Genomic DNA, 72,089 nt, shown 5'->3' on the forward strand with positions numbered 1-72,089 from the left:
TACCTCTCAAATATCAAGTTTTTTTATTAAAATATTATCCTTATCTATACTGATTATCCTTATAAGTACAAGAGCAGTTTTATAAAATTATTGCAATCTTGGTTCTTAATTACATAATATTGATCTCTATATATCAAATTTCTGGTTAATGACACGACCAATAAAATAATTATGTATATATGAATGAATAATTATTAAAATATGTCAAAAAAGGATGAAAGAATAATACAAAGTACATTTCATTTCAGAAAACATTTATTACAAATTACAACCAATCAACAAGAACAATTCCTTAAAGTTTAATATCACATTTTTGGTTCATTGGCATAATTAGGTATATTTAAATTACATTCATACAAATAAATAAATGAAACATTTCATAGAAATAACAAAATTATTAATAATTACAGCCTTGAAAACACTTCGTCCGTGACCTACAAGTCACCAAGGTACCAAGCTAACATCAACGAAGAGAGCTTCCATCGATATAAATCTACTATTATCGCAAATCTTTAATATATATAAATCTCGTGTCACAATGTTTGTCCTCAATGGACTCCTAAACCACTTAACCGATTATAATAAAATTCGCACACGATGTGCAGTTCGATCCAACTTGAGAGATAGGATAGTTTAAACATGTAGGTACCACGGGCGAAGCCGGGGCGAACCACTAGTATATTCATATATTTTCATGAACACGTATCTTCCATTACAATCTTCAGCAAGACGATGTCAATTCTTTTACCGTTCACTGTGTAAGCTTAAATGCAAGCAAAGCCCTTCCTCACTTTCCCCAAAGGACAGCCCGTTCCCGAAATAAACGATCTGTCATTTAAACTTGGTATCGATCTGAACGTCGATTTCACAAATTTATCAATCAAATCCATGGAAGCTTGAGGCTTTTCGATCAACTTGATCGAAGCCACGGGGTTTCCTTCGTTGTCTTTCTTAATAGAAATCTTCAACGTCATTTCTTCTTTAATTGGGATCTCTTCCAGTTTTATAACTCTGCACTGTACACCCAAAACAGCGAGGCATGTAACAAGGAAAAACACTTGGAATGCAAACATTTTGGTTGAATACGACACGACTGTTTCAGTTTGTGTTGTTGAATGATATGTTGTAAGGATGAACGAGTATTTATACATAAGAATGGCTTGATATTTTGTGCATCTTTTTCCCATTACGTAAACCTTGTGTCTTCGGGGATCTATGAATGGGATGATTCAAGTGATGACGTGGGATAAAGGCGAGGTGCTAATTTTAAAAATTGTATAGGTATCATTTTATAAGCTTTTCTCTCTATGAGCATTACAAATATTTAACTTTTATTTATTTATTTATTACACTTCATTGTACAAACATGAATGGACAAAGCAAAAAAAGAACAATATCACAAAAAGGCATCATTTGTATATAAGGCGGCCTTATTGCTGAACAGCAATCTCTACCAGGCATCCTGGTAGGAAAGGACTGCATGTATGAAGGTCGTGGGATAGCGCAAAATAAATGATTATAATTACAATTACTGTATCAATACATTGCAAATAATATAAATATAGACATATACACGCAACTTTTACTTTATATAGTGTCGATTTTCATTGTTCGGTTATTTGAGAGAGCAATAATTTCTTCAACATAGTTGTCAAAATTTAATTGATAGTTAACTTATCTACCACATTTCAAAGTGTCAAGATGCACATTAATATAGGATATCCAGTTCATATAGGGCTGTAAAATTATTATTTATAAATCAATAGATACATTTAATATTCAGGTATATTGGTTAATTGTAAATGCCTCATTATTTTTAGCTATTCTTTGTCTCTATTAATAAAAGACCACATAGGTTAGGATATGATTAAAGTTAGGAATTTAATGAAAATTATCCTCAAAATACTTTCCTTTATTCAATGTTAAAAAGCAATGGATAAACTTATACTTAGTTAACATAATTTAAGTTTATTAAGGCAGTTTCACAGCTCTTGGATATTTTCTGTTTAGCTTATTTGTCAGTTAAAATCACAGATAATGTTCGTCAAAAAATGAAAGTATGAAAAAAAAATTAACTTTAAGGTCTTTGTTCTAAATTAAAGCGAGTATACTAAGACTAAATTAGTAATTTTCAATTGTTGGATTTATCCCCGATTAGATAAGGTTAATAATAATTGCTAAAAATTTACAAAAAAGTCTACCCGGCAGGTTCACAACCGAGTTTAATAATTTCTCCTATTCCTTACAAAAACTGATAATTTGTCATCATAAAATGTTTAATCATATGCCCTTTCCCACATGCATGAATAAAGTTGGGGAATTACGTCGCGAAGAATTTCTATACGATATAATATAGAATGGTAAGCCCCGCGCGTGCCAAACAGGTACCTAATATAATTTGTAATATATTTATGGTAATAAAAACATAAACCGGTTGCAAATACGTATGGTAGTTTGCAGGTTTTTTAGATGTGGGCCAATCAAATACGTCACGGTTTTTGATATTAAAATAGATTGGGTTTTGATGTAGTTTTTATAATTTGAAATTATGACTGCGCTTGCGATTTATTTATGACCGCTTAGCTTAGCTTAGCTTACCGCCCGCGGCTACGCCCGCTTTTTCTAAAACCTAAAAAATGTATACTAAAACTCTCTCTCTTGAATCTTCTCTACTCTTGAATCACACTATCTATTAAAAAGAAATCCGTTGCGTCATTTAGCATACGAAGGGACAAGGACACAGAGAAAGTGACTTTGTTTTATACTATGCAGTGATATGACATAAAATCTGTTCGTTAATTTATTGTTGAATGTTATTCTTATTTACTTGTTTCTTTTTTAGTACCGACTTGTTTGTTGTTTAGTACAAAATTATTTAATTCATGAACACGAGCAACGAGCATTTTTATGAGATGTTTTTTAATTAATCATTTATTAAGGAAGCTAGAGAATGATAATTATAGGATATTTTTTACCGCGGTGAAACATGTTATTCCCATAGGATTTTTACTCAAACTCAAACTCAAACATTTATTTATTCCATTAGAATTCTTTTAGAAGCACTTTCGAATCGTCATTACATATTTTTAACATTTACCACCGATTCGGAAAGCAATATCTATGGAGAAGAACCGGCAAGAAACTCCATAGTTGCTCTTTTAAAATCATGTCAATAATTCAATATTACAATTTAATTTTACATAATATGTAACTTATATATAACTACATAATATACCCAAGAACTGTCCTGTGGTTCTTACGCGACAGTCCTCCATGGATTTTCATCTTCCATATACTATTTATTTTTACACTAGTGGTCCGCCCCGGCTTCGCCCGTGGTACATATTTCGCAATAAAAGGTAGCCTATGTCCTTTCTCGGGTATCAAAATATCTCCATACCAAATTTCATGCAAATTGGTTCAGTAGTTTAGGCGTGATTGAGTAACAGACAGACAGACAGACAGAGTTACTTTCGCATTTATAATATTAGTATGGATTATCTTCGGGCGTACGTATATAATTAATTTACTAGACTTTGCGTCTGAAATACTATTACGTAGAATGGTATACCATTATACATATAAAAACATATTAATTTCCTTAATAAATACGTAACTATTGTCATGACCGACGTAACACGATTACAGATATACAGCATGCTTCCTGGTTCCAAGAATTGAATATCAGGATAAATTCTAGCTGTTACAACTGCACAGGATAATTAGTTTATTGAAAAATAATCCTCATTTATAAATACATTCGGTTCAATTTTCAATTGCTTAACTTAAACTTTTAAGCTTTTAGTTCTTCTCTTTCCTAACAGAAATCGGGTATCCCAATTTTAAATATTAGTTATGAGTTTGATAATTAATCAGGTCTTGAAGTTTGATAATTATCAGACTGTGCCTGTGCATAAAACTATTTATCGCAGTGACCAATCCAATTCAGATTTTTTGTCTAAAGTTCTTTTTGTCAATACTAATTATAGGTATCAAAATACAGATTCCAACTCTATACTTATACAATTTTTCACGCTAGAAATATGCGCTAAGCGCTTATGTTTTATTTGTGTCCTCTATTCATAATAAGAAGAAAGATATGTTGAAATAAATTCAGTAGTGATTAAGATAATAATATTATGATTCATTTGTTTTACGAATACGTTTGAGGTTTGGTTAGTGTTCAATTGAATCATAAGTTCCTTATCATAGAAAGTACGGTTGAATGAACGATGTTTTTAGATTCTATTTTACAATATAGCCAATATTTTTGTATTTTGACAAACGATTGTCTACTGAGTAAAACCAAATACGTTTTACAATATTACAAACAGATTGTTTATAATAAATCTCAATCCAATTCATACAAAAACATTTATAAAACCGAAAACATAGACCAAATAAACAACAAGAAGTACCACCAATCAGTTTCATGATACAGTTATAATAATTTATAACTTAATGAGTTAAAGATAGTTTATCAGTTGACATTATCATGTGTAATACACTCGTTCTTATATAATTTAGTTGGCTTGTAAACGAGATTAAAATTGGAAGTAAATTCTGTTATTTAACGTGAGTAATTTAACTTAATATTAAGGAAACTAAATTTTGAGATAGTAACTGAGTTATAACATAAAATGTATTTAAATACAACAACATTACTTAAGTATAAAATAAAGTCACTTCCCGCTGTCTAAATCATGTAGACCTTATGTACGGGCTATGCTAAGATCTTTAAAACTGCGCAGCTGATTTTGATGTGTTTCTTTTACATAGTGTGTCAAAAGAAAGGTTTTCAGATATATAGCTGGTTAAGTTAAAGACATGCGGGTGAAGCCGCAGGTGGAAAACTAGTATATAATGGCAAAAATAAAAAATATAAAAACTTTACTTGTACAGTGCAAACTTTTATTAAAACGTATAGGATTAAAACTATTTTTATAGTTCCATAAATAAAGAACATACTAGGTACTTTAATATGGCAATTATGATAATTTAAGGTTTGCATTATTTGTCAACAGAATGACGACCTACTTTTCATATCCCTCTGAGGAGTTGCAAAAGGAGTTGAAGAGGACTGCGGAAGCCATTGTTGCTCCTGGAAAAGGAATTTTGGCTGTAGATGAAACCAATGGTAAATCAAATATTTCTATAACGATTACCTATGCAAATAATAATATATTTATATTATATTATCAGGTTGTTATTTGTCACATTGTTTCAAGTTTTAAAAATAAAAGGGATTACCTAATTTAGAATGATATTATGTAGGTACCTATGTAGATTAAGAATGAGCTATTTATAATAAAGAAAGAAGAAATTTTCATCAAATAAAATATCACTCAAAAATGGATCTAACTACGCTAAAAATATGGAAACAAATTAAATGATGATTATAGACAAATACATATTTTAACCGTTATATACTTATTTTATCATCTAAGACTAAAAATATAAACATAATGCCTTTGTATAAATTTTCTTTTTGTTTTAACCTTTATCTATTGTATATTTTAAAGGTGAAATAAAGATTTATTTTATTTTATTTATTATTTTTTATAATCATATTGTTTACGCGATTTTATTTCAGTAGAAGGGATCAATCTCATATTTACGTACGCAGGTTCCGAGAAACTACAGTCTTACATAACAAAGGGTTATATTATAGGTCATTTTATGAATGGATATAAAGGGAAATATTCTTAATTATCCTAGTGACGTCACAATATAACCGATGTGCGTAACAGCTAATAGAATTCCTTATTTAGTCACTTATTGTGAATGAAGTTGGATCCCTATTTAATCAGGAAACATATTACAATCTTTTCAATGAGAAAAACGTTTCAGTATGTCACATAGTATCGATACTTTTCTGAATAGAGTTAAGTAATTTACTAACTATAGTATCTAAGTATTAGCTTACTGATTGCTTGCAGTACTATATATTTCTAAACATTTAATAGATAGGGGCCTATTACGTTATATAAATTAATACCTGACTCTATCATTTATACTACACCCATATTATTTGTGTGATGGTACTCACAAAACTAACAAAAAGTTAATTACTCTTTTTTCAAAATTAATATATATATTTTACTCATATAATTTTGTAAATATGTTCCACAGCAGAACCCGTTAATTTCAACGTTAATGAGTCATGTAATTACAACACCTGACTGTTTACGATCTCTAGCTGAACGTAAATGCACTGTATATTAATTTATGGGCAGCTTTATGTATCCATTTACTTATTTACTTACTGTATTATCAGATGGATATTATTATAGAGGACTTTATGGTGTGTAAAGTGACTTGCCCCGGTAGGAATATTAAAAGGGAATACTAAATTTAACTAAACCAATGTATCTTAATATGTAACTTATGACTTATCAAGCTAGTTATGTTTGTTTAAATAATTTTAAAAATATCTTGAGAAGTCTTGGGTTACCGTTACAATTTATAACCAATTTATAAAACAAAGAAGCAGCAAAAATCATAAGTAATTTCGAAATTCTTTGATGTTTTTTTATTAATTTTAAATTGAACTTGAAGAAACAGAGCATAATATTCATAACTTCATTCAGAAAAGAAAAAACAACGTAATAAAAATTTAAGAATAGAAATCTACGAAAACACCAGTCATTCTTCAGAACTTGCAATCTTGCATAGACGCGAAGTTCTATTTTCGCTAACAAAAGCCTACGTAAATAAGATCTTTTATTTTCAGAGGGAATTGGCAAACTTTTTGCCGCAGTCGGTTTGGAGAACACCGAAAATAACAGAAGGAAGTACAGACAATTACTCTTCACTGCAGATGTAAGTAAATATTGTGTAATCCCCAGGAAAAACTAGCACACTTTTTATAATTTCAAATACCAAAATATAACATCATTCATTTGTCTCGGCTAGGTGATCGTCGAAGTATATATTTTTAATACACAACTGCATTTCATGTATTTCTGATAATGATACTATGTACTTAATTTTGTTTTTTCTGGTGAATAAATGATTATGATTGGTTGATTGATTGATTTGACACCTGAGACTTCTTTCAATCTAATCTGTAAAACCATAGGTACTTGTTCTTTAACGACCTGTGCGACGTGTACAAATGAACGGCCTGGCAAAATTTCATATCTTATTGCGTGAAAACTCAAAGTTATGATGGTAAAATATGTGATACCTAACGCGTTCACGAATCCCTCTGGGTGCCATTTCTTATTTGTCACATTTGTTTCAAGTAACACAATATGTTACCTTTATCTAGGCTGTAAATATAATCTTTTACCTATCTCGGTAAATCGTGTAAATCTCCCAAGATGTACGAATGGGCGTCGAGTGATTAAAGTTTTATCCCCACACTTTGGATGGGAGGTAATAGCTTTTTTATCACCTCTTAGGTGCAATTATTTATCAATCAGTACCTTGATATAGCACTCTGATGGATTTTTTATATAAATAATTAATATTACATATCTCTACTGTAATTATAAATTGTTACAATATAGACTCGACAGTTAGAATTGTTTGGCTTTAATAACCTTTTGAGTCCAATGGTTTAAAGAATTGGATAATATATAACTGTCTGTATTTTATTTGAAATCTGTATGTCTTAAACAACTCATTTAAACATAGTTCTGCTGCAATATTAAATAATAACAATTAAACTGGTCATTCCTCAATTATTCGTAAATTAATTACTTACGTATTGAGAATTACAAATACAGTAAAAGCTCCTTATTCGCGCTTCCTTCATTCGCGGTTTCACTATTCGCGGATGGAAAAAATGCGACCTAATTCCTATATTCACGGCATTAAATTCTTTATTCGCGGATCGAATCGCTGCATGGGTAGGTACATCTAATATATAAAAATCAATGCCACTTTTCGTTGTAATTCCATAACTCGAGAACGGCTGAACCGATTTCGATAATTCTTTTTTTATTATATTCCTTGAAGTACGAGGATGGTTCTTATGTAGAGAAAACGTAAATATGTACCACGGGCGAAGCCGGGGCGGACCGCTAGTTACTTATAAAATGTATTTACCTAAATAAAAATCATTCGTTATGCTTAGTAAACGTCTGAACTACAACTACGAATCTATAATGTCGACTAAAAAAAACAAGTAAAAAGTGCCAAGCTATTGTGTAATTAAATGGTAATTAATAAATATGTATAAAAAACTTCAATTAAACTGATTTCTTTATGTATTTGCTTATTTATTTCGTCGCCTAGGAACGTATCCCCTATAACCCCATACAAATTACCATTCCTTATTCACGGTTTCTCTATTCGCGGCATATTTACGGAACCTATTACCCGCGAATAAAGAACTTTTACTGTATATCAATCGACGTGTAACATTTGTTTACGGACAAAGGTACAAAATTTAATTGCTTTTGTGTTTGAAATGAAATAAATATCTCAATTATTTATTTCAGATTTTATCCGAGAACGTATCTGCAGTTATTCTTTTTGATGAAACTATATATCAAAAAGCAGATGATGGAAGCAGTTTCATTAGCATATTGCAAAAGAAAAATATTATACCAGGGATCAAGGTGGATAAGGATGTAGTACCTCTGCCTTATACTGAAGACGAAGTAACTACGCAAGGTAAATTTCCAAAACCACAAATAAAAACAACTACTACTAACTAGAAATAGAATATTCTACTCAATTAATTATTCTCCTATGTTTCTTTCTCTTGAAAATGTGTAAAGAGTGCGTCTCTGGAATAAAAGCAGGGTTAATTTATCCAATGTTATCTCATGTTGAATTATTTTAAAAACTGCTTTAAGTCGACACAATTAGATTTTTTATACGGGATACAATTTAAGTATAAGATGACAAACAAAAAAGTTCCTGAAAGGTACATGAGGTCTGAATATTTATTTCCATACGAAACACACTATTTAATAAATTTTCAAACTATATACACTTAAAGCGCAACTTTTTGAATAAGTTTCAGGTAATTTAACCTGAAACTTCTTTAGGCGCGTTGAGAGTAAAATTACAAGGTCGCATCATAGCAATACCGTCACGTCACGATTATGGTTCTTTCAATCTTGCCAAAGAAGTTTCACTTCTGACACGTGTGCTCGGCACACACGCTCTTTTTTTATCGATACCAGGGTAACATAAAATGCATAAAGCTTTACACCACATCAATGTTCCACAGGTCTCGACGACCTAGCAAAGCGGTGCGCCGAGTACAAAAAGCAAGGGTGCAGGTTTGCGAAATGGCGGTGTCCTCTACGCATTAGTGAGAGGACCCCATCGGTCCTTGCTATTGAAGATACAGCACGTGTGCTAGCTAGATATGCTTCGATATGTCAGAGTGAAGGGCTGGTGCCTATAGTTGAACCGGATGTACTGTTGGATGGTAAGTATAATTCCAGCATTGATAATATTTTACATTTACGTAAATAAAATGAAACATGATTGAGATTACGTAAATATGAAAAATACTATTTGGGGACAAGAAATTCTCAATGTAAATACCTACATACATTTTTGTGGGATATAACTGAAATTAAATTGCACCAATTTAATGGTGCTCTACCTATATGAAACAAGAAATGGCCAAATAAGTTTACCAAAGCGGTCGGATATTAAGTGGCCGCCTAGAACGGTAACTTGGAAAAAAACGAATAAAAGTGCATTTTATATATTTTTCTTTTGGAACGTAATTAAAAGAAAGCCCGCAAATTAATTTTCCTCGGGCTTTGTGTATTATTATTCGTTCTTTACGGAAAGTACTGCTATAGAATGCTACGCTGTTAACTTCCATTTAAAATAAAAAGTTTCATTTGCAATTAAAATAAATTGGTTTCTTATAAAATTTTAATAATACAATGAGAATTGAGAATCCAGACATAACTGACAGATAGGCTACCTAGAACATACACAGAAGTTGTGAAAACGATTGTAAAACGTTCCTAATATTACGTTATTTTATTACCAGGCGATCATGACATTGTAAGAGCCCAAAAAGTGACTGAAATTGTACTAGCAGCGGTATACAAAGCGCTAAGTGACCATCACGTTTTCCTCGAGGGATCGCTGCTGAAGCCCAATATGGTAAAAACATTTAACAAAAAACGAGACTTGAAAAAATCGGTACATATTTGTCATGTTTAGTTTTTCACCAATTGTGGTCTGAAAACGAAGGTAACACTATTAAGTCAGAAATGTAGACACGAGATGCATTCTTTTCAATATTTTGTTTACTAGTTTTATATATCTTTGATTAATCCACATGCGATTATGTTATGTGTAGGTAATTAATTATGTTTTAAGAATATGCACTTCTGGCAATATACTTTTTACCTATTTATTGTGCAAATCAAGTGAAGCCCACCCCGGCTCCTAGTTATACGCAGTTTACATAACTACAACCACGACTATTTAGCTATACGAAGGAATATTCGAGCAACACGTTCTCCATATTAATTAAAACTACATATTTGCATAATAAGAGTGGGATCTAATTAAGTTCCTCTCGTTCAGGCTCCGAGAACACGAAATTGCTCTTTTGTTAAAATCATTTTAAGCACAAGGCGCTGCTTGCTAATAAGCAATTATATTACCTATTCTTTATGACATAAAGTATAGGTAATCTATAATATAAAAATGAATCGCAAAATGTGTTGGTAAGCGCATAACTCGAGAACGGCTGAACCGATTTCGTTAATTTTTTTTTAATATTCCTTGAAGTATGAGGGTGGTTCTCATGGCGAGAAAACGTAAACATGTACCACGGGCGAAGCCGGGGCGGACCGCTAGTATAATTATAAAAAACTATACGATACATAATGTTTATGTATCGTATAGTTCTCATAGTTTAGAGTAAACTATTAATAAAGTTATGTATAGTCGGTCCTTTATGAATTCAGAACCCATTAGTTTCACAGATAATAACTATTTTGATATTGAAATTGATTTGATTCAATCACTAATAGATTTAGTTTTAATACAAAGTTAAATCTATTATCATAATTCAAAATATTTTCCATTAGCGGTCCACCCCGGCTTCGCCCGTGGTACATATTTCACAATAAAAAGTAGCCTATGTCCTTTCTCGGGTATCAAAATATCTCCATACCAAATTTCATGCAAATTGGTTCAGTAGTTTAGGCGTGATTGAGTAACAGACAGACAGACAGAGTTACTTTCGCATTTATAATCTTCTCTAATATATATAAATCTCGTGTCACAATGTTTGTCCTCAATGGACTCCTAAACCACTTAACCGATTATAATAAAATTCGCATACCATGTGCAGTTCGATCGAACTTGAGAGATAGGATAGGTTTTATCCCGGAAATCCCTCGGGAACGGAAACTATGCGGGTTTTCTGTGAAAACGCGAGCGAAGCCGCGGGCGGAAAGCTAGTATTAAAGTATGGATTAAGGACTGAACGGTTCTTTTATAACAACATCCTGACAACTAAAATTACTACTATAAAAATTGCTTAAGGTAACTCCAGGACAAAATTGCAAGATAAGGAGCAGCCCTCAGGAAATAGCGTTGGCAACCGTGACAGCCTTTTTGAGAACAATCCCTGCAGCTGTACCAGGTTTGTATATTTATAAAGAGCTTAGCAAATTGACGAATTAATTTCGATGCAAACTACATTCTTACTTTATTCTTAAGTATATTTCACATGACTCTACCTTTGAAAATAATGACGGGGAGAGCTATTGTATACCTATTTAAAATTTTACATAATTTTAGGCATAACCTTCCTATCTGGAGGTCAGTCTGAAGAAGAAGCAACCCTGAATTTAAATGCTATCAACCAGGTGCCTTTGAAGAAGCCCTGGGTACTAACTTTCAGCTATGGAAGAGCCCTACAGGCATCCGTGTGGAAGACTTGGGCTGGTAAAGATAGTAACGTTAAGAAAGCACAAGAAGAACTTATCAAGAGAACCAAGGTAAGTAATAACAACGGAAATAATCTAATAAGAAAATCTATTTGCAAGATTTCTGTTGCTAAGGGCAACGGAAAGGCGTTTAAACCATTCATTAAACGAGTATAGTTGATTATTTTTCATGCTATTTTTATTTTAAAAACAATAAAATGGAAATTCTGATCTTTATTAAATGGGCATAGAGATTCAATTTAAAGATATAAGTTTGATATACGTAATACCATGTACCTAATACCCTTAGATGACAAACAAACAAATAATTAATTTAATTTGTCGTCAAAAAGGACACTTCATTCATATTATGTCAATATTTATAGCGTATTAGTCATCTTGGATACATAGCATAGGGCTTATTTCTGACAACAACATCACAATATAATTATTAGTATTATAACAACTACTAACTGAACAAATAATATGATTGGTCGATGTCTCATCATGTAGGGGAATAACTTATATTTCTTTACTTACGAGAATATCGAAGAATTTCATCGTCTGTCATACAATTTCGGGAATAACCCTTTGTATAAAAATAATGAATCACACTAGTTCAAAAAGGGGCCAATTATTCATCAAAAAGTCTTCTATAATATTATAATATAAAGACTTTTGATGATTGTTATTTCGTATCAATTTTTAAAGAAATACACAACAAGGACGTATTTTTTTAAAATTTTACAACAGAACATTGCTAATTCAAATCGCAATAAAAATAGGATTTATCTACGGTATTTTCTTTATCGAAGAAACATATTTAAGATAATACGATGATATTATTTAACATTTATTTAAACTAAAAGTAGTTGTTAGTAAGAAACAGATCGCCGAAATAGGCACGGTATACTTTACAATATTATCTCTTCGGTCTATATAATATGTTATAATACAAAAAGTTATTTATCACTCATACATAGCAATATTAAACACACAAGAAATATATCCCACGGGACTTGACCCACTTAGGAAATTAGTTTCCATCAAACTTGCATAATAAGCTGAAGTCAATCAATACTATGTTATTACTGATTCTCGGAGTAGATTATTCAGATATCCATATTGCATAAGCTAGAACAATATTGAAGTCAATCTATAAGTAGATATTTCTAATTTCTATGTATTACATTGAACAAGATTATCAAGATTCTTTCTGTTGCCAATTCTGTGCCATGATGTAGCTTGTATTGTATGCTACATTGTATGCTTTTATTATTGAAATTGTATGTAGAAATCAAACCAAATGTTGATTATTTAATTTAAAATTTACTCTTTTTACAAGTCTAAATTGGGACAAAAATGCTCACAGTTTGGTTATACCAAACTACAAAAAGACTACATGTAAACAGTAAAACCATGCTATAATCTAACTCTGTTCTAAATTGCAGTTGTTTAAGATTATCAGACATCCATTCATCCACAGGAAAAGATAAAATAAATATAAGTACCTAGTTTTAATGTTTTTCTATTTATTTTGCAGGCAAACGGGTTGGCGTCAATGGGAAAATATGAATCGGGAGGAGTTCAAAGCGTAGCGGGAAATAAGAGTAACTTCAAGTCCAATTATAAATATTGAAATAAATAAATTTATTTAATTATTTTTCGACTTTTATTTTTATTACAATTTTTCGTTTTGAACTATCAATTCAGCCTCAATGAACATAATATACCTAAACTAGGAAGTATAACGAACTTTCCAATCAATGCAATAAATCTGTATAGGTAGTTTGTTTGTTTGTTTGACCGTGCTAATCTCAGGAACTATCAGCGCGTTTAAACAAACAAACTAGTGTAGATAAACTTGACCAAGGAATTAGATAATTAAAAATTACTTTGCCTCTTACACGGACATGCAAATTCATGAAAAATATTTTTGTGTTGGGTAGTCCGTTTATACAGGAAGGATATGTAGCATCAAACATTTATACATTTATTTTTTCATTTAATGCGGGGGAAAATGCAGGTCACAGCTTAAAATAATATAACGAAAACTTATATTTTTCATGATTTACAACCCATAGAACCATCCTGAAGAATAATTATTAAAAAATTTAATAGTTAACCAAAAGATTAAGTTAAATTATGTTTATAGATTTTCATTAAGTTAATTATGTCTGCTGGTAGCGAGTTGATCTTTTGACCCATAGATTAAATTTGGGTCTTTAGCCGATGAACATCACATGATCGGGAAACATGGCATTAAATTATAATCATGCGTATGTTTATCTGTCTGTCTGTTAAGTGTTACGATCATTAAATATCACTGATTTGAATGAAATTTCAAAGGAAAATCGTAATTAAAAACAACAAACATGCTATTATCAAAATTGAATCGTTGAAAATGTTTCCATGGATATAACCGCGGGAAATATAACTAGTACCTCTTATTAGTGTTTTGTTCTACAGGGTCAAATTAAGTTTACTTATTCCATTAATGAATAAATAATCTATTTTTGTATGCATTGGGAAAATCCCTGTTTACTAATTTATGCCTTTAGTCATACGCACGTGCTACCAGGAATACAGAACCGTGGACATGTCATTGACACTGGGTATGAAAAAAATTCCCGTACCTATTGTGCGTAGTAATAAAGTACAAAGTACACAATGTGGTTTAATTATGTTAATAAGGTGGGAATCGAAATCGCTTTATATGGATAGTTTAACATAGTTGAAATCAATTTTATGTAATGACTCGCTGTCCCGGCAAATATTGACTCATATCACTTAGGGGTATGAAAAATAGATGTTGGCCGTTTCCCAGAGCTACCCAATATGCACAGAAAATTTCGTTTTGGACGAGTACAGTAACTAACATTGTGACACGGGAATTTTATCCCTATTAATATTATAAATGCGAAAGTAACTCTGTCTGTCTGCCTGTTACGCTTTCCCGCTAAACCTCTCAACCGATTTTGATGAAATATGGTACAGACAATCTTTAGACCCTGAGAAAGAACATAGGCTACCTTTTATTGCGAAATATGTACCACGGGTGAAGCCGGGGCGGACCGGTAGTATATTATATTTTTAATAAATAGGACAAAAATACTTCGGTACTTAAAATTATCACTTTTTGCAGACAAAACATACAATATTAAATATCAATGCATTATGCATGCTGTGAGGTTGTTAGGTCATTCTTTATGTTTACTATTTTCAATCCAAATTACATCATAATCGGTGTAGTTTAGTCGTAAAAGCGTTTTTTTAAAACAAATACACATACAGACTTTTGCATTTTATAGTTGCATTGATATCTATCTGTGATATCTATAGTATTCTATACTAATATCATAAAGCTGAAGAGTTTGTTTGAACGCGCTAATCTCGGGAACTACTGGTCCGATTTGAAAAATTCTTTCGGTGTTAGATAGCTCATTTATCGAGGAAGGCTTATATATCATCACGCTATGACCAACAGGAAAGGAGCCACGGGGGTGAAACCGCGCGGAGCAGCTAGTATGTAATATAATATATTCGTTTAACAAAATTATAAGTAAAATGTTAAAAAAAAATCATGTTGAGCACATGATGAATACATTATGATGAAATATAATTTTATTTACTATACTTTTTTGCCACCCTCGTCAATAAATACGGTACAGATAAGATAAATATTTGTTTGTACGAAATGTAAGATAATGAACAATTTAAAAGTATAGTAGTAGATAATCACTCGACAAACAGACAACAAGTGACTTAGCCAGTAAGTAAGTAATTATTATTTTAATAAGATATGTTTCTAATTGAATGGATTTGCAAAAAAAAAAAGTATTGAATATCAAAAACAAATTTTAAAAAAATGTCTGAGCTCCTTGATTGTTGCATTAAAACTTCAATACCTTTATCCAAATATTTAAAGTAATATAATATCATGTGATTATTTAACCAAACCAAAAAAAAAATTATACCTAAATTGACCAATTTTACAAACATTTTTCAGTCAAAATGTCGACTTATTTCGATTATCCAGCCCCCGAAATCCAGGAGGAACTAAAAACCATCATCAAAGCTATAATCGCACCTGGCAAAGGAATTCTGGCTGCTGATGAATCTACAAGTAATTTTTTATTTATCCTACTCACAAATTACACTTTAATTGGAGTCTATAAAGTAGTAATTAATTATTTCAAACTCACTATTAGAAGCACTTTCAAATCGTCATTACATATTTTTAACAATTACCACCGACTCGGAAAGCAGTATCTTTGGAGAAGAACCGGCAAGAAACTCCATATTATATTACCAAAAAACAAAAAAAAAAAAACAATTTGAAGTAAAGAATCCGATTTGTAGTAACATTCGATATCCAATAAATTAATTCAACTGAAAGGATTACAATGATCACATATTTTATCTAGGGTCAACCCAGGCAAAGCCCGGTTGAGCAGTAGAATATACCTATCTAATACATATTATAAACTATTAATCTAGGAACATAAACGTATATATGAAGAAACGAAATTTGAAAATAATATATAAGTAAAGATATAAGTACATATTTAATGGAAAATACCTAATAAAAAAGCTAATTTCACCACAGAATATGAAAATGTGAAGAATATTTACAGAGAGATACACATAATATTATAATGTAGATATAATATTTATCATGTTGATTATTTATCTTCTGGTCATTGTCGCGTGACGTAAATCGTAATAGAGATACAAATTTATTAGATAATAGTCTTAGATTATTATATTGTATACTGTAGATATAGGATAGAAATTTTACAACATACGAGTCACAATAACATAAAAAACATTTCGTAAGACCCGTAAAAGCCTGGCTTTACAACCTGCCACTAGAGGTTTCCGGGTTTCAGAAAAGGTTAAATTTAATTCGTAATCATTTTCATCTTTGTCTTTATATCTTTATTTATCTTTCAGTAAGTACTTATCATAATACCTATTACCTGAACCTATTATAAAACAAGTCGAATTACGTTGCTATGAAATCTGTAAAATAAAATTAGGACTCTTGCTAGAGTAGTTTCTTTCTGGTTTAAATATTTAATCGTCAAATAAATATCGGGTGAAAATATACATTTGGTTATGACTAGTGACTAACGATAGATTTCTTATAATTAGGTATTGCCTTGATTAGGTAGTAGGAGAAGTAGGTGGTAAAAAATCAGGATTCGGTAAAGAATACATAAAAAAATAAAAAAATTTCTCATATAATATTGTTATTAAAGTCAGAATATCACAAGAATAAAATAATATACCTACATCGCATCGTTCTATCCATATACATAATAATTAATCCTGTGAATATTAATTTATTATATCATTTAACAATGCCGTATATTGATACATTTATGATTTTATGGTTAACTATAACAAATCATTATCAATAAATGACAAAAAACGATATTAAAGCCATGCCAAATTGCCTTACATAACGAATATATTCATTTAAGTTTCATAATTTAGGTATTTAATTTAAGCTTTATCCTTTGCCTATTTCATTATCATATTCTATCCAATAGCAAATAATATAACATAATATTTACAGAAACCGTGGGAACACGTCTCGCAACTGTAGGAATAGAAAACACAGAAGAAAACCGTAGAAAATGGCGCCAATTGCTCTTCACTGCTGACCCTGTAAGGATTTTTCGTATTGATTATGTAATATCTAACGTAAATCCATTTATTTTTGTACATGAAAGAAAGCATATAAAGCTAAGTAACTAAGTCGTGCTTCAGTAGTCAAAGTGTTAGAAATGTAAGTTAAATGATCAGTCTTATAGATTGTAGTTAAACAAAATAAAAACACTTATTAAAGCATGATTCATTTTATTAACATAGCAATATGTATAATATATATATAAATATAATACAAAAAATATAAGTTAATAAGCTTTCATTAAACTAAGTGACTTGACCGCTTCCAAGGTCGGTGAACTGCTCCCACAATTTTCCTTATTGCAACAGTTATCGTAACAATGCTGCTACTTCATGTTTATTTGAATTATTCCATACATATACAATAAATATAAATTGATCACCAATCTTACTTTTAGGAAATTAGGAATTTAGGAAAGGAGTTGAGGAAATATTACTATAGAAAAAATACACGAACACTAGAAAAATAGCAATAAATCAATGCTATGAATCTACATAATAATATTTTGTAAAAACACGTAAATATGAACACTTCTCCCGAGTTAGTGTTTCCCGAATATTTCAACATTATTTTGAAATACATAACATACTTAATAAAATGTTTTCAGGTGATTTCTGAAAACATTTCTGGCGCGATCCTATATCCAGAAACGTTATACCAGAAAGCAGATGATGGAACGCCTTTCGTGAAGCTTCTAGAAGACCGTGGTATTATCCCGGGAGTGAAGGTGGATACTGGTCTTGTACCTTTATTTGGGTCTGATGATGAACATACCGCACAAGGTAAGTCATTCTTTAGTAAATTATGAAAAACGAGTTGCATTAAATTATCTACCTTGAAATTTTTATCAGGTAAATTTCGGGTACAATCATTTTGATTTTGGACGGTTTAAATCAAGTTTTTGTATGGTGAAATTTAAGCAACTTCGTAGTAAATATGCTTTATTTGTGGATTAAATTACGCCTAGATATAAAATAAAAGATTTAAAAAATTAAAATAAAACATTATGTTTATATTAAACTCATTAATTTTTTATTAAACTCGTAAATATTTTTTTTTATTTTTTTCAGGTCTCGATGACTTATCAAAGCGTTGCGCGAAATACAAAAAAGATGGCTGCCATTTTGCAAAATGGCGGTGCGTATACAGAATCTCTGAAACGACTCCCTCCTACCAGGCAATCATGGAAAACGCGAATGTCCTCGCGCGTTTCGCTTCCATCTGCCAGGGCGAACGTATCGTACCATTTATAGAGCCTGAAGTTTTGACTGACGGTGAGTAGCAGGTTTAGATTACATGAATTGACAATTAATTGTCAATTTGAGGATTACTCATGTAACTTTCCGATGAGTGTGTAGGTACCTACTCGTGTGTAAGAAGCAAAGGACCTGTGCAAAGGACGAATGTTTATCGATAAAATTAACATAAGAATATTATTTTAGTGTTTATGGACCAATGTTACTTTTTCTGTGTTCTCTAACTTTGAACAAATTATGATTTGTACATATTTTAAACCCTAGCATGACTTACAAAACATAATTTAATCATGTTCTTACAAAGTTATAAATACAAAAAAATACTTTATACTGACTTCTATAATATTTTAAAATTTTGCTACCAGGGGAACATGACCTGGACCGAACGCAGAAGGTGACGGAACAAGTTCTGGCTCACTTGTACAAAGCTCTCAGCGACCACCACGTGTACCTCGAAGGAACACTGCTGAAACCGAACATGGTATTCTAAATTCTAGTATACATATACATCTTAATACATAATTGCAAATAATCTTGTAATCTTGTAGTATCCTTTATTCATTTATTAATAAAATATAATACACTGTAGGTGATGGCGGGTCGCGATTGCAAGATACAGTACACCCCACAGGATGTTGCCAAGGCAACCGTCACCGCATTATTGAGGACTGTACCTCCAGCTGTGCCTGGTAAATCAATATTATAATGATTCTATTGCAAAGGCAAAATGAGTCAAGATGAACAGTATTAAAGAAATAAGTGCTCGTAATTTTCAAAATATACATTCTTGAATAGATTATAGGTTCTGATTAAATTTGACTTATAAAGAGCGTGTTAAAATATTTATGTTTTACTGTATTTTATGAATACGTGTTATCTACATAATATATTTTATTAAATTATTACTATTAAGTTATTAACATATTTTTTTTAATAAATCTAAAAATTTACTTTGGTCTACCATAAGTAGGTACATCAGCTCTACTATTATATTTAAGTTGTACGAATATATATTTTTTCTTTGCTCGCATTACTTCTATATTTTTATTACATATCGTATTATACACTTCACTACACTATGTACACTTTACACCTTCCACTTTCCAGGGGTCCTATTCCTGTCGGGTGCTGGTCAAAATGAGGAGCAAGCGTCAGTACACCTGAATGCCATCAACACGGTGGACCTGAAGAAGCCCTGGACCCTCACTTTTAGCTACGGACGTGCGTTACAGGCCTCAGCATTGCGTATTTGGAAATGCAGTGACGGAAATGTGCCTTCTGCGCAAGAACAACTGTTGAAAAGAGCTAAGGTAATTAAATATTAGGTGTTTGAGGTATTTAACATTGAAAGGAATCCATATTAATATTATAAATGCGAAAGTAACTCTGTCTGTCTGTCTGTTACTCAATCACGCCTTAACTACTGAACCAATTTGCATGAAATTTGGTGTAGAGATATTTTGATACCCGAGAAAGGACATAGGATAGGTTTTATTCCGGAAATCCCACGGGAACGGGAACTATGCGGGTTTTTCTCTAACTGCGCGGGCGATGCCGCGGGTGGAAAGCTAGCTTAATATATAGTAACTTATTACACAATTTCATAAATTATCTAAATTTTGTCATCAATTTTTAATTTACATAAAAATAACTACCCTATAACTGTCAGATACTCTAAACAAAACTTATCACGAAACTATGAAAAGAGCTCTAAGTTGGTTTATCAACATTTTCACAATAAAAACGAATTTGCTTGAGTTTTATTTGAAACATAATAAAATTACCGAAATGTGCATGGAAAATTCGTTTGGTTACAAGCGAAGCTGCGGACATAAGCTAGTGTTTAAAGGGTAAAATCCACCTGATGCCTCATACATGTACCTACATGTACTAGGTTTGTAGCGCTTCTCAAGAGTCACAAGTATTAATTCGTGAATCATAATAAATACCTATGGATTTCCCCAGTAACTCGTTCCTAGAAATGACTTTAAAGTTTTCAGAATTTTTATATCTTCTGCGGTTGCAAAAATGTGTCAATATTTTAGTTATTTACATTTTACAATAAAGTAAGTAGTAAGTAAGTAAAAAATATTTATTCAAAATAAATAATTAATACACATTATGTGGAATCGGTGGTAAATGTTAAAAAATGTTATGACGATTTAAAAATGCTTAGATTATAAGTACCTACCTAATCTAATTGAATAAATAAAATATGTTTGTTTAAGTTTATGATAGGTACTAATTCTTGTCTTTTCTTTTTTCATGTTCCGTTCCTACGCTGGCTGGTGTCGCTACTATTGACTTCTGATGAATTAAAATGAAATGAAAACTAGGCAAATGGTCTCGCTTCTCTTGGAAAATATGTACCTGGCTCTATTGTTTAGTTGTTATTTAATTATTTATTACTAATCGTTCTACAATACGAACATAATCAACAATATGAATAATGTGAATTAATTTAACGTATTAGGTACCTACCTACTTCTTACATAGGTACGTAGGTAATACTTTTCTTAAATAATGCGAATGTTTTTACAAGAAACTTAATAAATTATTTTTAATAATGTTTAGTAAGTAGGTACTTAGTTTCATTACAACCCCGTACACTTCTTTTCATTATTTTTTTCCCTACTAATATATTTTCTAATGCCAAACTATCGATCAGAACTTTACCATAATACCTACTGGTAAATTGCTACGTATGTCGTCTACAGAGATAAATAATCACAAATCTCATAAATATAATAATATTATGTTATATTATGTATATTTATAAGAGAAGTAAAACTGCCTCGTATAATTGTACAAAAAAGTACTTGACTTCTCAATTATATATTTTCTTTAATTCTCATCATTACTACCATGATTACTACATAGTATAAAAAGAAGGTGCATCTGTGACGAATTTAGTAGACATATTCACATATTATTAGTTCAGGATACATCGCCCATTTTTGCAAGTGACTACTGAGTACTGACTACAGACTATCAAGCTGATTTTCCGTTTGTAGCTTTATTTTGATGAGACACCGAATAATTTCGTGTACGAAACTCTCGATTGTGGTAGCTAACAGAGATAACAAGGATAAAATTTTTTGATTTGATGGTTCTCAAATATTTATTACTAACTGAATTTTTTTAATTCGGTGTCTCATGTCCTTGTCCACTACAAGGAATTTTACGGTCCGGCATTCCGATTTTTTACGGTCCGGCATGGCACGCCATTAATCTAAATACTAGCTTGTGCACTATACGTAATATTACTGTCCGACATTTTACTTTTCCCTATTCCGGATGGTTTTTTGTGTCTACGAGTCGCTGTAGGTATAATTGTTTTCGAATGCCCACTTGCTTGGATTTTACTCTTTTTACTGCATATGCCAATTGAAAGCAAGCTCTTGTTTTACTTTCTTTTAGTTGGCAATGAGATTTGAGAAGTCCGTATTGTTATTTTATATACATTGACCAAGAATTGACCTATAATTATTATCTAAGTAAGTGTTGGTAAGTTAAAGTTCAAGTGGGAATAGCTTTAGCTCCTCGTCACCGATTAAAATAAATAAGTGAAACACGCATTTTAAATCTCTTACGGAAGTTTACTTTTTATTATAACGAAGTAATATAATATGTCACCTTCTATATTTTTTACTCTTTTCTTGTAAAATGCAAAAACAATAATTTATGATAGCATTATACCGCCAAACTTCCTTGAACTGTACCGCACTGATCCGAGTAAAGACGGACAGGTGCACAAGCAATTCATCGGTTTTTTCTATGCCGCGGCCGGACGGTAAAATTCCTTGTAGTGCACAAGCGCCCTAACCGTATCTAAATCGTCTAAATTATAGCGAACATAAAAATTATATTCACGCCACCTATGAAGCACAAGCAGTACTACGATAACTCCGTACTACAAACAATAATAATTTATCACATAAAACGTAATCTGCTTGATAACCTGTAGATGGCGCTGAAAACATATCAATGAATGTGTCATAGCTTACGGTACTATAATAACAGACCTTCAAATGACCTTTCTTCGTGTCCTATCCTCAAGTCGCGATTTTGACAGTTGAGCAGCAGCGCTTGGACAGTGTATTAAATCTAGAGTCGAGAAAATTAAATCAAAAAATGTGAGTATGTTTTCAAAATTATTAACAAAAATACTCTTAATTTGCCACTGATGTGTAATATAACAGAGATTATTAAAATATTAAAGTTTAAACGATTATATTGTAAGTTGGCAAATAGTGATGTAATATAAAAATTATCAATAATTTATGTAATTTATTTAACTATTGCATTAAAAATATTTAGGAGTGTTTATAATATATAGCATAGTATTTTTTAATATATTGGAGTATTGGTTATACTTAGAATGTAAACCTACACACAGGATCTATTGATTATAAGTAATTAATATCTGATGAAGCTGTGAATACATGTTTACTATTTTAATATTTTTATTTATTTATATTATGTGCATAAATAAGCCTTTTAATTAATTTCATAACTATAATTAACCTCTCAACCATAACTTGCAATATAAACCCCTAATTTAAGTATGCGTACTATATCTTGGTACCGTTCCAAGTATTTTTATTGAAAGTATTTGTATTACGTTTGCGATTTTTATCCTAATGTTGATAATGTTTTACTTTCTGTGACCCCTGAAGGTCACGGTCACCCTGGCATTACAATAGTACCTACTCTTTAATCGTTTGATTTTTCTCCTGTACCATGTATGAAATTTAATAGTAATATAAAAAAATAATAGTAATTAAGCTCTCTTTATTGCAATTTTAATCCACTATTTTATCCAGGAGATTAAGTGATACAATGGGTAATAAAATAAAAATAAAATATCGATATATCAATTTAATATTGTACCACATCACTACATCATAAAAATATTTGTCAATAATTTTACGTCTTGATTTTACGCCTAAACGTCAGTGTCATAAAAGCAAAAAAAGTTTCAATTTCAAAACAATCAATTCGAATTTTAAAAATAAAAATCAGTCATCTAATTTGACAATCTAATCAAGCTGATTTATATTTGGTGAGTTTTTAAAGCAATGTCGAGTATCTTTCCTTTTATTATTTTTAGATAAATTTATTTTTTATAAGTTAGGTATATAAATGGCTCCTAAAAAGGGTAAAGGAAAGAAGGGTCCACCCGAATCAGGATGGATGCCAGGTTTCGGTACCAAAGGTAGGATAACATGAATAGGGCGATTCTTTGATATTCATTCAGCTATATACCTACCTACCTAATTCTCTAAATAAGAAAACGAAAGAAAGAAGTTTATAGGTAGTTACTCTCAACATGGGAAACTAATGAAGTCTTTGATCATTAAAACAAAACAAATGATCGAAGAATTTAAGCGACCAAATCAAAGAAAATGTGACTATATTTTACTGTGATTCACTGATCTCTACTTTTTGACTCACCTTCAGTGTGTTATTACACCAATAATACCTAAGATGTGTTTGATATTTAGAATATATGTAATAGAAAATCTATACCTAGTCTATATTATAACCACATTCACTACCTACTTGCATGTTGACAATAAATGACCATCAGATATTATATTTCAGTAATATATAGTTAGGTACTTGTATTATAAATCAGCCCCCGGAATCACAGACACAATAGAAAATCTATTGAGTCGTGGCCCAATCGGGCCGCTCGGGGTTCAATGATTAAAAATTTTCACTTTACATATTATTTGATAAATGAAAATAATAATAATCAAGGAATTTTTATATATTTGAAGTTCCAAAGTCCAGTCTAAAGCCTGTTTATCAAATAATACTGGAGGCATGTCAAAACTGAATATTTTATCATTCATTATGTTAATGATGAAACACACCTTCTGTGATGTCAAAGTCATTAAATCACAAAAATAGATTGTTATTAACATTTGATAAAAATGTGAAAAACAATATTTGAGATATCATGATGATATTATGGCCAAAAAACATTCATTGTTTTGCCTGCTTTTGGCTTGAGCGGTAGTGTTAAAGATATTTAAGTCCCTCTTACCACTGAAAGATCAGGCAAGTAATGCTTATATTGGGGATATAATATTGCTTACTATTATAATAACATATTTTATTTTAAACCGACTATACTATTGATATTTTATATACCTAACTAGCTTTTCGCCCATGGTACCTACATGTTTACGTTTTTTTTTCATAAAAACTATCCTATCTCTCAAGTTGGATCGAACTGCACATGGTGTGCGAATTTTATTATAATCGGTTAAGTGGTTTAGGAGTCCATTTAGGACAAACATTGTGACACGAGATTTATATATATTAAGATTATATACCTAAATTAATTAATAACTTATTTCAAGACTTTTTCAATCTTTTTCATGTTGTTACTGCAATAGCATTGTGTATTTTTTCTCAATGTTATTAATAATTATTGTACATTTAACTTATAAGTACCTCATTTTTATCCGACTTTAAAAAGGAGGAGGTTCTCAATTCGGCCGGTATATTTTATTGTTTATGACAGAGTGGTTTATAATGTATTCAGGGATGAAATCCTCTATAGGTTTATACTTTATTTTGTTATGATTAGTATTTTAATTTCATAATTATTGTTTATTACAGCAACCATGAGCACCTACTTCCAATACCCCACCCCTGAGATCCAGGAGGAGCTCAAGAAGATCGCCCAGGCCATTGTCGCACCTGGCAAGGGTATCCTCGCTGCTGACGAGTCCACCGGTAAGTTGGGTTAAGTTATACACTTAGATCTAAGTAATATATTGCATTTATGTGAGGAATAGGTAATAAGTGAAATAAATAATTCTTTGGACATGCATAACAGAAGATTGAATTAATAACTCAGGCCCCGGAACCACAGACACAATAGAAAATCTATTGTGTCGTGGACCGATCGGGCCACATGGGGCTCAATGAGTTAAATAAATTGATGATAATAGTTACTTTTCCTTTTGTTCCTAATTTTGATATTCCTGTTTATATAATTTGGTGCATCTGTTTCATTAAAAAATGTAGTAGTTACCTATGTCATTAATTTTAATTAATAATATTATATAAAGAATCAATCAATAAATAAATGTTATTTTATCTTTTAAACCTAACCTTTGAATTATTAAATCTAATAAAAATATCTATGGTCTTATATTTTAATGTAGTTTATAATTTATATGAGAAGAAGAATATCTTTGTATCATTCACTTTATACTGATAAATTCTATTTTATTACTTTGGAAACTGTTATCAGTCATTGTATTTATCTTGAGTAGCACTCACATTTATTATGTTTTACATCAAAGAAATGCGACATAACAATTTGTATGTTAAAATTTTGTATCTTATTGATTTGCAGATATTTTTTATTTTTCGAAAAGCTATTATAAAATCAAATATGAGATTTTGTTTTCATGTGTAAAAACTTCTAACCCACAAATAAAATTTACTCTTCACTATTATTATTGAACATAGCAATAGACTCTATAATAAGTCTTTGACCCTAGAATAACATTGTTATAATTATAAACATAAGCAATTTGTTATACATATCTAAATTTTGAACCATTTGCACTTGTCTCTCATTATTCCAGAAAATGTAAATACATAATATATCTTCTCGTTTCAATTACATACTGTTAACATACTAAATCCATGGAAAATTTATAGTAAACTAGAGGACCGCCCCGGCTTCGCCCGTGGTACATATTTCGCAATAAAAGGTAGCCTATGTCCTTTCTCGGGTATCAAAATATCTCCATACCAAATTTCATGGAAATTGGTTCAGTAGTTTAGGCGTGATTGAGTAACAGACAGACAGAGTTACTTTCGCATTTATAATATTAGTATGGATTATTTTGTATTATGTTTAAATATTATTAATCCCAGGTACCATGGGCAAGCGTCTCCAAGACATCGGTGTTGAGAACACAGAAGAGAACCGCCGCAAGTACCGTCAGCTGCTGTTCAGCTCGGACCCAGTGAGTTTTTTGTTTTTTTTTTTTTTCATTTTTGGGAGAAAGATGGCAAAATATATTTACGTGTGTATGAATTTATTATAGGGGACGGAAAAGTGAAAAAGAAGTACTTTAGAAACTGGTGAAAAGAAGGGCTAATGAGCTAATGTTTACATGCATCATTTATAGGGGAGAAATAAAAAAGTGTATAAAAAGAGTTAGGAAACTGGTAAAATTACTCTTAAAACGTTTCATCTGCCTGCAAAGAATTCGGGCTATTACCTGAGTTTGGTATTGCTATTCTGGAACGCATACCTATAACGAACTTTAAAAACATCTTGATCATGACATCTGATTCATAACTATTAAAATGACAAAGTTATGAAAAATAGTCTGATTTCTGTTTGACCTAGAAATCTTAACCACAATAGGATATAATAAGCTGATCAGTTACTTGTCCTTGGTATTAATGACCATTTTATTTCGTCCAGATTTTCTTAAAAATTTAGTAATAAGTGCTTCCATTTCACGAACTTCAATCAGATGCTAATTAAGCATATGCTATAATAATATTATGTAAATGTATTGTTTTATTGGCACTATAACAAGACATGTGTAAGCTTTCGCTGTTCAGATGACGTGTGTGGCGTCTGTAATCATTGCCAAATAATTTTACCTGTATCGTAGTGATATTTTTAATTACTGCGCATTGTATTTTATTAATAGAAATATTTATCAATGAAACTATTGCAGATGTGAAGATTAATTAAATTTTGTGCGGTTTTAATGCTGTTTGTGTGTTTGTTTCGCGATCTTTATCCAATTACTTAGAACTTAGATTAATTAATACATTTCTATAGTGATAATTAGGATCACGAACTTATTTGCGTTTTAATATTATAGACACAACAAACCGGTCTTTGTTTATTAGCTGTATTATTTACAAAAATATTCATTTAAATTATCTTTCCACGTCTCTAATAAATTGACCAGAACATGTAAGATGAAAATACAATCTTCCACGTGATAGAAAAGGATAGACTGAGTAAATATTTGCCCAGGCATGGCCAAGTTTGATGTTTCACTCGCTGACTGACATGACTAAAGTCACGTTACCACTCGCGTCATAACAATCAACTGAGTAACAAAAATAGATGTCGAATTAATATTCTTGCGATTTTAGTTTACCGGTTTTTCATATAAGATTATTTTATCGGTAATCGATCTATTTTTTTATACATCAATTAGTAAAACCTGTTTGGAGTTTTTTTACTAAGGATATCTAAACTGCATAAATTCACAACAGCTCTTCATTAGTTTTTATTTGTACGTGTTATGTATTCAGATTTCAGGCTATTATTCGCTCGTTACGATGTTAGATTTTCCTTACATTATTGCTAAAACGTTTAACATGAGTAATGAGTATATTTGGTTCGTTTCGCCAACTATGCAATATGGATTTAATATTATAACGGTGCATTTCAATCAAACGAGCGAATGCGCATTCTTACCCCACTATCACAAATTATTAGGGTCAACTCACACCGAAAGAGCGGCGAAGGGCAGCGAAGCGGAGCGCAGTTTCACTGCCATATGAATTTTAACTTTATTTTCATTACTATAATACTTATATATACTGCCCTTCGCCGCTCTTTCGGTGTGAGTTGATCCTTAGTGTAACAGATGTAGAGCATTCTTTCGTAGTTCTTAGTGCATTAGAAAATATTCTATGCAATATTCTACTAGGTAATGAACAACACTGAATACGAGTTTTCGTTTAAATGAATGATCTTGCTCTAGCTCTATGTTCGTTTGATGTAAATGCACCGTGAGGTGTATATCCATTACACAATATGTAACCGATATATTTGTTGATGTATTTAATGCATTGTTTATACAACAATAAATGATACATCAATGAAAACTTTATAAACAGTGTGTTAGTAAGAAAACTCATTATAATATTTTACTTAAAATAATAATAACGTAGTGATTTAAATTTATGTACTACTTACTTATAAACTTACTAAATTTTAAGAGGGTGTGTCATGTAAATATTCTTTTTTGCACATTCATCATGATTCAGCCTATACAAAATATGCCTACAGATTACGTAAATAAATAATTGATTTTCATCACTTCTTATCTGTGACCAATGTCCATTGTCCATGTAGGTATCTAAATCTGTATTGGATTGTCGATTATGAGTCACCACTACATTACAATGTTCAAAAATTAGGTTGATTAAAAAAACCTCCTATTTTTTGAAGTCTGTTAAAAATCAATTATTTTTCTATTAGGACGTATTTAAAACAATTGAATTTTTATATCCGCCTAGAATTAGTTATTTCTGTTTAAATTCACATAAACTGTGCAGTTATATTTATTCAGGTTAGTTTAGATATTACAATCTTTAAGTAGTACACGTAAATAAATTTCAGTTCAAGGAACATAATATACAAGTGAGAATGATTGAAATTCCTTACCAGTCAAATCTACATATATTGAAATAATTGATGAAACGCCCCACTTGCTATTTCAATTGGTTCGACTTCGACCGTCCTCAATGTCATTCGTTGCTTGTTATCGAGTAGAAATGACAACGCGTAATACAGAAAATAAGACAAAAGTATTCAAAATTTCTCCATGAATCTATTTCAGAGAAGTTTTTTCAAACAATCATACAATTTTTAAAATTAGTTTTTATCCTAGATGTAGTAAAGATACTGATAAAATTTACTGCCCATAGGTACTAACTTTTTCTTTGATTGCATAATATGGGTTCGAAGGACCAACACGTTCAAAACAAATACACAATGACCTTCGATAACCTGGCTTTATAAAAAAAACAGGTTATCGAATATTTTGAAGCAAAATTAAGTTATAATAAATATTTATTATAACTTATCTCTATACTAGAGTTAGCTCCTTTATGCTTCTCCAGAAGTACATAAAACTTTTCTAAAATACTACCTATTTTTGGCGTTACCGAGAACTTAAAAGTGCCTTCTTCCAGGCCCTCTCCGAGAACATCTCTGGTGTGATCCTCTTCCACGAGACACTATACCAGAAGGCTGATGATGGCACGCCCCTGGTCCAGTTGCTGGAGAAGCGCGGTATCATCCCCGGAATCAAGGTTGACAAGGGTGTTGTACCACTCTTCGGTTCGGAGGACGAATGCACCACTCAGGGTAAGATGTATTTCAAAATGATTGACATAAAATTTTAGATTGTTTAGGTAGAAATGTGTTTTTTCTTATAGAAAAGTAATTTGTATAGCTTCAATTTAAAAGTTGGAAATAGGAGCTGAAACAGTGTCTTCTCAAATTTAATTTAATTTTAATAACTCAGCCCCCGGAATCACAGACAAAATAGAAAATCTATTGTGTGGTGGACCGATCGGGCCGCTGGGGGCTCAATGGGTTAAGACAGAGAATGTCTTTCCAAATCTCTTAATTTTATAATTATTTGTAGTTAATCAAAGCATGTGTGCGAAGTATACTGTTAAGTATAAACTATTGCTACTAATTTACATCGACTTTCTAATTTCCTCACTCGATATCCAGTTTAGCTCATAGAAAAACGACTAAACCTAGTTAGTACTAGCTTCCGCCCGCGACTCCGTCCGCGCGGATGTCGGTCTTCGCGTGGATGGTTTATTTCTCCATTTTGAGTAACTCTGACAATGACATCTTATAAATATCTATTGAACCCAAATACAGCTAGGCCTATAATAATACGCAACGTGTGTTCGCGGTTCTACAGAACAACGTCTATGGATAAAATTGAAAAATTAAGATTAATTTTTTTCTACGTATTTTTCCAGGATAAAAAGTATCCTATTTTACGCCCAGGATAATAAGGTATAATTATACCAAGTTTCATCGAAATCGAAATGTTAGTTTTCACGTGATGCCTTCACATACAGACAGACAGACAGACAGACAGACAGACAGACAGACAGACAAAAATTTTTTTAATAACATATTTGGGTTTGGTATCGATCCAGTAACACCCCCTGGTATTTATTTTTTCAATATTTTCAATGTACAGAATTGACCCTTCTACAGATTTATTATATGTATAGATATTGCATCATATAACTTGCAAAGTTTTTAAATAAAAAAAAATGTGTGCGTGTACTAGTGTACACACGTAAGAAGTGAAACTTCTTAGTGACCTTATTTTTCAAAAAATAATTTACTATATGCAACTTTACGTCGAATCACGCGTGGTAGGGATAAGAAAAAGATGGCGCGTAACGGAAAAATGTCACGTGTAACGAAAAAATGCTAGGTAAACTAAATTTTTTTCCATCCCCGATAAAGAAGTTTCACTTCAAAAAAATATTCCACATATTACACTAGCATACATATGATAATCAGTAGCCGGTACATTGACTAAAGTTCACTGTTTTGTAATAAAGGTCATACGAACGAACAACATATTGTGTTATCGGAACTATATTTATCTTTAGGGGCTCGTCATTTGATCTTGAATTTGATAATGTGGTGTAAACACTTGAAATTTTGATTATTTTTGTATATTTTTCTCAAGAATTTTACGTCAATTTGACTTGTATATCCTATAGTTGGATTATTATGATTAAATTTGCATATCCTACAGTTGGAATATTTTCACTTATATTATAATAATGGGGCAAAGATTAATACTATTAGAACATGTTGATCTTTACTCGAGTATAAAAGCATCGATGTTGATAAAATCAGCATTTCACATCGTAGATGCGTTCTATTAAAGCAATTCACATTGAATCTCTTTTAAAATGTATGATAATTTATTATTTTATTAAAGCGGTATATAAGTAAAACTCTTTTTTAAGTTAAACGCATTTATTTGCACCAAACAAAGCAGAATTAAAGTCTGTTTCATTGTCCGATTAATCAAAAAGTAACTGTTATGTTACAATTTTTTTACTACCTACTACTAAATGTGGTCTATATTCCAGGTCTCGACGACCTCGCCCAACGCTGCGCCCAGTACAAGAAGGACGGCTGCCACTTTGCCAAGTGGCGTTGCGTGCTCAAGATCGGCCGCAACACGCCCTCGTACCAGGCGATCATGGAGAACGCGAACGTGCTCGCGCGCTACGCGTCCATCTGCCAGAGCCAGCGCATCGTGCCCATCGTGGAGCCCGAAGTGCTGCCCGACGGTGAGCTACACACGTACAGACATACAGACACACACACATACACATAAACGCACACAAACGCGCATACACACACATTCATGTAATAAAATCAGCCCCCGGAATCATAGACACAATAGAAAATGTATTGTGTCGTGGTCCGATTGGGCCGCTCGGTGCTCAATGGGTTAAAGTCCTATCTATACTTTATACCTACACACTAAATAAAGATAAATTTTCTCAAATCTAGAATCTACTAGGCTTGAACATATAGTTTTAATACAGTTTCTACATTGTATAAATTAAATATTTTAACGGATTTTAAATGCGATTTATTGACTATATTAAAATCCGTTAAAATCTTTAATTTCTAATGTATAAGTGCTGATTTACACAGGGTCAGTAACTGACTACAAATTCGAGGCAAATCAGTGCTGACCCGAAAAAAAACCCTGTGTAAATAGATTTGAAGTCAGTACAGAGGCTTGAAGTCTTATGTAAACAGTTAATCATCAGAAGATCATGTCTATTGACCCTGTGTAAATCAGCACTTATACTTGCGTAAAATCAAACACAAGAAAATAAAATTTCTACAATTTCAGCTTTAATAAATTATAAAATGTACAAATCAATCCAAAGTTGTAAAAAATATCTGATTTATAAAATAAAAATGGTTACCAGGCGAACATGACTTGGACCGCGCACAGAAGGTGACCGAGCAGGTGTTGGCCGCCGTGTACAAGGCGCTCAGCGACCACCACGTGTACCTCGAGGGTACTCTTCTCAAACCCAACATGGTATGATTCATTCTTTTTCTTATCCATACTAATACTAATATTATAAATGCGAAAGTAATTCTGTCTGCTACTCTTAATTTGCATGAAATTTGGTATAGAGATATTTTGATACCCGAGAAAGGACATAGGCTACTTTTTACCCCACGGGAACTGGAACTATGCGGGTTTTTCTTTGACTGCGCGGGCGAAGCTGCGGGTGGAAAGGCAGTAGCTTATGAATAAAGGTTGGATAAAATGCATTTGAATTAGTGTTGCCCAAATGCAAGAACAAGACGAGACTTAGCCAGTCTTGGTCTTGGTCTTGCGCCAATACACCTGGTCTTGGTCTTGGTCTTGGTCTTGCGCCAATACATCTGGTCTTGGTCTTGGTCTTGGTCTTGCAGCAAGAGTCTTGCAAGTGTGGCTAACACACAATATTTTAGTGTATATATTTTATCATACGTATTTATTACACACAACAAGTATTTAAATATTTTATTTCATATTTATATTCGTATTTAATTATAACACAAACATTCATTACACAAAAACACAAAAAAATACAGACATGCATTACACTTATACAAAATAATTATAATATTTATTATTTCATGACATAGTCGCGGTATTTGCGTAGTATGCGTGCCGCGACTAAATTATCACGATCCCAGCGGGTAGATCGTAATACTTTGCATTCAAGTTTCTTAACAATTTAAAACTAACAGTTCGATCTTAGCTATTGAATACGCTCATTGTCAGTTTCTTTTTGTTCTTGTATTTTCATGTCCAAAGTGTTGCTTGTATATGATAATTGTCCCTCTCCTTCTATGTGGAGTAATAAACGTTAAAACTGTGAGTGTGTGGTTATTTGTGCATCACAAAAGGTACTGTAGCTAGTGTAATTAATACCTATCCATTATCACGCACCCCACACAAGTCTTGCAATTACCTATTAGTCTATTACTATTTATTAAAGTTTACTTTAAATCTTAGAAAAACGTATTAGAATTGGAACATTGTGAGCTTGAATTAACACAGCCATAGTAAAGATACTTGCGTGATCAGTATAATGTATTCATTTTCATTCTAAGCACTCTGAAACTTATTTATTCTTTGGAACACCTGTAGGTACTCTTAAAAAAATTCGAAATTATTTTGCATGAGTATACCTACGCCCTATGGCGGCAATCAAATAGTGTCAAATGTTATGATTTCGGCGTGGCGGCAACGATTGTTTTTCTTTGAGAAGTAAGTACAAAACCTTTGATGCCGCATTATCAAAGTGCCGATGGTTATGCATGCACTCAGTTTGATTTTAATAGATATTTTTTTATTAGCTATGTTTATGGTATTAGTCGTAATGCGCATAGGTCCAGTTATTCATATTCTTTGATACAGTTTTTTTGCGTCTCATAGAATTCCTAAGCGTACCTACCTATAACTACCGTAACTACTCAGTGAAATAGCGCGTAATAAGCGCGAATAAGTCCTAGCTGCAAGACGCAAGAGTCTTGCAGGCTATGTCTTGTTCTTGCTCAAGTCTTACACGGTCAGTCTTGGTCTTGGTCTTGGTCTTGCTAAAAATACGCGGTCTTGTTCTTGGTCTTGGTCTTGCAAAAACGCAAGAACAAGACCAAGACTGCAAGACCAAGACTGAATTTGGGCAACACTAATTTGAATATTGCCTAGTGCCTTAAAATTTTGATATGTCCTATAGTGATAAGTTTTATTCTCCTACGTTTCATGAAAATTATTTATTAACAAAAAAAAATGTAGTATAATTTTGCGATTATAGAATCAAAAAGTTTTTGATGCTATATCTACAAACTTATATTGCACAAAAAATATTTTTAGTGATAAATTTCTGGTAGTACAAATAGTGTCTTTTGCGATTACAGAACCGTAAAACCTATTTATTTTAATATATTTCATTATTTTGTTCAGGTAACAGCCGGCCAGAGCTGCAAAAAGCAGTACACACCCATGGACATTGGCCGTGCCACCGTCACCGCTCTGCTTAGAACCGTGCCCGCTGCTGTTCCCGGTGAGTTTTAGTTTATGTTGCCCTGGTATTTTAAAATTTATGATGACTTGATTATTTATGGGTAAATTGAAAAAAAAAAATATTGCATTTATTTTGACACAACAAATTGTGTCTTAATTTCAATTAAAATTATATATCAATTTTAGTAGGTCTACATTATGAATTTTAATAACTCAGGCCCCGGAACCACAGACACAATAGAAAATCTATTGTGTCTGTGATCGATCGGGCCGCTTGGGACTCAATGGGCTACTATACATTTATTATTGTTGGCTATTTTATAAAATGCTCTATTCAGTAACAAATAACAGCACTCAAATCTTGTTACTTTGATATCAAATAAGCATTACAAAAAGTTAAAATCATACGAAAAAAAGCTCAAATAGGCAAAAAATGGCATACAAGATACTTTATTAATATTTTTTACACTATACAATCTAGTAAAAATCACATGTAAAACAGCACATAATTAAACTTTATTAAATACCTCAACTAACACCAGGACTGCATGTATTCCAGGAGTAACCTTCCTCTCCGGTGGTCAGTCCGAGGAAGAAGCGTCAGTGAACCTGAACGCCATCAACACTGTGGACCTCAAGCGACCATGGGCCCTGACCTTCAGCTACGGCCGTGCGTTACAAGCTTCAGTGTTGAGGGCCTGGGCTGGAAAGCCGGAGAATGTTGTCGCTGGACAGCAAGAGCTGATGAAGCGTGCTAAGGTATGTAGACTGACTGACTGACGAAAAGTTACTGACTTACGACTGAACCCACACGGTACCTTTAAAATGAGGAACGATCATGGGCACTAACCTTCAGGAACGTTGTCGCTGGACAGCAGGAGCTGATGAAGCGTGCTAAGGTATGTAGACTTACTGACTGACGGTAAATGACTGAGCCCACACAGTACTTGTTAAATGAGGAACGTCCATGAGCAGTCTCCAGAAATGTGGTGAATTATGGACTGTTATGACTTAATGAATTATGACTTACCACTGACTCTGGTTACTGACTGTCGACTGACTGTCGACTGAACTTTATGTCACCTATGATAGATGTGGTGATTGACTGACTGACTGTAAGTGGTCCTGTAAATAAATTATTACTTTATAGTTTCAAAATTTCAAACTAAGAATTTTGATTTTGAAGTTTGTATATTTGTATGCTTCTGTGTTTTGTGTTGTTAGAATGTAGCATGCTTCTACTAGATTTAGATAATTAATTTTACAGCAAAAGGCTTATCCAGTAATTTAATTATTATTGTGCTCACACTTTTTTTAAATACTTCCATATTGGATTATTAATTTAGTAGCGTTCTCTTTTCACTTAAATATTATAATTAAACTGATAAAAAACGACGTGGATAAAAAAGGACTTGGTATGAGTTTAAACAACAATTAAAAAAAAAAATAAGCGCAAAGATGTTTAAAATGTAAGACTTAAAATTACTAGATAAGCCTATTTATTTAGTAACATATTTAACAACTCATTGTGTTGTCTATGCTTGTATGTGTTTATTAATACAAATTAACTTTTTTCTCACGCCCATCCCTCCTTGCACCGACATCTTCTGCCGGAATTCAAATCGTCTGTGTTGCCAACAAAAAAAAAACCAACTCAAAAAATGTTGCCATATCTAACAGGCCAATGGATTAGCAGTCAGAGGACAATATGTAGCCGGTTCGATTCCCTCCTTGGCCGCATCGAAATCGAACTTTGTTAAATCGCACGCTTATTAAGTTTTTCGCTAAAATCGATTCTATATCGATTAAACATATCAATTATTCGAGACGTAGTTTATGATGATGTTATGTTATTTTGAAATTTTATGCATGTACAACTTGTTGTATGATTTTTTTGTTTGATTCTTTGTTCTGTTTTTGTTTTTTATCATGATTTAATATTTACCAAATTATATTGCCATATATAAGAATAAAAATAATCAATATTTAGTCATTAAAAGTATTGAATAGTGTGATTTGGTAAATGAAATATAAATTTTCATATGAAATGAAATAAAAACCCTTTTAAAAGTAAGTAAACATAAATGTTTGATCTCCAATACAACTTCATACATTCCTAATTTTAACTATAGATTCACAATTAAAGCACACGTGTCAGAAGTAAAACTTTTTAGGCAAGATTCGCTCAAATCAGCGCCTACTCCATGACCTGTCGGTATTGTCATGAAGTGACCCGAAAATATGTTAGTTTAAAAAGTTTCACTTCAAAACTGTGAATCTATGGTCATTCATATGTAGCCTTGTAGTCCATAAAACACAATAATATGTAATATGTAGTTTGCTTGCTAAAGTACTACCCTAGACGTAGTTACGTTGCACTAACCATTTATGTACCGCTTGCTGTATATTAATAAAGAATTATATTATACTGTTGTTTTTTTGCCATTCTTGTATGCTAGAAGTGTGATGTAGATGAACATATTTTATTTAATAGTTTTAAATATATAGTTAGTTTGAATTAGTCCTCTATTTCAATATATGTAATATATAAATGTAACATGTTTTCCTTGGTCACGGCATCACTCGTGAACAAATGGACCGATTTCGATAATTATTTTTTTATTATATTCCTTGAAGTACGAGGATGGTTCTTATGTAGGCAAAACGTAAATATGTACCACGTGCGAAGCCGGGGCGGACCGCTAGTATAAAATAAAAACGTGGACGTACAATACACAACTAGACTCAAAACACGTTCAAAAATTGTCTTAAGTAAAACTCTGCCTATGCGTCTATTAGGTGCTAATAGGCAGAGTTTCCTAATGAGCTTATAAAATAGATTTTGAACATTACTGCCACGAAATAAGGTGTCAATTTGAATGAATATTTATGCAATACCGCTTGGACATGTGTTGACAAACCTTAATCTTTTAATAGGTGATCGTGAGTCTAGTTGCATATAGTACCTAAATAAGTTATGCATATTATTCTCAAGCTTCAATAGTTTTCCAAGACAGATCTCTGTATAAATGATTTACGAAGTAAAGAGGATAATAACTCATTATAGGAGGAGGCCTACTTTCGTAGTCAGTTCATTATAAAAAATAGGCTATTTATAAGAGTAAACGTTTTATTAAAAAAAAAACTTTAAAGACTAAGCTATAGAGTATAGAAACTAACAGCACTCACTACAGCTATTATTTCATATTAACAATTAGATATTTAAGTAAATATCAAGTAAAGACAAATATTTAACTAGTATCATGAAGTTTTAACCACAAGTAAAACATAGTTTTTACGTAAGAATATAACAGAATATACATAGCTTATGAGCATACTATTTATTGACTGCCCTAATCTTAGACTTTTATTTTTCCATGTATGACAATAATAAAAAAGAGTAAATAGTAAGCTTATTGACGATATCTCCCGTGTTTTTTTGATATCTCAACTTAATCCATATATACTTTATATATATATTTTTTTTATATACTTTTTCAGCCTATACATATTATATTATTTCTCAAAAATACGAGTTATTGTATTCATGTCTACTGCTACCTGTTCATATTTAAAATATTATTTCTTATATCTATAAATTGGAATCATCGTTCAAAAATTAAAGGGGAGTAATTTTTTAGACAATGTTCATTATTTATTATTTATTATTTATTGAAATTATTATTACAAATTATTACTTTTGGAAGTAAAACTTTACAGTAAAAAGTTAAAGTATATTTATAAAAACTTAAATAATACTACATTTATATAATCTATACTTTTTTTAACTCAAGTACAATAGTTCAATTGCTAAAAAAGTCTAGTAGTTGAGTATCTAAAGACCTAACACAAGCACAAATAAATAACTGTAGGTACCTACTTATGAAATATTAAAACTAACCTGTACTTAGACATAAAAACAGGAGAATTGATTAGTTCCGCTGATTTGCCTTTACATATTGGGTAGGCGTTTTAAGTTATTCTATTAACTTTTGACGTGGTTTGATTGATTGACATGACTGATTATGTTTTTCCTTAATGTTTATGCATATAAAATAACTTTAATACAAATATCGCAGATTTTATTGTTATTATAGAAATGTCAAATACTCTCTGCTCTCTGTCCATGGGGCAAATAATATATGCTCGTAATCGTCAGTTGCGCTCTATCGCATTTATAATGACAGGCAAAGTGACGCACTACCTTCGTATTTATGTTCTTATCATGAGAAAGTAAAAGGGAGCGCCCCAAGTCCCAACGCACTCTATTCTTCAATCTTCTAGGAATGCATAAGCGGTTATCGATTGGTGACGCACTAAGTGCGGTTAACAAATCTATGATTAATGACCTGACAGGCAGCGAGTGTTTGACATTTAGTATTTTAACAAAAGGTTAAATATTAAAAATGTGTGCGTGTACTAGTGTACACACGTTAGAAGTGAAACTTCTTTATGACTTTATTATTCAAAAAATAATTTACTATATGCAACTTTACAGAAATACGTCGAATCACGCGTGGTAGGGATAAGAAAAAGATGGCGCGTAACGGAAAAATGTCACGCGTAACGAAAAAATGTTACACTAAATTTTTTTCCAATCCCGATAAAGAAGTTTCACTTCAAAAAGGATTACGAGATACACCTTTCAAAGTATTTGGTAGATTGATATCACAATAAGTTAATTTGTGTGTCTTTATAGTGTATTTTAGTGGATGACTGTTTGTTTCTGAAATAAATAAAATAAATAAGTTATATCCCTATAAAACTTATGCTTCTGGTTTATGCCTCTTCTGCAATCAACCTTTATTTATTTGTGGTACATATTATATTTATCTTCATTTTTTTTTCCAGGCCAACGGTCAAGCATCGCAGGGCAAATACGTAGCCGGCTCCGTAACAGGTGTGGGAGCTGAGGCTGGTCTTTTCGTAGCTAACCACGCGTACTAAACGTAGAAGTTGTAGTACATAATCGATTACAGCTGACGATGCCATCATTGTGGTAGAAATGATTCCAAAGCACAAGGCTCCTCGAATTCATGCAAGCCTGGTATCGTCAGCGTATTGCATAGCAAATATCGCATAATACATTCGATTTTTAAATGGCAACACTTTAGTTGAACTGTCAATGTCAAAACTGACAGTGACGTTGCGTAGATGTTTCGCGCCAAAACTTTGCTATGTGACGCTTTAGTGTAATTCGAAATTGTAACCTTATTGTTATCATCAAGCGCGTATCGATGTTGTTTCTGTGTAAATTAGATATTTGAATTCATTATGTATTAGATTGAGATTAGGCGTCGTATTAGATGCTTTCGTAATTTGTGATTATTCGAATGCATTATTATCTATATTAAATTATTTACACAATTATTTAAGAATCATAGCTGGCAAATGTAATTTTTTTAAATACATTGATAAAAATATACAAAAATAGTTTTGTAAAATCGATACAGTTTACACTTGGTTATTTGTATAAATTATTTAAATATTTACTATATTATTTTAGTTTTAAAGGTATTTTGATAATTAAGAGTAAAGTGTAATGTTCGATCATTTGTAGTTTTTTATTTCACCCAAATATACTTCCCATCCATCCTAAGTTTCTAAGTTCGTATCGTTCTTTTGCTATAAGAATCTCTACTTATCATAGAATGTTAATTGGCTACGATGTTTCTTTGTGATAAAGAAATGGTTTAGTTTCCATGTAATTTAAAATTTTAATTCAGTCAGAAATATTTCAGTGCTATTACTTTGTAAGTATAAGAATTTGAGTGCTTATAACACGTAGCAAGTTTTATTGTTCTCTCACTATAATATCGATTCATACAGGGTGTCCCACTGTTGGTATACTAAGCTCAAAGGAGGTTTTGCATACGCTGAGTACCTACCTAAACTCATAAAAATTGTGATAGGTAACTGTTGGTTTACCACAAAGTCACAATCAAAACGTTTTGGTCTACATATTAATTAGTATCACATAATATAAGGAAAGCTACGATACCAAAGAACTCTGTAAGTAAATTAACAAATCAAGACTTTCAGGTGAAACTTCAGGGAGTAAACACAATATGATTGGAATTAAGTATTACTGGCACAACTTCTTTACTTGCTACTTAAATAGGGCCTGTTAATTCTACTCAAATATGAGTTTATAATAATAAATGCGAAAGTTTGTGAGCTTGGATATAGATGTTTAAAAACTACTGAACCGATTGCAATGAAATTTGGTATGTAGGCAGATGAAGACTCTTAGAAATTTGCAATTTTGTATCACTGGATTACACGTGTAGAGACCACGCGACTACTGTAGGGTTTAAATAAATTCTGATTTGAATTGAGTAGAAATAAAGAGGATAGAGATATAAGACTAAATAAACCCTTGAATATAAGTACACAGACACGTTTCTAAATTATAGAATATCTTTTTATCATAAGGATTCGGAACATTAGGTTTATAACAAGAAAAACTCATTTACTCTGGTGAAATATCGGGTAATAAAAAGTTGAATATTATTTTCGAATAAACTCATCTTCCATTTTCATTTATGACTGCCCAATGCAGTCGGGTGCAGGAGCATTCAATAATTGCGAAAGTTTCCATCGGCCCATCGATTTTGTGCCCGACCCGTGGAAATTCACAAGCGTTGACACTGTTCAATGAACCGGCTTAATTGCACGCGTAGGGCATGTACATACTGTGCACTTTTGTTTGGCGATTAAGTAGGTAGGTAAGATGGGTAGAATTTCTGAGTATAAACTGTTTTTAAGATACGTTAAATAAAAAAATGGTATTTTCTTTCTATGGATATTTTTTTTCTGAAAAGACACAAGAATAATAATTCATGTTAATGTTCACATAACAATCCATAAACTGAAGAATCACAATCCCTATGTGAGAAATCAAAAAATACTTAGTTACCTGGTTATTTCAATCATAGTTAACTTGCACAAAAATTTTAGGTTTCATCAATCAGTAGGTTCAAGCGCAAAAAACGCACTTCTTTACTCCTCTTAAAACTGTGAAGTCATATTATTAGCAGGAAAAATATCCAAAATCCTTTTATTAAAGTTCATCCACAGCCCTATTCCTCAATCTATCTGAATGAACGAAAGAGCAGCGAGATAGTAAAAATTTACTCAAGTTTAAACACACTTTTTTATTTTTTATAAAATTGACAGCAAATGAACTCTACACCGACCTTACAATAATGATTGCTTAACTGACTGCAATTCAAACATTCGTTATGCACGTAGTTGCCTGATCTTGATACAGAATAATTGTAAAGATACAAAGGTTGATTGGTTTTGTCGATATTGTAACGTCTAATCTGGCGGAACTTCCGGTCGAGCAGTTTTATAACGATAACAATTTAAACGATCATTAATTAATTATTATTCAAAACTTATTCAATTTTGAACAAAAAATTACTATAATACTGTAAAATTCAACAAAGCGAAATCGCATAATATACCTTACGAATCATACCAATCATATTATTTAATATTATCGATTTACGCTACATTTTGTCGTAATCGAAATTAGCGTAACTATTTACTTTTTTGTTTTTTTCGAAAATTGACCGAAGTTTATCAAGGAGTTATTTAATTACTCATTATTAATTATAAGCAGGAGACCCCACAAGCTCCTTTGTCGTTGTATAGTTATTCTTAACCTGACTTCTTGCCATTTCTCCCTCCCTGGTAAGTTTCCAAAGTAAGATTTTATAAATTACTTACTCTGCATTCGATTTCAAAGGTTATTTACCCCCAAATTGACTTGCGCTCCCATAAAACCTTTTAAAGCCTTATCGTATAAATGATGCGCAGCAATAAAAGAAATTTAAATTACCTTTTCGTGTGATAACGTTGAAAACAGCCATGAAAAGATGATAAGGCCATTTTGTTTAAGTGTAAAGAGAAATGAACGAAATCTTATTAAAAACTGAATATTATTTTAACTCTGTTTCTTTATTGTTCCATTTCATTAAACTTTTTTAAAAAGTTCATCTATATTAGTCCTGTAGAATTGAATCTGCGAAGGTATTAAATAAAACTGCATCCAAACATTTTTATACAATCATATACCTACCTCGGATACCTAACCTTTAAAGACTCAACATGGTATAAATTGGAAATTTTATGATTCTTCAACCATACCGTTCTAACTATTTTAGGACTTGATACTAAAGTATCATATCCCTTAAACATTAATTATCGCATAGGTATCTATGATATGAAAAGTATGTAAAAGGGTTAAAATTGACCCAATTTGCTTTCGGGTGAACATCCTCACGGAATACCGCGCGAATTTCAAAATTTTACCAAAACATTTGAACAATGGACCTAAGCAAATAACTCCAAAACAATATTTGGGATGCCCTAATCTGGGTTCAAGTGGACCCTTTGGCCTATTTAACCGGTTAAGTGCCGATGAACCAAAGGATCATCGGATTTTTGGGGTATGTTTGACCCATTTCATAGAAGGTACTGTTTACGGGTGAACGGCCGTGTGCATAGGGGTTAGGAATTAGGCATTTTCTTGCAGGGATTACTGTTATCTTAAGTTGTATGAATCTAAATTAGAGTGCGATTATACTGGTTGAAGCCTTGTAAGTAGGTATTCCCAGTGAAAAAATCTGGCAACACACATAAGTTCCTTAACTATTTGCCTCAAAACAAATAATTGGTCAGTGAATGTTCAATGCATAAAACGGTTCCCTAATTCTTCCCTCGTTTCTATACCTTCGAGTTTTATTTTTGGGCGGTATAAAGTCTTCCTATATCTTTTGACAACGTTTAGTCCATCATCTATAAGAATTCATCCATAATATCCCTTCAGTTCAAAAAATAAACAAATGATCGTTAGCACTAGGTATAACTAATTAACTATATAGGCAATACATTTGCATCTGAAATGTTAGGATGACTAAGTATGATACTTATATAAATATAACTATCTTTCCGCCCTCGTCTTCGCCCGCGTTTTCAAAGGAAAACCCGTATAGTTCCCGTTCCCGTGTAAAACCTATCCTATGTGTTAACCCAAGTTACCCTCTATATGTGTGCTAAATTTCATTATGATCGGTTCAGTAGTTTATGCGTGAAAACCATACATACATACATAAAAACCTGTCCTCTTTATAATATTAGTATAGATCTACTTACTACAAATCTACTAGGTACCTAGGTGCGCAACAAAACAGATTCAATAATTTGAAATGTAAGTACCAACTACCAACTTATAGAAGATACAATTAACACAACAACTTTGTTTCAGGTTGAAGAATTTGAGAAGAAAGTATTTTGTAAGATTTTATACCATGTTGCATATTGTTTTAAGTGTGATTTTGTTAAAAGGAAAATATACTCGACATTAAAAATTTTGTTGTTTTATTTTTAGACTCCGTTTCCCCATCATTGTACAAGGAATATCAGGATATAATAGGAATGAGTTTTGTGTGAAAGAAGAAAACAAGAGGGGTTCTGAAAACTTTTTTTAACAACTAAGTACTTATGTACTTACTTTAAAATTTTTGAATAATAAATTAATTAAAAATAAGCGGTTGATACAATTCTGAACAATCAATTAACTTATAGATGGTACGGACTAAACCGGTAAATATTATCTTGTTATAATATAACTTCGTGTTTCAATAGCTTCCTTATATATATTTTACGTCATAAATACGTAAAATATCTTGTCTCTCTAGTTAAATCAACTATGTGACCCCAGTTGATCCAGAAAGCTCGATTAGTTTACGATGTAATAAATGTTATAGTGTGTCAATTTGTGGTCCTATTTGGATCAAATTTAGGAAAATATTAATAAATACAGGTCAACGATGTTCATAGTAAGTTTATAAATTTACTCTATTAACTAGGTATGTTGTGATTTTCTCTATACATTTCTTGGTGATTAATTTTATGATAAACCTTTTAAGTAAATAAATAATCGAGTATTTACCTTGTATTAACCGATTAACAAAAATTGACTTCCCTTACTACTTAGTTAATTAAATACTTATTTTACTTTTTTTTTATAATCGTGTATTGTGCTTATGGTATTTTGTAAGTAAAATCACAGAGAATTAATAGCCTTAAAGCCCTTTTTCACTGAGTTAAATTGTCGTTAAATTGTGGTTAAATTAATATTCTTCGATTATTTTTATACATGATTGAAACCTTCACAGAATCAATCAAATCTGAGAATCGAATAATTTATTGACATTGGAAATTGAATTATAAACGGAAATAGATACGGAAATATAGAGCTAATTGGGCGGAAGTTTGACGACCATTTTCAATTTACTTTTTAACGTGTAATTGAAATGGAAATCTATCAATTTGTTATCACGTAGCTACAAAAAGTAGCAATTTTGTGATGAAACTCTTTGTAAGACAGTTAATTAAATACACGTTCTACTTACTATAAAAGGCATAAATGTGTTATAATTTTATAAATAAAAAAAACAATCTGATATGTAAAATAAGCTCGCCTTTTTTTCCATTCATTCATGCTTCAGTGGAGGTTGTAGGTAGAAAAGAGACGCAAAGATTCCAATACTACGGGAATTCACACCTGGCGAGTAGGTACCCTCGTATACTGTATCAATAGATAGGCATAGCGTATCGGCGTATCGAACTGATCGATAAAATTCCTTCTGCGTTATGGAAACCTAGTACTTTCCAATACATTCTCCATTATTGGCGATTGCCGATATTTTCCAATAAGGTAGCGGCGGAGGTGAATCGATTCCTTTCGGAAAGAAATGATATCTTGTAAAATACCTATAATTTAGATAGGTTTCATAATTTTTTTTTAGTTATTTCAATTAATTTAATAACAATAAGGTTTTAGAAATTCCAGAATAATGTCACTAATTAGAGTAATAAGTTAACATATTATTATTTATAATTATGTACATGATTGATACATACGTCATCGACTCAAGCCCTTATTTTCAAGTTAAGGTTAATCAAAATAGGTTTTTTAAGACAAGGGGTCGTATTACTTCACAAATCTTATACAATCCTAGTAGCAGTGAAGAAATTTGTCTCCGAATTTCTCACGCTCCAATCCCATTTTTTTACAGTACCTAATACGCCTTTCTAAATTTTGAACCTTATTAAGTGTGAGATAAGGTAGAAAATAATATCTAGAGTCATAATTTTGTCGAATTTTATGCATCCTGTCTGTTTCTCAGGGGATAAATAATGCCAAGTAATTTTCGGCTCTATTTTCTCCTTGTTATAATTCATTTATACAAATTTGGTACTAAAAAGAGATGGAACCATTATCCCGTATCTGTTTCAGTCTAGTACATTGACCTGGGAACATAATGCATGAATGGATATTGGTATCAGGGTGAACATAGGAATGCGGATGCTCACAACTTCTGCTATCTTGGTACTTGTGGGGGCTTAAAGTCATTGGAATACCCCAAACAAAAAAAAAATGCAACTTACCAACTGCTTTAGCACTTTAAAAGCAATAACAACCTTAATTAACAAAAAAATAATGCGTAAATTGAGTATTTGAATAAAAAAAAATTATTGATTTTTTTATGTATTTTAAAACCTTATCCATACTAATATTATAAATGCGAAAGTAACTCTGTCTGTCTGTCTGTCTGTTACTCAATCACGCCTAAACTACTGAACCAATTTTCATGAAATTTGGTATGGAGATATTTTGATACCCGAGAAAGGACATAGGCTACTTTTTATCCCGGGAAAATGACGCAATCCCGAAAATCCCACGGGAACGGGAACAATGCGGGTTTTTCTTTGACTGCGCGGGGCGCGGGCGAAGCCGCGGGCGGAAACCTAGTTATTAATAATATTTATATTTAATGCAAAAAACTCCAAAAAAATTTTTTTTCAATTTATTATAACCTCCTAAGACCCCGCGTACAAAATTTTGTACAAAATAAAATAGTGTTATCTGACCCAGCTCTGTAATCTAGACACGCGGCAGCGTGTCAAGCCGAGTTCAAGCGAAGAGAACTGGCGAGCAGCAGCCGTGTGTATATTTACACGAACCATTTCGAGCCACTTTTCACCCCCTTATAACTCGAAAACTATTTAAGTTAAATAAACCAAATTTGGTACATATCAAGAGGACCTCAAGATTAACAAGAACCTTAAATTTCATAAATACAGATTAAACAGTTGCGTAGATATTAATATCCAAAAATCGCAATTTTTAAGACTGACTGACTTATAGACATATACAAAACCTAACCCACTTCCAGATGACCTAGAAAGTTCAAATTTTGTAATCAACTAGGTAATAGTGAGTGTACAAAGGAAAAAATCAGAAAATACTGAATTTGTCTGTATTTAATTTTTTTTTCAATGACATAAATTTTGTTTGTATGGAAAAATGGAAAAGTTTATAAAAATAGAAAATGTTATATTCACCTTACTAGTCTTAAAAAATAGATCAAAACTAGTCAGTGGCCGAAAAAAATTTTGAAATCCATCAATAAATGACTGAGATATAGATTATTGAAGTTTACATATTTTAGCGCGAAACATCTGTAGATTCGAAGCGCCTCTGACATCACACTCACTCGCGCTAGTATCGCTAGGGCTAATTACTTCGATTGCATGATTTCTTTATTCAAAACTGTTATTAAACGTAAAATAAAAGAAAATTGTAATAAAAATATTGCTCATACAGGTAACAATAATATATAATTTTACATATTCACATTTATTTATTCTTTATTTATGAGTGTTTAGTTTAGTTTTAATTTCAGTGTAATGGAAGAAGGCTTCGTCGAAGGTCGGAATGATTTAATTTGCGTAGGTAATATATAAGTGAAACATCTTTAGGCGCGTTAAGAGTAAAATTTCAAAATCGCGTCATGGCAATACCGTAACGTCATGGAGTAAGGCGACGATTCTTCTACAACGATCTTTGCATCTTTGTAATAGTGTGTGTACAAATTCACGCTGGATGTTTAGAAAATCATGTAATCTTTTAAACAGAAAACGAGTTTAAAAAATTGCAGATAATGACGGGGCAATGTGCGCTGACATTCATAACATACAAGAAAATATAGAAAATAATACTAAACAAACCATACAAAGAAACCGCAAGAAAAAATATATAAAAAATCGTATATAAAAAGTATTATATTCATAAAGTAAATCAAATTTGCAGAGTAATTTTCTGTACAAAAAGTAATGATATCCCACCAAAAACATAAATGTAAAAATTGGAGCCGAGTTCAATCGTTGAATTAATTTGCCAAAAAAGAAATGAGATCTAATTAATGTGTGCCTAGTTCTACAGACAGTCCAGAAATTTATTTACAAAGATGTATTAAGTTCTTAGGTTGACTGAAAACTCAATTGTTTTATTTTCCCTTAGAGAACAATGTTTATTCCAAAATATAACTTTTTTAATTTGAATAATATAATTATTTTCACAAGGCAAACAACTAATGACCTATTGAACCCCATAATTTGATGAGGCTAGTTTTACATACTGTTTATATTTTGTGAGGTTCTAAAAACTAGCCTCATCAAATTATGGGGTTCAATAGGTCATTAGTTGTTTGCCTTGTGAAAATAATTATATTATTCAAATTAAAAAAGTTATATTTTGGAATAAACATTGTTCTCTAAGGGAAAATAAAACAATTGAGTTTTCAGTCAACCTAAGAACTTAATACATCTTTGTAAATAAATTTCTGGACTGTCTGTAGAACTAGGCACACATTAATTAGATCTCATTTCTTTTTTGGCAAATTAATTCAACGATTGAACTCGGCTCTAATTTTTACATTTATGTTTTTGGTGGGATATAGTTTATAGTAATAACCGCCCAGTGTACAATTTTTTGTACTTATTCTTTTGACAACTGTAGTTTTTTTCAAATCTTCCCGCGAATAGTTTCACATGTCAAAATTACTTAAATAGTTTGTATTGTCTATGTTATCAACGCTGCCAACAAAAAAATAAGTACCTATATTTTCAAAACCAGCTGTGATGAACGACGAAGCCTGCCGCTTCCTCGTGCTAAGAGTAAGTTTAATCTCAAAATACTTATATAATCACTAGTTTTCCCACGTCACTATTAATGTTATTTTATACTATAAGGTGTAAATATTACACACTATTAATATTTTTTGTTGCTGTATTGAATAAATGTGATTCACAAAGTCATCAATTATTTTGTTCAATATTTTGTACATTGGTTCTTAGTATCAAACGTTAGGTATCTGCTTTTCATAGAGAGTATTTTTGTTTTTATTTTAGATTCAAATGAAAATGAGATTTTTCAGTGTCTAAATGAATTAGAATAGGAGTCAGAAGCTGAAGAGGACCTTTTTGAATATAATAAGAGAGATGACGAGTACATGCCAGATGAAAGAGATGAATCTTCATCTTCAAGCTCTTCTAGTGAAGATGAACAGCCGTTTATTGAAGATGACAATGATGATTCTCCTTTTTACGAGGATCAAGTCGCAGCAGAACACGAATTCGTCTACGTTGGACACGTGGTTGTAGTCTTGGAAGAAATATTATAAGCACTCGCAGAAGAAGGTAGTCGTGGGAGTAGAAGTCGAGGTCGCGTAATTTAATATTGCCTTAATAGAATTTAAGTCTAAAGATCTCAAATGGAAAAATTGTGTTCTCTATTTAATTTCTATAATAAACTTTATTTTTTGTAATTTTGATTTATTATTTTCTCTGCTACATTAAGACCCACTGTACAAAATTTTGTACAAAAGATAGAATTACAGAAGGTGACCAAAAATGTCCCATAGACACCTCGTATTACGGTAAAAATACTTTCGAAACCCTAAAAGGTATAGCTTCATAAATACGATGTCTTACGTCTCTGGGTCTGACAGCAAAAAAATAATTTGTGCATAATTTTGTACAGTGGGTTTTTACGACTACCTTTAGTAGTTCCGATCTGGGTCTTAGGAGGATAAGCAAAAAATTATGAAAGTTAAATTAAAATCACGTGACTATAAACGCGCCATGACTGGTCACCATAGATGTGACGTCAAAATGTTTTAGTTGTAAGTATACGTTTTTCTATCAACTGCAATGTGTGAAAACTAACATTATGACGTCACACGCGTGACGCTTCGGGAGTTGTCAGTGTGTTTTCGGTACTGGATTCAAAGACTAATTTTTATTTTGAAATAACTTTTGAATTATTGCAAAAAAAATTAAAAAAAATAGTTTTATTATAAAACTAATATATAATCTTTCCATTTAGCACAAAAAAATTTTTTATTCAAATACTCAATTGAAATAAACAAACAATAATAAGGACATAATATTATTACTATACCCAATTATGTACGATCAATCTCTTAAACCTATTAGAAATAGTGCAATGTAATAAATTATTTCGTTGTTCTCAGTGCGTTCGAAAATATTCTAAGCAATGTTATAATACTAAACAACACTGAATACGAATTTTTTTTCACCTAAAGATCACGAAAGATGAGCATCAGCTATGTTCGTTTGGTCTAAATGCACTATTATTGTATTATTAAAAGTTTTATGTACATAATATTAGATATGATATAATAATATATACATATTGTATAATAATATAATATATTATGTATAGGTTCATAAAAGAAACAATAAATATTTGATATTTCATTTTATACTAATTATAAAAAACATTTGAATGCGATAAAAAGATTTGTCATATATTGCACTGTTTCCCAATTCAAGCCCAATTCATAATATTCAGAACACAGCGCAGAACTTGCGAGAAATTTATCTACTTCAATGTTCAAAGTCAATACCTAGTCAATGCCTAAAAGCTTACGCAAATGAAAATCATTTGTCATTCCTAGTTATGTAAGCAGTAAAGTGTTTCAATTTAATTTTCCATTACAGTACCTGTGCTAGAACTATCGTAGGGCTTCTTTATTATTATTTGTGTGTTATTTGCGAGAAATTTCTGAATGAACTCTATCTAAAGTTTGGGTACACTGAAAGCGTGTAATACAGTTTATATATGCATAATATAAACCTAGAATGTGCTCTGCTTGTACTAGATATTATGTTTTGAAAGATAAAAATTAGTTTTCCAAAGTTTGGATATATTAGTGTATTTTTAAGTAATACTGTTTGTTAATATCGGTAAATCACCGGTAAATTCAGTTGCTTAGTTCAGTTTATTCTGCGGAAATTGTCATTAATTATTATCAAAAAACACAAATTTTAAAGTGATGTACCGCTGGGGCAACTTATATTGAAAACTATTTTATCATAAATTATGGTAGGCGTATATCTACGGTATATAGCTTTCAGTAGATGCTTAACCTAATCAGTCAATCGACCTTATAACGAATGACATTTTGTAACCAATTTACCAATTCCAGAATATTCATAAAAGTCTACCAAGGAATAAAATATTATTTAGAAAATTAATAAAAATTTTGAGTAGGTATATTTTACGTAAGCTCCTTTATATGAAACAAATAATATAGCAAACGAGTAATTTTTTCTTGGACCTGTCATTATAATTATGATTGATTAACCACTTGTTAAAATAATATGTTCATTTAATCATGTCAAACCTTTTTGTCGTCGTTAACCGTCGATAAAACCTTTTTTTCATCGATATTGGAACGGTATCGGCAATCGTCAATAATAGACAACCGATCGAAAAGTACTAGGAGATCATGGTCCCGGAAGAGCGCTTCCGATCAATATTCAATAGTCCTTTACACACAGGTGAACACCGCACACACACATCGATGCGTTTCCATAAATTGGGAATCGAGAGGGGCGATTCCCGTAAACGGCGCCCATAGACCGATAGACGCACGATATAGCTCAATTTTCCTGCATTTTTCTCTTTCTCTTTAAAAATGGTTTGTGCATTAAGCAGAATAATGATAATCCATACTAATATTATAAATGCGAAAGTAACTCTGTCTGTCTGTCTGTCTGTTACTCAATCACGCCTAAACTAGTGAACCAATTTTAATGAAATTTGGTATGGAGATATTTTGATACCCGAGAAAGGACATAGGATAGGTTTTATTTTCTTTGACTGCGCGGGCGATGCCGCGGGTAGAAAGCTAGTTTATACTAGCTTTCTACCCGCGGCATCGCCGCATTTCAGTATGAGAATTATATTATTATAATTCTCATACTGAAACCATATGAAACTCCGTGTGAGGACTTTTTTTTGTAGTTTGTGTCACCATCTATGTACTTACCATAATATAATTTTTTAAATAAAAGATGAGTTGATACTAAAAATATTTTAAAAATATAACTAACGACTCCTAATAAATATGGAGTTTCAAGATAGAGCACAAAAAAGCTCTATCTCGCTGTGTGAAATGAAAACCTGAATAAAATTCATAACGCGATCAAATTATGAAAATTTACGTACTGCGCCTACTTAGATAGGTACTCTTTTCACTAACGTTACGTGACAAATAAATCATGTATTATTCTAAATTAAGTTTTCTTGCTTATGTTGCCTTTGCCGTGTTATGAATTTAAAAAGCATGTGGCGTATTAATCCATAACGAATATAAATGCATAAGTTTGTAAGAATGGATGTTTTATAGTGTAGTCACAGGTGTAGTCGCAAATATGACTGATGCTATATCGGGATGTATAACTATAACGTATGCGATGAAATTTGGAATTGAGTTAGATTATTTCCGAATCTGCGGTAAATGTTAAAAATGACGTTTCAAAAATGCTTCCAGAAGAAGTCTAATTGAATAAATAAATGTTTGAGTTTGAGTTTATTATAATAATATATCGCGCATGTGCATTCTTCATCCCTTTAATTACGTAAATGAAATGGCAAATTGAAGCTACATTGTTATCATAGAAACACTGTAATTATTAAAAAAAATAACCTGCACGCTCTGACAAGGATCCTGAAAAGTGATTGAACTTCACAAAAATATTATTAGCATTGAAACAAATAAAAGTATTTTTGAACATTTAATATAAATTTATTGAATATTCATATATTTCACTGTGGCTCGCCAAGCATAAAATCTATTTATATACATTTTTTAATTATTTCTTCTTATTTCAAGATTACTAGAATACAATATTCCAATTTTGTTTTCGCTTTTCACGGAATCTCATTGGTACCTTTAAATAACCGTAATTAATTGGTTAATTAAGTTTAAAGGTAAGCATGTTAAATACATCTCAATTTCAAGCAATTCTGAGGTCAACAAACTGAATATTCGTTAAGACGAGTCTATCGCCCCTATACTAATTAATCAGGAACCAAATCTTAACCCAAATTAACATGAGAGCACTTTATGTAGTTATGTGCCCTTAGAATATTGGATTATATAGATAATAATTCAGATGGGAATCTATTAAAATATTAGAACAAGGAACTTAGAGATTTTGTAGGGCCTATGTACGTATGAAATTTTTGTAAGTAGTGTCAAACAAAAATAAATAATCGCTGAAAATATAATATTTTTATTTTATAATTATAAATCAAAGTCTTATTGTGTATCTATTATTTTATTTAAAATAATATGGTAGCGGTTCGATATCCATACCTACAGCTCTAGTTGTTACATATTTTAAAGAGGCTCTATGGCCATTGAAAAAAAAATATTTTTTAAAGCTTGAATCGCTCGAAAATTACCTTTTCATTTCAATGCCTCTACTATTATTTACAACTACTTATTTAGTAAACTGTGTTCTTACTGGGCCGAGCCTGGCATGGTCATTTATTAGAGACATCAAAAATTTTAATAATTAGGTGTTTATTTTGGTGTTCATCAGCCTTTAATGATTTTATAAAAAAACTAGCGGTCCGCCCCGGCTTCGCCCGTGGTACATTTTTACGTTTTCTCTCCATAAGAACCATCCTCGTACTTCAAGAAATGTAATAAAAAAAGAATTAACGAAATCGGTTCAGTTGTTCTCGAGTTATGCGATTCATTTTTATATTATAAGATTTATAGATATAATTAATAATACATTACTGGCTACATAATTGTAATGTATAAGAACCATAAACAGAATCACAACTGCAGAACTAAATACGAAAGAAAATGTTACTACATTTTTTACATTCATTCTTTGCATGTTTGCGTGGGTTTCAAATTCCAGTTTTTAAGTAAAAATTTCCCCGCGCCACGGCCTCCATCACTAGGGTTGCAAAGGTGAAGGGAAGTGGCGGAATTCATATGTGGTCCCTTCGCACTTACTGTTAGATACGCGTTGCCATAACAACGTGGTTGTTTTTTATTTACTAGAGCATCGTAATAAATATTTATTTCTTGTTTTAATAGTAAATGCATTAGTAAGTTATAGTAACTGAAAAAATAAGAATAAAGTTCTTTAAACAAATTTACGTATTCCAATAGAGTTTAATCACATACTTTCTCCATCCAGTTTATAGGACAGAATCCTCTGAAAGAAAGTGAATGTGGGCGTGGTTTTCCGGGGTTGAAATTTTGCGCAGAAGTTTATTGCGCATATTACGAGCAGGACAAGAAATTTCAGTGTAGCTGTTCGCTCTACTTTTGTATCTTTACCAGTTTCATGTTATCCTAATACCGTTTGTTTTGGTTTTTGGCCGTATATGGAAGGGGCGACAAATTTATTATTTTCTACCAAAAAGATTTCCGTAAATAAAGTAACCTAGATTTTACCTTTTTTGTCACCCACCTGGATATTATTTTAATTGCAGAAAGTCTATTTCTTTGTATAATTTTAGTTCTATTCCTAAGTATTTTGGACCATCAATGGTTTTTCGGGACGTGAAAGATTACTGTAGCCTATGGCTTTATCCTTCTATAGCCTTTGTAGTCTATACTGCAATGTGCACGTATATTAAAATGTATTTTGTACTTTTTCCTTTGGTATGATCAATAAATTCATTCATCGATTATAATATCGTACACAATTAATTTTCAAATTTTCCATTGCGGATGAATACAATCAATAATCAAATGAGGTGGAATCCAACTGTATCTATTTCCAACGAATACTCAAAAGTCATAGGTATTAAAAACTTAAATTCAGAATTTTTTTTAGTAGGTATCTACTTCCATGAAACATTTGAAAGGAAAATATTGGACATGTAGACCTAATTTAAAATTTTCGAATGTTTTGTTAAAAGGTTTTAGGATGGAAGGATGGACCTTGGTATTTTAATTTAATTTTATTTAAATAGCGCCACCCTGCATTATTTATGAATTATTGAAAACTTGATGCAAACAACAATGTGCTAAGTGCTGTACTTACCAGAACTACATAAATAACTTTATAAATCAAAACATTACATACTAGGTTAACATAACTATAAAAGAGAAATTAGAAGAAATTATACTTACGCGAAATATATAATTTTATAGATATATTTTAGTTTAAATTTAAATACGTGACTGGCGATAAATTCTTGACACGTATACGGAACGTTATTTATTTTATAATTAACTTCAATAATAAAGAAAACGTGGTCTAGGTAATTATAAAACTGATTGATATTAATTGATATAGTTTCGCGCGTTTATCTAGCAAAGCCTCTTCATACTTCATATGATCCTGGTAACAGATGTTTTGGTTTACCGGTTGTTACGTCATGACCGTGACGATAAATACAAAGAATGGCAGGTATGTTGTTCGTCCTATGCATTCTGGGTTGAGAAAATTTACCTCTATTTTTTTCTTTCTTATTGAATTTTTTCCATTACCTCACTTCCAATTAAATTAATTAAACAGGAACTACCAAAACTTCAGTTTGCAACAAATTCGAAAATTTCAACAAAGTAAACAAAGTGAAAACTTGGTCTAGAAATGTCACTTTACAATTAAGAAGAAATGTAAAAAGAATGTCTCAAGACATAAAAGCAAGTGACATAAATTACTCGTGCGGTTAGCTTCACCTGAAATTTCGTTTACTTTTATTGCCTCCACGTGTAAGCTGAAACATAAAGAATACTATAGTTACCATTCTTTGTCGAGTTGTAATGAAATTTAACAACTAACATAAAATGTAGCCCAAGACACGTCGTACAAGTACATGACACTTTCATCCTAATAATGGGTTACTGAAATAATTGTAAATTTAAGGATGGTAGAGTACCTAGCTCTATATTTTGAAGTAAAACTGCTATAAGCGCGTTGAGAGTAAAATTTCAAGGTCACGTCATGGCAAAACCGTCACGTCATGGAGTAAGGCGACGATTTTGGTATCTTTGAATCTTGCCATAGAAGTTTCAATTCTGACACGTGTGCTCGGAAAACGCGCTCTTTTTTTAGTTATAAATCTTCAGTAATGTATAGCTTTTGCATTTTTAAGCTACTTACTATCAATAATTTCAGAATATGTAAAGGCACATTTTCTACCAAATCTAGTCTGAAAAAGGTATTACCATATTATTGGCAAAAAATGTTTGGGCAGCTCATTAATTTATTAATTATATTTTTATTTCAACTATAAAATGTTATATTATTTAATTGTTACTATAGCCACACCGATGATACATTTTAACAATGAGTGGACAGTGGACGTAACGGTTCGTAAACCAAAACAAGCGTTACCAGGGCCGCATACCAAAGTTGGAGCTTTAAAGCTCAATACTACAAAACTTTACTGAAACCACGTTTTAACTTAAAAATATTCAAAATATACAAAAAAATAATACGATGTATAAGTTTGTTTTTTAATTTATAATGAAATTCTCAAGGTGCGCTTTGTATATTCACACGTATCCATTACTTAGAACAAAAAGTGTTTAATTTCAAACTTATCATGAGTATGCAATGATTAAAAGTGCAATAAATGGATGTTCCAAGTGGTTTTATTTACATGCAAATTTAAAGCATTTTTGGTGAAATTTAAGATATCATGAACCCTCGGAGGTCAACAGCTTTCAAAGAACTAGGGTCAAATCAGGACATCGAAGTAGACAAGCCCTGAACTATTGGTTCTGATTGCCAATTGTAAAATTTATTGCCTTGTAATGACAACGCACTTTAAAATTTAAATTAACTTCAACAATAGCCCGTAGCCTGCGGGCTGCAACTGTTTCATTTTGAGACTTTTAATTATGTGCTGAGTGCCATATAAATTATTCGTTATAAGTTTTTAGGTCAAGCCTAATACTGACCAATCCTGGTCCCCTGGTCCTTAATAAAAAATTTATTATGCAGGTAGATTCGTTTGAAACAACAAAATAATGTTTTTTTTTTTACCTGTTACGTAACTAATTAATTAAACTCTGTGCAAATTGCTTGTTTTGCGAGTTGTATTCATAGTAATAACTTGGTCAATAGCTAATAGACACTTCAGGGAAGAGTGCAAAGAATATTTAGTAAATTGAAATTCAAAGTACTCATTTTCATACGTACACTGGGCTTGTACGACATGCCCTAGTAAGTACCTACTACTAATACAATTACACGATTCTAAGAAAGCTCTACACGTTGTTTGTTCCCATTGTTAGAAACGTCACGATTTATTGGTAGTATCTCGTGTTAAATAGAAAACGAATTAATATTATCTTATAATGTTTTAGTTTCGCCGTAAAAAATTAATGTATGATAGTTGAGATAGAGAATAGAAATGCAATACATGCTTATGAATTTATTTTTTTCAGTCACGAATGATCTTAGTCACAGTGGATTCGAGTGTTCGTAATGCACTAGGATGCAGTAGAAATCCGATCATACAATAAAATTAATTTTAATATCTACAGAATAATTTCGAAAATAGTCATTGAAATTTAAAGAACGTTTGGAAAAAACTCTATGAAATTCATTTTTAAAAATGTTACATACATCATACAATATGCTAACATAAGACTATTCTCTACTGCTACTCTATTTCAGTTGATTTTAACATTTTAATCACGTCTTCAATAAACTCTTTGGAACCAAGTGTATCAATCCAAAAAATACACAACAAAAAACAATAAAAGTAAAACCAATCACTATCCAATGGAAACGTATCCACATTAAGTGATATTAACGAACACATCCATTGATCAAGTTTATACGGAACCGCCCACACTGTGTCAAGGACATGCCATAAACAACTGTTGTTGGTTCATTGTTTTCTAGTGTGGGCTGGAAAGCTCTCTATTTAATTTAAAGTATGTATGGCGTTTGTTTAGCAATGTTGTAAAGTGTTAAATGCCGATAATGTGAAGTACCTTTTTGATGCTGATCCAAATTAATGTAATGAAAATAATGTAATGACAGAATACTTAAAAAAAGCATACTGATGCAAATAAGCTTAATTAGCATTATATTGCTCGCAATTTCCACTGCAACAGAAACAAACTTCAATATTACTCAAATACGAGTGAATATATTCACAATGCCTTCATCAGAACTTGTTTTACACGTGTAAGCCCTATTTGTGAATGAATGGTAAATTAGTGTTGTGCTCCAGTATGACAAGTTCAACTTATTAGGGTCGTGCTGTATTTTGAAGCTATTATATATAATTTGCAAATAATTTAATTTACGACTTGCTTGCTTGAAAGTAGAAACAATCGTCTTTTCTACTATTGTATTGAATTTCATGAATTTTCAGGTTGAGTGTGCTGTGTGTGCATAGTAACTTGTTTTTCAGACTAATATAGAAATAAATTATGTGAATGATATAAATATCGACACAAACAAATTTTCTTTTAATTTTAACACTGTTTTTTTTTTCGTTTTGTAACTTATGAGATTGACGTAAGCTGTCGATATATCTACAGCTTATGTCAATCTCATACATTCATAATCTATTCTATCAAACGTTACGCTAAACGAAAGCCACTTGTCTTACCCCCCCTGGATATTTTACTGGATATCATTTTTCTGATTTCCCTTTCGCCGTTTTTGAGTATATTTTAGCTTAATATTTGACTGTGGCTTAAAACAAGAAGCACGTGTCGGGAGTTACAAATTTTGGTTCATAAATATAATCCAGGAAAAAGGTCTATCTCACATTTTATTCGATAAATGAACATTTATGGAAGGAAGAATGTCAAAATTATATTAAATTTACTTGTCCTAAAAAGGTTGAAAGTTTTTCATTGACTTTTCTTTATTAGTTTGTTTTAGTATTTTAACAAGTTACTTAATTAAAAAATAAATTTAATATGAACAAAAAAAAATTGAAATGTCACAATAATTATTATTTATGTGTAGGTATATGACTCATAATCCAATAGAAATATTTTGATCATCTCCTTTTAACAACTTTCACTTTAATGCTACACCCTCGACTGTAGGCGTGATGAAGCATACCTACATCTGATGAATCTCCATTGTATTGCAAAAACAACAATATATTATTATTATGTATTAGGTACATAATATGCATTATATGCATATAGCTATGAACTCAATGGAAAAGCAAAAACTTAAATTTGTATTCATATGTGAGGACGATTAATTAAGATTAATTAATAAAGATTCTTACAAATATAAAAAAAAAACATTTCTATCCTTTTTTCTTCTTTTTCGTAAATTTCAAGATTAATTAAGTTTTTGAAATTGTTAAACTAGCTATGCTCACAGGTTTTTCTCGTGTATAAAAGGTTACGCCACAAAAAATCTAACTTTGTATAATATAATTATCTACACTAATATTATAAAGAGGAAAACTTTGTTTGTTTGTTTGATTGTAATGAATAGGCTCATAAACTACTGGACCGATTTTAAAAATTCTTTCACCATTCAAAAGCTACATTATCCACGAGTAAAATAGGCTAGGTTTTATCCCGGAAATCCCACGGGAACGGGAACTATGCGGGTTTTTCTTTGAAAACGCGGGCGAAGCCGCAGGCGGAAAGCTAGTGTTATATAAATACCTAATGTGATTTTCTGTGTAGTTAATAGTTAATACTTCTCCATTTGGGGATGTAAACTTTTATAAATGTTTTATTCATTATGTTTTATTTATTATAGTAACTACCTACGACTAATAAAACTTCGCGCTCCGGAATACATAAACCACATATGAAAATAGAATTTATGGATCCAATACATTTCCATTTATCATAACAAGATCGATTGTTTTACTATCCAATCATGAATTTTTTACAGACTTATAGGTAAACTTCTTTGTTGTATTTCATTCCAACAAATTCAAGTACTTACATAAGTATTATAATTCTGTTGCTTGGAAGATATTGCTTTTTAACAATTAGGTTGCTTTAGCACGTTGAAGTGGCAATGGGCGGGGCACATAGCCCGTAGAACCGATGGCCGTTGGGGAAAAAAAGTTCCGGAATGGAGACCACGAACGGGACGACGAAGCGTGGGACGACCTCCCACAAGATCGACAGACGACCTGGTCTGAGTGGCAGGGAGCCGCTGGATGCAGGCCGCCGGTGACTGGTCGTACTGGAAATCCTTGAGGGAGGCCTTTGTCCAGCCGTGGACGTCCCACGGCTGAAACGAACGAACGAAAAAAAGGCGAATGTACAAACATTCACCTTTCATTTATATAGATTTGTTTTTATTATCTCATGTTGTTTACAATCTGAAATCCGGCGATATGTAAAAAAGGAACATACGAGAACTCAAGAGGAACAATTTTGGTTTTCGTTTTTGGGATTTCACCAAATTAGTACCTACGAAGAAAGTTTAAAAAAAAAAACAGAAATTTGCATAAGCGAAACAACAACAACTTTTCATTTCACTAGAAACGGGTTCGAATCTCGTCCATTGCTCACCGCAGGGTCATTGGGCCATTGGGACAATACATATTTAAATATTTATTATATTGGTTCTGTATATTGTGTTTGTTGTTTTTTTTCTGACAGATTTGCAGGTTTATTTTTATTAATTAGTAACAGTGACTTCTGGAGTATTCTTATTACGATTAGGTAATCTAATTCCTACTTATTAATTGATATCTGAAAAATTTGTAAATAACAGACAACTAAATTTGGAAAAAATCTTGAATAAATCAAAGGCACCTACACAGCTGTTGATAGAATAGTAATGAGTCCTTTCTAAAATAAATATAATATCATTTTACAAAAGCTTTGCGTACCCATTGCATTGCCTATAGTAGGGAGACAGATCCAGGCTAGGTTTAAACCTAGCCTAGTCGAAGAATATCTGAAATAATACTATTTCATTAGAATTATGAAAATGTAAATAGTGTTCCATAATATGAAACATATTTTAAAACTATATGATCCCAAATCACATATTTGCAAAAGGAAAAGAATAGATATATCAAAAAATGGGTTAACTTTCACAAACGAAAACAGTATTTTTATTTGTTTGATATTTGAATACAAACAAAATAAAATGAATACCATTTTTCGCTTATTTCTTTTGTACGGAACTCTAATAGTGCGTAGGACTACCATTATCGAATTGTACATACATCTTTGTAATGATCACAACATATTCAATACAATAAAGCTCATAATTGCGTGTTATAAATCTTATCTTTCATCTTAAATATAGTCAAACATTTCCTAGTAGTGTTTAGAAAATTGGAACATAAAAGCTTTCTAAACAAGTTAACTAATTAGTCATTGTTTTATTTAGTTATAACACCTAACGGTTTTCTAAAATTCTTTTGTTAAGGAAGAACTAAGAAGTGTTCACAAGCTGCTATGGGTGGGTGTATTTTTTTTATCTATAAAATACTAGCTTACCGCCCGCGGCTTCGCCCGCTTTGTCTAAAACCTAATAAATTATATACTAAAACCTTCCTCTTAAATCACTCTATCTATTAAAAAAAACCGCATCAAAATCAGTTGCGTAGTTTTAAAGATTAAAGCATATAGCGACTTTTTTTATACTATGTAGTGGGTTGCTTTGAGTACCTTCTAGAATATTTTTTCAGACTCTACAAAATTCCTATCAACAGAAAAAAAGGCCTCAAATTTTGACAGGGCTACCATGGGGCTACCATACAATTTAGGAGTTGAGCATTAGACGCTAATCTAGTGATAATACTAAATATTTTTACAGGTACATAATATAAATATTGCCCTTCTTATTGTAGATAATATGTTCATTATTCATAGGAAAACTAACTCCAATGAGGATTATGATGATTCCGTGTTGTTGCAAATATGTTGCGTGACTAATTACCTACAATGCATTCCAATGTCGATTATTATTAATGAACATGGAAGTTCAACAAACCCTTTACATTCCATGCTATCCTGGTACATTGTTTTGACTTTTCACCTTGTTTTATAAACATCTGTTATTACAATAAATACAACAGCCGGAACGCAGAAAATGCGCAGAACTGAAACGGAAACACGTATTTAACTTATGTTTGTTGAACACTTCCTAAACTAGTACCTACCTACTTAGAAATTGTAAATATTTTTTTACATTTTTTAGTCTACATGCTCTTTCAATTAATTAGTCACTAATGGTCGTTTAAATTAAAATGAAAATATAGTATTATTAGAAAGGATACTCTACATTTTAACTTTTTAAGCAATAAAATATGTAAATAATTATGAATAGGGAAAGTATAGCACATCTGATTTATTACTATATGAGGTTCGTTTTCAGATTTACAGCCGACCTCACTCAGTATGATAGCATTGGTCTAGACAGAGATTGCTTCTATTCTGTGCTGCCCTAGTACCAGTTGTTTTGGTTTGAAGGCAAATTTATCGAACAAAAAAAGTTTGATATTTCTAAGTTGAAATAAGTATAAAAAATAATAATTAAAAATCTAAAATGTAATAAAAACGTGCTACAAAAGGAGAAAACATATTCCGGTATTAATTTAATATTTATGACCCTACAGCATCTTTTTCCTTATCAAATGGCTATCAAAATATTTGGGGATGATGTCTCGAAGGCCACCCTTGATCCTTGCATTGGCGGCTCGAGGCCACTCGAACTCTAATAAGGCTCGAGATGTTATGACCAATATTGTATTCCCTTTTGATGCGACCTTGGTCTGCGAAAATGCTTTCTGAACCACAAATCCCTAGCAAAAAGGGATACCTATATTATTATAATGACATTATTTATTTAATCATAATAAAAAAATCATACATGAAATTAAAATGCACTCCTTTTTTTGCGCTCTTTGTGAATCGCATTGATATTTTTTTATCAGAATTCGCAAGAAATTAAGCTAAGAAATTAAGAATCATATTTGGTACAAAGAGCTTTTTTACCTAAGGTTTTGCTTAATATTTCTATCGTTCATTGTAATTTTCTCAATAATATTTACTAATAATAAATACGTATGTAGACGCTACGGAAGACTAAATTGTTTTATGTGCATCCTATTGTCCTTTGGTCAATCCATACTTTAATATTATAAATGCGAAAGTAACTCTGTCTTTCTGTCTGTTACTCAATCACGCTTAAACTACTGAACCAATTTTCATATAGAGATATTTTGATACCCGAGAAAGGACATAGGCTACTTTTTATTCCGGGAAAATGACGCAATCCCGGAAATCCCACGGGAACGGAAACTATGCTGGATTTTCTTTGACTGCGCGAGTGAAGCCGCGGGCGGAAACCTAATGGTAATATAAATCTAAGAAAATGGCTCTTAAAATGTATTTTTAGTTTTTAACTCAGCTGACAGTTGACACTAGCTTCTGTCTGTTTCTTATCTATTTTTCTGTTAGTCCATTGAAAAGTTACATTTGGGGTCGCATTTTTTAGAGGACGCAATTTTATTTTTTTGATGTGTAGGGGGGGTCAGTTTGAAGCTATGACCAAGTTTGTGGGGTCGCCACCCTTGTCCCACGGCCGCCATCTTGAAAATAGCGGTTGAAATGGTTTTTACGGTATATCTCTTAAACTATTTATCTGATAAAAAAAATTGTTAGCATAATTTGTTGCAAATTAACTTCTCTACAACTTTGGTCCAGTAACTTTTTGTCGTAAAACTATAAATAAAAAAGTTATAAGCGAAAATGTTCAGAAATTAGAGCTGTTTATATTTTTCAATAAAACTTTTTTTTTATCATTTTACGAAGAAATGGTATCAGAACATTTTTGTAGATTGTTATTCGAGGAACAACTTTTATATACAACATTTTTTCATTGAGTAAAGAGCTAAGGTTTTACAGCGCTCCGAAGTAAGTACTATGTCAGTTACATCGTAGGCGATGATACATGACGTAGATTTAAAGAAGCTTTCAAAGCGAAGCTTTCCTTATTTAGATTTCCCTTACAATTGTACCTATTTTTAAGTGTTCAGAAGTGAATATTGTCTAAATAATATACATACTTTTAATATTACTTGTTATTAAAACGTAATAACTTAGGTTAGCGTTTAGCTACTATTATGTATTCTGTGCTTAGGTATATAATAATTAGCCCTAGGTAGGTACTACCACAGTATTACAATATTATCTACTATAAAGATATAGATTTCTAATGGAATAACAACTGTTAAAATTGGTCGTGTTAATTTTATGAACCTGTTATTTATTTGGTAAAGTCAATGGGTATAGTTAAATGGATGAAATCATAATGGAAAACGCGTTAAATCATTTAAATAACAAACGCAGTACTAAATCTTACAATATATTTGTTCAGACAAGTGTTGCACTTGCAAAATTTACAAATACCTACAGACAAAAATGCTCATAAAATAAAAACTACTGGGCCTATCCGAATAAAATTTTTATGGGACCAATTCGACACCAGCCCACATCGAACAAAAAAGAATCACGTAAATCGGTTCAGAAACCTCGGAGTAATCGGTGTACATACATAAAAAAAAAATATACTGGCCGAATTGATAACCTCCTCCTTTTTTTGAAGTCGGTTAAAAACCTCTCGGTATTAATAAATTCAAAGGACCGAAGGACCAACATTTACTAGAACCTCCAAAAGTCTGACAATTGTCGTATCTCATTACGGTAGGATCGTAAAAAATTCAATACTATTACCCGAACAGTCACCTTCTTCAGACTGTTTCCAAGATATAACAGCATTTGATACTGCATATAATTATCACTGGTGCAATAAAACTAAATGTTCTCTTTTCGAAGTTCATTGCTTCAACTTTATAGCTCTTATACATTTATGATACTCTGATAAAATTGAAGTATAGTGATAATTTCTTCACACTTTTTGAAACCACAAGAACATGAAGAAGCAGCAAAAATACTAAAATTTCAATTCCTTCGATAATTCCTTAGCTTCGCAAAATGATTTTATTTACTTACATATTTAAAGAAATCTTACAATGAACGATACGAAGAAACAACAATATGGAAATACGGAATCAACAAAAGCTAATTAATAATTATTATAACCTTTAAAACCTATTCAATTATAAACGGAAAATACAAAAAAAAATTGTACCCACGCATAGTTCAAACCACGGGTTCAAACAGGGTTTGAGTGAAGTCTCCATGTACTTATTAGATTATATATCTAGGTATTTCGTGTATCTATTTGAAGCTTTTTATCTTAGCTTTTTATTATCTCATCATAAAAATGACACTAAGCATAGACTATAAATTTCCACCCAAGTAGACATCAGACAAGGGTTAATTTTATCTTCATTTTCTCGCATTTACACTCATGGGATATAATAACAAATTCAGAAAGGTCATTGCCGTTTCATACTTTCTAAGGAAACCTAACAAAATGGTTATTCATTTCTTTGGTACATAAAAGAAAGAAATGCTTGGGAAATCTTATAATTTTAACGTTGCGTATAGTAAATTTTCACATTCAAATGTGTAATAACATTTCAAAGGATATAATAATTCTACGCAATAAGTCAGAATAAAAAGACCTACCTACATATTTGCCATTTTTTTTTTAATGAACTTCGTATACAATATATTTTGATTTTCTATGTTTAAACATTGTAAATACTAAATAGGCTTATATTTTCAGCTTGTTATGTAGGTTGACTTTATTGCTTACTAGCTTTACGCCCGCGGCTTCGCCCGCTTTATCTAAAAATAATGAATTATATACTAAAACCTTCCTTATAAATCACTCTATCTATTACAAAAAACCGCATCAAAATCCGTTGTGTAGTTTTAAAGATTTAAGCATACAAAGGGACATAGGGACAGAGAAAGCGACTTTGTTTTATACTATGTAGTGATTATGAAAATAAAATGCAGCATTCACGACAACTCTACCGTTACTTTTTTAACGAAAAATTGAGTTTTCCGCAAAAAGCTGGTATCGACCGTGACAGGACTCGAACCTGCAATCTTCGGATCCGAAGTCCGACGCCTTATCCATTAGGCCACACGGTCTTGTTTGTGGATTTCTAAAAATAGAATAGATTCAATTTTAACACCTAGTGCTTAAAAAATTTTTCTACCTTACATAGAGTATGGGAAATGCCAGTCAAAAATATTAGTAACTTACAATAAGGTGGTATACGTAGACACTAGATAATGTAAGTACATGACATTAATTATATTAGTAATCACTTATTATAGAGACATTACACCAAAAAATGAACAAATAAAACTAAATTTCAATTAAATAAAATATATTTAATTAATAGATATGTCATGAAGAAAGTGATCTTTCAATTATTATTATTATTCATTATTCAAAATAACAATCAAATAAATCAATGTCCTAGTTTTGTAACAGCCTAGTTACTAGTCTTCTAATTTCTATTGTAGTTGCTTAAATTAATATTATTTTAGGACGAAGGTTAAGACCAAAATCCAAAGTCTTGTAACTTTTGTAGAGTTTTGAATATTGAGATAGCAAAATTACCATCACTCGTTGTCAAGAAAAAGGGGAATACAAAATAATAATAAAAAACGAAAAAGAAAAAAAGGGCCTGAGAAAGTACATTTGGCACAAAACCAAAACAATGGAGACTAGGAGAGCAAGACCAGCGAGAAGGTGGAACCACCCCGAATACGCTGGAAAGAGGGTGCAATGTCGAGCCCCTGTTTTCATTAATACTAAAATGTAAACTTTAGGTTCATAGCATTAAGATTCAGATTCAACTACTGATAAAAACCTACGCAGCCTGCTAAGTGCTAACAATATTGCTTTTTCATTCCCGCATATTCTACACGAGGGTGCATTTTCGTCAGCTGCTACGAATGTAGGCCGTTATTTTTTTTAATAGAAATATAAGGAATTATAAAATAATAATTAATTATTTATTATAAACTGTTTATTGTTTAATCTCTTTACACCTTTACGTAGTAAGTAACTATTTTGTAATATGTGCCTATACCAACCTGACATTATGCTCTAGTCAAAAAGGTTATAAAAATACCAAATCTCTTGTTCAAGAGAGAATACACCAACTAGATATACAGTACTTAGTACTTACTAAATATTACAGCATATTGTATTGTTTTCATGACATTTAAAATAAACCAGATGTATTAAAAAGACGTATGAAACATAGAAAGGAATTTCACTCTTATTGGCAATTTTGTTGCAATAAATATAGATTACATTGATTAATTTATAAATTAAACTAGCGGTCCGCCCCGGCTTCGCCCGTGGTACATATTAACGTTTTCTCTACATAAGAACCATCCTCGTACTTCAAGGAATATAATAAAAAAAGAATTATCGAAATCGGTTCAGCCGTTCTCGAGTTATGGAATTACAACGAAAAGTGGCATTGATTTTTATATATTAGAAGATTGAATTTATGAAACATAGTAATAATCAATTATCATGCACATGGTATTAACATTGTATTTCCCCAATTTTTAAACAAAACATAAAAAAGAATTTCCCGACCGTGACAGGACTCGAACCTGCAATCTTCGGATCCGAAGTCCGACGCCTTATCCATTAGGCCACACGGTCGATGTCTGAAGTGCTAAAAATGTCGTTATAAAGATAAATACATTAAAATGAGAATACCCGAAATTTTGGGAAAGAGCCCGTGACTTTGGGAAGTGATTTTATAAGTAAAAGCGAAAGGTTGCTACAAAAAAGGTAACAAATTAAAACTGACCAGTATATTTTATCGATTTACGGTTTGATAAATATATTTTAAAACGTGTAATTTTGTAGTATTATTGTGTAAAACTTTCATATTCTTGATGTCGCGAAAAATGTTTATAAAAAAATTCTTCTTTGATTGCCTTTATCTCGATTAAATACAAACCATGGTTATTCCTACTATCTAGTTATGCTAGAGATTGTTAATACATGTACAAATATAACTGTACCAAAATTATATTTTATAGATAAGAACAATAAATACCAAATTACATGTATTTTATGACCTACAAATATTCCAAGCTCAGAAGAAGTAAGCAGATACGATTGCACCATATTTTTCAATAACCAAAATTATTTTTAAATTGACCTTAGAAGGTTGATTTTGAATGTGCGAATTTGTATTTGTATTGCATAACGTTTGTTGTTAATTCCTTTTTATTATTTTTTGATATATCTTCGTTTTTACTAAATATTTATATGCAATATTTCAAAGTTATGTAATTTAAGTATCATTCTTAATAGATAAATGCCTGGCTATTAACCTTAATTAAAAGAAGTTCGAAATTGATTGTATTGGTAATAATAAAAACAATTAATAACTCAACGATTACAATAATTGTACAAAATACCCATAAATATAATGATTTAAATGTTGGTCGTAGCGTGATGATATATAGCCTATAACCTTCCTCGATAAATGGGCTATTCAACACCGAAAGAATTTTTCAAATCGGACCAGTAGTTCCCGAGATTAGCGCGTTCAAACAAACAAACAAACTCTTCAGCTTTATAATATTAGTATAGATTATAACTTCCATAAATGGTTGGAAATTGATAATATTCCCCTTTTTAATTCGGTCAGAAAAGTCATAACAGTTTTGATCTGTAATTAATTTCTTAATTTATCGCTATAATCTATACTAATATTATTAAGCTGAAGAGTTTGTTTGTTTGTTTGTTTGTTTGAACGCACTAATCTCGGGAACTACTGGTCCGATTTGAAAAAATCTTTCGGTGTTACATAGCCCATTTATTGAGGAAGGTTATAGGCTATATTTCATCACGCTACGGGCAACAGGAGTGGAGGAGCGGTTAAAAAACTACGAAATAAAATGCTCTCAGAAATTTCTTAAAAATTATGTAATTTTTCCTCCATCCAATAGATAATTAGAATTGATATAAAAAAAAATTCAATTTGATGTCAAAAGTGCATGTTTGCAAAGACTCACACATAAACTTTACATTAAAACAAATTACCGCAAATTATTAGATACACTATCGCTCTAGCACCTGATTTTCTTCTTTCCTTTAATTAAGTATGTAGACTGAATCGATCGATCGAATCTACGCATTTCTGTGTTCCCTCGAACTGCATCCTTGATACCAGGACCTATTTATTACACATTTAACCTTCTTATTAAGGTACCTTATGATATATCTTAATATATATAAATCTCGTGTCACAATGTTTGTCCTCAATAGACTCCTAACCGATTATAATAAAATTCGCACACCATGTGCAGTTCGATCCAACTTGAGAGATAGGATAGTTTAAACATGTAGATACCACGGGCGAAGCCGGGGCGGACCACTAGTGTGTAGATAATCTCAAACTAACTAATTATAACTATTGTAGTGACCTCATTTGTGAAGAAAAAGGTTCTGTCGTAGCCGGTCTTACATAGTAAAGATTGTTATTTTTGCAACGAATAAAGAATTTGCAAGAAATAAAGGAAGAAGCGAAGAGAAATAATTTACCTAAATACTTATGAGGGTTGGATCTTTCTCACACATTAAGTTATCCAATATGCTTATTTAGTTTACAAATAAATTATATATTTATCTATTATGACCGAGTCAACAAACCATCATCCATTAATAATTTAAAATAATACTGCGTACTATATACAATTACTACAGTTAGGGGGCATCCATAAATTACGTGAGGTGTTTTTTTTTCCAATTTTTCATCGCCCCCTCATAACTTTCTTTACCAAGCCAGTAGCCACACGAGGAGAATGGAGATAAAGGATTAATCATGTGATCACACGTCGCGTCGTAATGCCCATACTGTGGTATGTTTATAAAAGTAATGTTAATAATAATAAAATTCTATACATATTTAAGTGCCTCTAAATAATAAGGTGCAAATTATTAAATATCATATTTATCTAGTGATATTATTATCAATTGATCAATGTCAACAGAATCCTATGCAAAAAGTGAAAATGATGTGTAAAACGCTGTTATGTTAAAAGTTTTTTGTAAAGAGCATTTTGAATTTACTAAAGAAGAAGGTACCTGAATAATAATTGTCTAAAATTAAGCAAAATTTGATCACTATCGACCGTGACAGGACTTGAACCTGCAATCTTCGGATCCGAAGTCCGACGCCTTATCCATTAGGCCACACGGTCGTTGTGCTCAACTACGAAATAGGGCATCGTTTTCCACAGACCGAGCCTCCCACTGTGACGTCATGCCACGTCACGAGGTTATTCGCCTAGCGACCTTGCTAGGCGCAGTACCGCACATAGCATGATGTGTGAACATCCGTCAACATGATAAATGGTATTGCACACATCCAGCGAACTCATGTCGTCCTAGTAGAGAAAATATCGTTCCTTTGTCCCTTACAATTGCCGTAAAACCGCAAAAGTGGGGTGGCGCTTAACAACGGTTGTTTCGTTGTAAATTGTAGTGTCAAATTGATTCGATCACGACTTATCGATGTATTATAAAACGCATTGACTTTGTAACATTTTTGTTTAAACTTCATAAATGTTTATCTAAACAAAACGGCTGATATGTTTTTTGTTTTTTCTCTACTTTCTTAGAAGTTAGAAAAGTTGAAAACGTTAAGTCAGTTTAAAACAGATGAAAACTAATTGTTTGAAAATTGACTTTTATCATCATAAAAAATGTAGAGAAATTTTTCAGACATTTTTTAACTAAACTTTATTGAGATTATTTTTGTGTTCTATCACGAAAATATTTTCAGATTTAAATGCCTAATTTAACGTAGACACAGTTGCCTAAGTAACGTAGATACAAACTATTTTGCAAAAAGCTGGATGAATAAAGAAAAACGGGGATAAAACAATGATCGAACACGTCCCCCAACTAGTTTCATACTTATACCAGGAATACATAAAATACTGGAGAGTACGTAAAGTAGACAATATCAGCAAACGTAGCCTTTATATGGAGTTGTTAAAGTTGAAATTTGTTTGACTATTGCCTACCACAATAAAGACATAGTTAACATAGCGAAGCGTCACGGTTGCTATGGTAACCGTTCCCAAGATTACGCACGAATACACAAATGTCTACGCACCATATTGCATTGGAACAAGGTCTATGTTCGAGCGCAAATTGTACGACGGAGACAAAAGGTTCGGAATGCCATGAGCCATCTCTATTGTTAACCTCTCACTGCACTCTGTGTTCCTAGTAAAATTGTTACGTCATCATTGCAAAGTTGTCCACAACGCAACGCAGTGGAACTTATTTGGGCAAAGCTTTCGTTTCTTTTTTGTTTTGGGCATTTTTGGTTAGGTATTTTATATTTCCTTTCAGAGTTGTTAAGGTAAAGCCAATTTCGCTCAATTTGCATAAGATACTTAAAATTTGTTCAGTTTATCTGTTAGTAAAAATTACAAGAAATGCATGAAATGCTATCAGCTATTAGATGGCTAAAACCGTCAGTACCGAAGTTTAGTAGTGATCGGGAGTTTCAAGTTGCCACTAAAGAAAAAAGAGAAAGATGACTTTATTTGCAAGTCTTGAAACTAGCTATCTTGCAAACTTTAACAACATTGAAAAAACTATTTTGCCAAATAATTAAATATTGCTAATAGTTGAGTTCATCTTTTATTTATAACATTGTCGTAAACAAATTATTTACCTATTTCCAACTAATATAATAACAAGACTGTTAGTACAGGGGTTTTTGGATCTCCATTACTTGGCCAAATATGTCATCAACCCTGGGTATCACGAATTTGGGGCGTCACAGATTAGGTGTACGGACCCCACGCTCCTAATTCGCTTTTACTAGCTGGATAGGGTTATTTGAAACCGTTACCTACTTCAAATATTTGTATTAGACCAGTCAACATATAAACTATAATTTCAACTAACTACTAAAAATTGTACATATTTTTATTACATACGTAAGTATATAGCAGTAAATAATAATAATTAAATTCTTTTATGTACTTACTATACTCGTGGAGGATCAAAATACGATAAAATTAAAGTTAACGGTTAATATTAAAATGATAATTATTATTTTAACGATTAGGTATTAATTACTTTCTCACGAAAAATGGAATAAGTAGATAGAATTTTATACAATATACATGGCAGTATCTCAGTAATTCTGTTAGCACGAATAATATATAAGATAATATTTTTGTATATACTAGTTTTTGCATTTTTTTGTTAAACTCATTAAATTATC

General features: G+C 31.6%; 3 protein-coding genes and 3 non-coding genes across 8 annotated transcripts; 3 read left to right on the forward strand and 3 right to left on the reverse strand.

Moving 5' to 3' along the window:
- The first annotated feature begins 4,491 nt into the window (after positions 1–4,491).
- On the forward strand, positions 4,492–13,538 carry LOC123700502 (fructose-bisphosphate aldolase-like). Its single transcript, XM_045647735.1, has 9 exons — positions 4,492–4,575; positions 5,025–5,137; positions 6,734–6,837; positions 8,451–8,625; positions 9,191–9,394; positions 9,977–10,092; positions 11,491–11,590; positions 11,749–11,948; positions 13,420–13,538. Exons 2-9 carry the CDS (start codon positions 5,026–5,028, stop codon positions 13,513–13,515), a joined length of 1,107 nt encoding a protein of 368 aa, XP_045503691.1. The 5' UTR covers positions 4,492–4,575; position 5,025; the 3' UTR covers positions 13,516–13,538.
- A 2,109-nt stretch (positions 13,539–15,647) lies between these two features.
- On the forward strand, positions 15,648–21,301 carry LOC123700155 (fructose-bisphosphate aldolase-like). The gene is made up of 9 exons (XM_045647288.1): positions 15,648–15,652; positions 15,886–16,002; positions 17,461–17,552; positions 18,182–18,356; positions 18,645–18,848; positions 19,196–19,311; positions 19,420–19,519; positions 19,938–20,140; positions 21,167–21,301. Exons 2-9 carry the CDS (start codon positions 15,891–15,893, stop codon positions 21,215–21,217), a joined length of 1,053 nt encoding a protein of 350 aa, XP_045503244.1. The 5' UTR covers positions 15,648–15,652; positions 15,886–15,890; the 3' UTR covers positions 21,218–21,301.
- Positions 21,302–22,845: 1,544 nt separating this feature from the next.
- LOC123700153 (fructose-bisphosphate aldolase-like) lies at positions 22,846–40,291 on the forward strand. Of its 3 annotated transcripts, XM_045647287.1 has the most exons (10): positions 22,846–22,966; positions 25,467–25,583; positions 26,742–26,833; positions 29,826–30,000; positions 31,779–31,982; positions 32,640–32,755; positions 34,679–34,778; positions 35,298–35,497; positions 36,419–36,493; positions 39,590–40,291. In XM_045647287.1, exons 2-10 carry the CDS (start codon positions 25,472–25,474, stop codon positions 39,683–39,685), a joined length of 1,170 nt encoding a protein of 389 aa, XP_045503243.1. In that variant the 5' UTR covers positions 22,846–22,966; positions 25,467–25,471; the 3' UTR covers positions 39,686–40,291. The 3 variants fall into 3 exon arrangements, with proteins under 3 accessions (XP_045503243.1, XP_045503241.1, XP_045503242.1); XM_045647285.1 differs by lacking the exon at positions 36,419–36,493 and having other exon boundaries at positions 22,847–22,966; XM_045647286.1 differs by lacking the exons at positions 22,846–22,966; positions 36,419–36,493 and adding an exon at positions 24,798–24,899.
- Positions 40,292–65,867: 25,576 nt separating this feature from the next.
- Trnar-ucg lies at positions 65,868–65,940 on the reverse strand. The gene has a single exon. It is a non-coding gene; the product is annotated as a tRNA-Arg (tRNA).
- Positions 65,941–67,410: 1,470 nt separating this feature from the next.
- Trnar-ucg lies at positions 67,411–67,483 on the reverse strand. The gene has a single exon. It is a non-coding gene; the product is annotated as a tRNA-Arg (tRNA).
- Positions 67,484–69,968: 2,485 nt separating this feature from the next.
- Trnar-ucg lies at positions 69,969–70,041 on the reverse strand. The gene has a single exon. It is a non-coding gene; the product is annotated as a tRNA-Arg (tRNA).
- Between the last annotated feature and the right edge of the window lie 2,048 nt (positions 70,042–72,089).

This window comes from Colias croceus, chromosome 19 (genome assembly GCF_905220415.1).
Source record: "Colias croceus chromosome 19, ilColCroc2.1".
In the NCBI taxonomy this organism is placed as follows: Eukaryota; Metazoa; Arthropoda; class Insecta; order Lepidoptera; family Pieridae; genus Colias; species Colias croceus.

Excerpts from the sequence above, each read along its gene's own strand:
- LOC123700502 (XM_045647735.1), top strand. The coding sequence starts at position 5,026 with ATGACGACCTACTTTTCATATCCCTCTGAGGAGTTGCAAAAGGAGTTG. Across the intron at positions 5,138-6,733 it reads GGCTGTAGATGAAACCAATG|AGGGAATTGGCAAACTTTTT; the intron begins GTAAATCAAATA and ends TTTTATTTTCAG. Across the intron at positions 11,591-11,748 it reads AATCCCTGCAGCTGTACCAG|GCATAACCTTCCTATCTGGA; the intron begins GTTTGTATATTT and ends ACATAATTTTAG.
- LOC123700155 (XM_045647288.1), top strand. The coding sequence starts at position 15,891 with ATGTCGACTTATTTCGATTATCCAGCCCCCGAAATCCAGGAGGAACTA. Across the intron at positions 18,849-19,195 it reads GCCTGAAGTTTTGACTGACG|GGGAACATGACCTGGACCGA; the intron begins GTGAGTAGCAGG and ends TTTTGCTACCAG. Across the intron at positions 19,312-19,419 it reads CACTGCTGAAACCGAACATG|GTGATGGCGGGTCGCGATTG; the intron begins GTATTCTAAATT and ends AATACACTGTAG.
- LOC123700153 (XM_045647287.1), top strand. The coding sequence starts at position 25,472 with ATGAGCACCTACTTCCAATACCCCACCCCTGAGATCCAGGAGGAGCTC. Across the intron at positions 25,584-26,741 it reads CGCTGCTGACGAGTCCACCG|GTACCATGGGCAAGCGTCTC; the intron begins GTAAGTTGGGTT and ends TATTAATCCCAG. Across the intron at positions 30,001-31,778 it reads GGACGAATGCACCACTCAGG|GTCTCGACGACCTCGCCCAA; the intron begins GTAAGATGTATT and ends TCTATATTCCAG.